Genomic DNA, 60,948 nt, shown 5'->3' on the forward strand with positions numbered 1-60,948 from the left:
CACTGATAGTAGTATTCACCAAAGTAGTATATTTCAAACCATTTTTTCAAGGAAAGTTTGATTCTAAACTTGTAATCCCAGTCAATTGAAATTACACCAGAAGGCTCTTAACTATTCCTGTAATGAAAATAGGCAGCAGGAACAGATCAACATGTTGATCAATAAAAATAGTAATTGATAGAGAGATAGAGTTCATATTGAAAGTAATGGTGATTTTATATGATTTTTTCATACAACTAAATTTTCTGGGAAATGTCAACCATGAGCTCATAATGCCCATGTCCAGTATTGCCTTTTCTCTAAAGAAGAGCAAGATTGACAAATACTTAACAGTTCAGTGTTAAGGCAGCCTTCCTCACCTCTCACGTGGGGGAGCTGGAAGGAGAAAAGCAGCAAAGACACAGCTAGAGTGAATTAAATCTTTGTCAAATGCATCTTGTATATCTTTCATACTATGACTCTGGATCTCCTATGGTTAGGATGCACTGTTATCTATCTTCCATTGTTTCTGTTGTATATTTTGCTGTAGATTTGAAGTTACTCTTACCAATTGTTTCATATATTAACTTCCTGTAGTCCTCAAAATCTTATTCAGTACTGTTCTGAACTTCATCATCACCACAACCTTCCCTTTCTCCACTACAAGCCATGTCATTCTCCAGCTGTAGATCCTTCTCCACACTCAAATATTAAGAACATTTAAACACCCTGCTTCCTATTATACCCACCCTGGTTTGAAGACTGCTCTGTCCCTCCAGCACTCCTATCCTTTTCATTCCTTTTCCTTGGGTACCCTGATGTCTGAGTTACCATCCCCGGAATAGTAGCAAATATTATCTTCTCTGTGTGTGCCTTTAAAATGTCCAGCTCTTTCTAATATCTGGGAAATTATCATTCCTAATGGCCCTCCATCTTTCCAAGGTAACTCCATAGCCGAGCAGAGACCCCATGAAGAGGAAAGTCAAAGGTGACTTACCCATAAGAAGCTCCCTAAAACAAAGCAGATCATGTCTGAGTTATGCATCCCTGTAAGGTGGTTCTGTGGCCTCTTGGTGTTTCAATCTGCTTGGAGTCTTCTTGTTCTTTCTACTTTCAGTTCATCCTCACCAGTCCAGTGGCCAGGAGAAGGAACAGCTTCTGTGCTATGTATTGAATCCAATCTCTTCCTCCTACTCTGCTGCTTTCTGCCCTTCAGGTATTTGCTTTTCCTCTTTTACTTTTTATCACTGGCAATTCCTGATTTTTTTTTGCCTGTATCTTTTTGTTATTCTATTGGCCCAGTTCTCTTTCTCTTTTGAAGGGATCTCTAAAACCTTCCAGTCAGATCAGGAGAAGAGCAGTGGCTACAGGTTCTTACTTTAGATGTTTAACCAGTTCAGTGAAGGGCATCATGAGATCTCTGTGGGCCTGACCCTTCCCTTCTTTGAGCAGAAAGGGTCTCTGAGTTTGTTCATTCCCAATTATTTCTCTCCCCGCCCCTACCCTGAGGGGAGTGGGTTGAAGGTCATGTTACTGACCTGTTTAAATGGAGTTCAGATTCCTCTCCATCCTCCAGTACCTTTTCTGCTCCTGCACTCACATTGTCCTACCTCTGACCATCCAATCTACTGACTTGGAAGTGAAAGAATTTGCCATGTAATAACCATATCCAGCATTATATATATATATATATGCAGCTATATGTATATCAAGATATATATGTACGTATATATATGCAACATATATGTATGCAAATATATATATATATACACACACACACACATATGCAGCAACTCCTATACCTCCCCTTTTAAGGCTCTGCCATCATCCCTCTTACCTGTTCATGTCCTGCTATGTCACTCCTGCAGCTGAGTCTGTGCACTCACAGGTCCCTGTTCACTCACAGGTCCCACTCCCAAACTTCCTGCAAGGCCAGCTAAATCCCCCTCAATCCCTTGCAGCAGAGGGATTACATGTTGATTCTCCTGTCCTGGATACTATTAGTCCTACAGCTGGTTATATTCACGGGCTTCATTCAACAACCCATTAATTTTCTCTGTCTTGTAGAATTGCTTAAAATTTCTGTAAGTGCTCATGGTTATGCACAGTGTTATTACAGTCATGTAATTGGGTTCTCCTAATCTTTCTCTTTTGAATAGCTGGGACAGAAAAAAAAAAATGCTCTGCAGTAATGTGTAACTATTTGTGTTTGGGAACCACCTAGGACTGGTGCATAAATGTTTGTTGAAGGCAGGATAGCAGCTAGTGAGACATACTGCCCCTTGTTGCATACAGCCCTTTCCCATTAAACTGGTGAATCATTAGCCCTGGTGGTGCATTTTAGAGCTGCAGAGCAGAACCAATGGATTCATGAACTCAATGTTTTCTCCCAAGGCAAGCTAAAACCCATTTGCCATTCTCTAATTATAAAAGTAGTGGTGCAGTATAAACATGCCTTAGCAGTACTTTACCCATCCATCCACCCATCCATCCATCCATCCATCCATCCATCCATCCATCCATCCATCCATCCATCCATCCACCCACCCATCCATCCATGTCTGCTGGAAGGAGGTTTCTAATGTACAAATAACAAAGAAAGAAAGAAACATGACCTACTGATATTGTATTTATATAGGAATTGACCAACAGCCTTTTGGTCTCCTTCTCCTAAATTCTTTGGTGTATTATAGAAGTCTTAGAAGAAAAGTCCCAGCAGAACTGTAAAATAGCTTTTCTTGTATGCATGGCTTTTGAAACTGGTGGGATTCAATGTGGAAAAGAAGTACAAACCACCAATGTTTCCAGGGCTTTTTATTATCAGTGTGATAATTCAATAGATCATAATTTGATTTTAACTGAAATTCAGACATATGATAATCTCAAATTCTGGGATGATCCAAATGCAGAAATAGCAGGAAAAGTGACAAAAAAATCCCTAAAGAAAAAGCTGCATGTGACACAAAACAGTGACCCCTCCAAAAGGATTTCATAATTAATTCTTACTGAAACTTATTGAAACTTACTCTTCTTCAATTTCTCTGGCATTGCTATTAACACTCCACTTCCAGTGTTACCAAAAATAGGTAAAAATACAAACCCTTTAACAGTAATGTAGCATTAAGAAGCAGGCATTATTTATTTGGCTGGATGCACGTGGGGATATCCTCTGGAATATTGTGCATGCTGAATACAGAAAAAGCTCCTATTTAGAGGCTTTATTTTACACACATATTCATTGATTTTCCTGGAATAAACATACATTTGATAATCATTTTCCCAAAATCATTAACATACTTTCCCTCCTCTCTGCAGATGTGTTTTTCTGGGGGTCTTTTTGGTGGTCCCTGGTGGCTGGTGATTCCAAAATCAAACCTGACTGCCTGGTGAACTGATAAAAGTTGGCACAACTGGGGTGGCTCCTCTCCATTTCTTCTTCCTGCAGAATGGGCATGGTGCAGTTCCATAGGCCAGTGGTTTTTCGGGAATGATCATTGTCTTGACCCACCAGGTGCAAACAATTCTTCATCTGGCAACAATCTCCCCTTAAGCCTTGTGAAGCTCATCTTTAACTGTTCCAGGAGGTGGCCTTTTCTTGCTTGAGATTGTTTTTTAAACAACTTGGACATTGCACTGTTACAGATTTTTCTATTTCAGTCATTCCCACACTAAGTACAGAGTTTTGGAGACTAGATGTCGGGGAGTCAGTTCCCCTGAGGGATTTGTTGTGCTCTTTTCCCATTACTTTCATCCTTACAGGAAGTGGAACTTCAACCTGCTGGCTGTTTGTTACCCACCATCCCTCTTGGAACTTAGTGGCTTTTAATATATTTTCTAAATATTGATCTTCACTGTCAGAATTAGCCTTCAATTATGCCAATTTATTTTTGTGGCACTAACACAAAAATAAGATTGGGGTGCCCTTTTCAGATGTTCCTTAAGCTGCTTTGTCTGCCAATCGGTTTCCCACTGTAACATTAGTTTGTCCAGATTGAAGTGCTTTACAATACATCACTGCCACCTCCTTTGGCTTTTTAACTTCTTTCAGAAGTTAAATTGTGAACTTCTTCTAAAGTTCACAAATTCTTCTCTGTGTTGAATAGATGATCCTTGAGCCGATAGCAGTCCTCTTCCCTTGCACTGGCTCCATGGGCATGAATCACAACAAATGCATATCTAGGATCAGTCCAGATACTCACTCTTTTCCCCACTGCCAAATTCAATGCTTTTTAAAGTGCTATTATATCTGCTTTTTGGTCTGATGTATTGTTAAAGACTGAGCTTCTAATACCTCAGTGGCAGTCACCACTGCCTATCTTGCCATCCATTTTCCATCTTTTATGAAACTCCTGCCATCTGTAAATAATTCTAAATTAGGACTCCCTACTGGTTCATCCTGCAAGTGGGTTCTGCTGGAATATACCTGTTCCATGATTTGGAGAAAATCCTGTGTCAGGGCTCCCTCACCCACTGCCTTTGGATCAAGGAAAACTGCTGGATTCATGGCTGCTGTCATCTTTAACTCCACGTCATCCTGTTCCAAGAGCACAACTTGGTATCTGAGCCTCCTGCTGGGACAGCCAATGCCCCTCCTTTTACTCCAATATGGATGTCACCCTGTGAGGGACAAAAGAAGTGATGTGCTGTCCAGCCCTGAGCTTCTTGGCCCCTTGGATCAGTAGAACAGTTGCAGCAATCTCTTGCAAGCATGCTGCCCATCCTCTGCTCACGTCTTCCAGCTGTTTGGAGAAACAGCCCACAGGTGTCCTCCAGGTTCCCAGCTTCTGCATCAGGACCCCCAGGTCCCCTCAGGTTATCTGAGCATCCAATTTTCCCCATAACTCTCTCCCCAACAAGGGGACTGGGCATTAAAGCATGTATAGAAACTGATGAGTAGTGCAGTTCTTTCCTAATTTACATTCCATGGGCTGTAAAAATGACCAAGTTTCACTTTTCTCTGTAGCACCAGTTATATTTACCACAGTGCACATTTACCACGCGTACCAATTTACATTTAACTATTAGCAATTTGCAATTTACCAATTTACACTTACCATATCCTTACTAAGCTTTCCTTTACATGTATTCAATACAGAATAGGTTGCCCCTGTGCTTACTAAAAATCCCGCTTCTTCTTTCCCCAGCCTCAGGGGTTCAGCTGGGGGACAATCCCGCGTTTCCCTTCAATCTTCATCTTCTGGGCTAACAGCCTGTAAGGCAGGGTCCAGCTTCCCAGCCTGCGGCCATTCCCGCTTCCGAGGCGCCTTTTCCTTCCGAGCGCGCTCTGGTTTTCCTCTGACCGCTGGCCGGGAAGCGATGGGAGCCTCCCGCCTGCCTTCCCCTCGTTCCGCCTCGCCTTCCTCCGTCTCCTGCCCTGTTGGGCGGTCCCTCAGCACCCTCTAGAGTTCCAAGTAGGTTTTCGCGGCTCTACTTTTCCTTTCCAGCCTGTCACATTGCCTTTTCCCCACCTATCTCTGTTTTAATATGCTTTCCAAGCTTCATCTAACAACTTTCCCGAGTCACACCGCTCCGGTCCTTCAATTTTCTAGAGTGTGTTTCTAATATCTGGGGCCGACTGTGCTATAAAGAAACTGTATTTCTATACATAGAAACTATTTCTATCTTTATAGAAACTGTAAAGATAGTTTCTAACTGCACAGCCTCCTCTAGATTCTCAGGACCCAGATGAGTGTATTTTCTGGCAGTTGCCTTCAATCATTCGATGAAAGTCGCTGTCCTGTCCTGCTTCACCTCACACAGTTTTGACCAGTTCATGGCTGTCAGTCTAGCATGCTTTACACCAAATAATACCCATCTGTGGTACCCTGCTAAGTGCTCTCCAGCCCAGGGAAATTAGGGTCCCACCTTGGCTCTGTTGAAGGAAAACTTTGATCTACAGTTTCTTCTGTTATAAATAAGAAGCTTGACTAGGCCAATATTCAAGCAACAATCAATTTATTAATTAATTATGGTAAAGTATGAGCAAAACAGCTCTCTGGGTACAGTGGAGGCAGTTTTCCCTCCAACTGCACACCGATATTTGGGGCTTACAGGTATTTATGGGGTACTCAGAAGCTTTCTCAGCAGTTTCTATTTCTACTTGTTTACATCACAATTCTATACACTATTGTGATTTAGTTTTTCTCAGGATGTGTCCCAAAAAGGAGGATCCCCACATGATGGTGGCAGCCTCCGAGATGTTGGTCCAGTTTCCGCAAGAACAATGATGAATCCCATCTGGTGAAGTCCAGCACCCCAGATGTGGATCCCCCTTGTTATTACAAGGACTATCAGTGATGTCCAGCTTCCCTTGGTGAAATTGTAAATCCTGGAGAGGATGTCCATCTTCCTTTCTCAAACTGTTTTTCTCGGTTTTGTTAAGGCGTGAGATAAGCATATTTCCTTTCTATATATTCCAAAGCTATAGTTTCAAGGATACAAACAATATTTTAAAATTATACTTAAAAAGGTTATTATTGCAGCACTCTTTAAGGCCTGACTACAAGCAAAGAGCAACATCCTGAATGCTGTAATTCAAATGCTCCTAAATTAATCCAGGTTAATTGCAAACACAGGCTAGGTTCAGAGGCCTTCTTCCATGCTTTACTTTCCTCAGTTATTATTAGAATTTGCAGCTGTCCCCTGGTAGGTGTCCACACATATTGCAACCACAAATATACACATTTCCTTTCTGTGCCAGACACGAAACACAGCTTTGTATTTCACACTTCTAAGTCTCCATGAGCAGGTGCCTCCTCCACCTGCTTTCTACACCATCTTTTTTTCTGTACTAACCAGTGATGTTAACTAATAAATCATCACTTGTATATCATTTCAGTCAGGGTCTTGAGTCTGACTTATGGGTCCTGGTGTAATTCCAGCTGTTTGGGTGAGCCTTGGTTTAGCAGCTACAGGATCACAGGATCATTTGGGTTGGAAAAGGCCTCTGAGACCATCCAGACCAACCTGTGACTGATCCCCACCCTATCAACCAGACCATGGCAGTAAGTGCCATGTCCAGTTCTTCTTTAAACACCTCCTGAGACAGTGGCTACATCACCTCCCTGGACACTTCCTTCCACTCCAACCTCACCAAATTACCTTTAGATTTTTCCACATGTCAGGATAAGGACAGCCCCTTGCTTTCTGTCTTCTTTCCCTTTCTCCACTGCTTTAGCTTGAACTTAATAAAATTGCCCCCCAGCCAACCTTGCAGACAAATGGTGTATGAAATTATCATGTGAAGTGAGACCAGAAAGGCTTTGGCAAACCCTCTTTTTAAATGTTCCTCCTAAAAGCTGCAGAGAACACAGGCTGTTGAAGAAACCAAGCTTTTCCCTTCAGTGACTGATGCTGAAGCAGTGCCACATGTTGTTCTAATTTCCTTGATTCAGCTACATAACACAAAGGAAAGCAAGAACTAGAGTTGCCTAGCATAGTTCCAGAAAAGCAAGACAGCAGCTTGTGCAAAATAATGGAAAAAAGTGCATTTTTTTATAGCTAGACATTAATGAAGTGAGCTTTAAGCCTAATTTGAAATGACTGGATGTGCCAGTGTCCATGAATCCTGAAAAGTCAGAGCTCAGGATCAAACAAATTCACTGCGAGCTCATCCATGAGGGCCATCACAAGGGGAAAAATATACTGTACATACCCAGGCCCATGTTACAGCTTCAGTGGTGTCACTCCTGTGCTTTCTACTGCAATTCAGACTTACACTTGAAGGAGGGCCACACACCTGGTGAAATGAAGAAATAAAGATACAGGGAAACAACTATGGGGTGCAGTCGATCAACTTTCCATGACTCTGGGAAATGATGCTGATGTTGCTTTTCTTGGGGGCACAGAGAGAAACTCCGACCTGAAACCAGCAGTTCAATGGGTTCAATCAGCTAGTTATTTATGGTTGAGCTATATGTGTCAGATGGCAACGGGTAAAAGCACAGCTCATTTCTCTGGTGATGCAAGGACAATGCTTTCGTAACTATAGAGCACCCACAGGTCAGCACAGCCCCCTTGATTTGTGTTATACTCCCCCTTTTGGAGTTTCAGTAAATGTGATGCCCCTGAAGTCCACCCCTATTTAGGACACAGGGTTTTACTTCATTCTGTTTGTACAAGGTGTACAACACAAAATGTAAAGGGCCTCCTGAAGTGAAGAAATTGACTGAAAATGCACTATCTTGCCTATCTGGGTTGTGAGGTGGTTGTTTCATGCAGAGTGGTCAAGGTCCCCTCTGCTGATAGCAGGAAGCTGATCTTGCTTCTTCAGGGAAACTGCTCCCAGAGATTTCTAAGCACAGAGGATAATTAGCAACTTTCTAGTCTGAGGTGACTACCCTGTCAGAGACTTTTGTAACATCTAAAACCAGACTCCAGTCTGGTTTTCCCATGCCCTCATATGGATGCAGATTTGAATTTACCTCTCCCCCCTCTGCAGGGGAAGAGCAGGAGGCAAAGAGCTGGCATCCTATGTGATTTCAGAGGGGGAAGGCTTGGAGTTTTTGGGCAAAAAATAGCTGAGACTCTTGGACAGCACAAACTGCAGACTATCCCTCTGTGTTTACACCTATAGATTAAAATAATCTATCTCCTCAGCTACACAGGTAGTTCCATCTCTTCTGGGAACAAGGATGTCCAACAAGTCTGATGTCCCAAAATCTGTGTATACAAATATGTTGCCAGATGGGGCATCAGAGACTATGGGGTACAGGTCTCACCAGTGTTTAGGGCAGATATGCCCTGTTTTATTAAAGATGTAGAGCAGATGGAGTGAGGAATGCTCAGAGTCCCATCCAGCCTGGCCTTGGACACTTCCAGGGATGAGGCAGCCACAGTTTCAATGGGCAATGTGTGCCAGGGCTTCTGCACTCTTTAAACCGAATACTTTCTTGCAAGTATCTAATCTAAACCCAGTCCTTATCTGAACTATTCCCCAAGTTTCTGTTGTGGTCAGCAAAAAGAAATTAGCATTTTTAGAGCACAATATATCTCAGTCTGTTGTCGATTTCTAAATTAAATGTGAGCTGTATCCTTAAAGCCTTTGTCATTCCTGGGAAAAGTCAGCTGAGAGTGACCATGCTGGATCTCCTCTGTACACACCTTGCAGGCTGTTCCCACTTATCACAGAGGGAGCTTTAGTGTCCCCTTGGACACTAAAGTTGGGCAAGATGAACTCGTGTGTCTGGCTGTTTGTTCCTGTGTTTTAAGAAGTATTTGCAAACTGCCTTGTTTGTTTTTCAGAAATGCTTTGGCTTCTTCTCACCTTGGCCTGGTTTTAGCTAAAAATGGTATTTAGGTAACTGATTTATGCCAAGTATGTGCATCCTTTTCTGCACATTGGAAAAATGGTTTTCTTGTTCTCACATTGCAAGAGAACAAAGGACGAAACTGTCCTTTGGGTTGCTGAAGGCTGATATCTGTAAAGCATTAGAACTATGACAAGCACTTATAAACAATTTCAGGCCACTTCTTTTTTCCTTTTTCTTCACTCCACTTGATAGTTTTGCTAGGATTTTATTCTGTGTCTTGCCAGATCAATACTACATCTAGTTAAAATACACACAGCTTTCTAAAAGTAGGAATAGGGAAAGGGGAAGAGAGCTAGGACTTCAAAGCTCTCCAACTAGTGTTATGGAAATAAACATCCCCCTGCCAAATTAACTCCCCAAATTCAGCTTTGCCTGTGAAAGGCCATATCAAGGTGCCATGAGCCACTGCTTTGAAGTGAATAACACCTGATCCTTCTGACTAGAGATCTTTTGACTGAGAAGCTCTGTGCTGATATCCCTGTGTCACCTCTGCTGTGCAAACAGGGGAAAGGCCACAAACATCCAGCTTCTCCTGAAGCAAGGTCTGAACCTGAGAGCCCTGAACATGAGTCCAGTAAAATCCACAGCCTGCAAAATGCTTCAGGCTCACACAGGAGAGAATCTGAATTAATACTTCAAATGCTGAGTGGTTTTCCTGCTAAAACCTGTGTTTCTGCAGGAGATGGATAGATGGGAAATGAAAATTTCCTCAGCTTCTCTGGCACTTGCTGGATGCCTCAAAGCACAGTCTGCTGTGGGGGCAGCCAGGGAATATTTTGAAGGGGTAAAGCAGATATCTAGAAAGTCTGTAAGCTTTAGTGTAGGAGTAACCATGGCAAACAAAGTGTTTGCAAAGGCCCAGCCTCCATAATTTCTCCCAAAGGGCTCAAGTGGGAGAAAACTGATTGTCATTTTCACCTAATCCCCTCAGCTGAGCTCCTGCTTTCTGAGAAGCACTTCTCAGAGACAGGTACCCCGGGAAACAATGATGCCAGGCAGAGCACTGGGCAGCCAGGAGCCTGCTTTATCCATGTGTATGCCTTTGGATGCCAGGCTGAATAATCCAACTGGCCTGGTGCTCATTTGGCTCATTTGCTAATGGCATCAGTCAATGCCATCAGCCCAATGCAAGTTAGTTCAGAAAGAAGCTTTGCACAAGACATGTCTGAAGTTAGACATTCAGGTAGAAAGAATTCAAGATAACTGATGACTGAAAATAGATGTTATGTCAATAATATGTCAGACACCTGTCTCAGTTGCCCTGGTGGCTGGCTGGACATCTTTTGGTGCCTGAACTGATGTCAGTGAAAAGGAGATTTACTTTCTTTCTGGAGGCAGAGATGGGCCTGCCGTGGATGGATGAAGGGGGACCACTATTCAGATTATCTGGGAAAAGAATTAAGGTTATTTGGATTGGGCACTTAAAGGACTGGTCAGCCTGAGTCAGTGAACAATAGGGGATGGTCTCCAAATAAAAGAGGAACAGATCTATATTTCCATTGGATTGTGAACACGAGAGCTTTTTTTTTTATTATTTTTTATTTCAGTTGGCTTTGGAAGATGCCTCTGCGTTGGAGATCTGCCTAGTGCAGGTCACTAGTCAGCTTTTCAAAAAGCTTTTATTGCATTTCAGACAAGCAGGAAAACAAATGGAGTCCCCTGAAAACAAACAAACAAACAAACAAACAAACAAACAAACAAACAAACATTAATAGCAAAACAACCCTCCAGAGCAAGGAATCTGGATTGCTGAGTCTGATCTCTGGTGCCTTTTGCTCTAATATGAAAGAAGTAGAAACTCAGATATTGGTATTTCTACTCTTCAATATTTAACTTTGTTTTTTTCTCCTTTTTTCAAATAAACCCACTTACCCAGTATGAAACATTTTTTCTCTTAGTTCCCTGTAAATTGTGACTTGTGCAATTATCCTAAGCTTACATTGATGTGTGATGTTTCACTTTTAAGGATGCCAATCTAAGCCCACCAGACTCTGCTTCTGAAAGCATTCTTAGCTGTCAAATCGAATACAAGTTGTTATCAGTAGAAAAGTTGTCCATGTTTTTTAAAGGTTGCATAGTTCACAAGTCGCACCAATTGCTGCCAAGTGGGAGTTATAGCTATTTGTTGTTAATAATTTCATGTTGTAATCACCTGTTGTTAATAGTTTTTCTTTAACTACCAGTTGTTGATGGTTGGGAATTTCCCTTTTTGTCGAGTATCACCCTGCTGCTTCCTGGGGGATGGCACCCTGGATGGTGAGGAGGAGGGGACAACGGGGTTGGCATGCAAATGAGGAAACCCCTCACCAAACCTAGCAAGAAAAACCCCTAAAAGCCACGAGCCAACACAGAATTAAGAGATCAAAGTTATGCCTAGATGTGAGGAACAGAATCCAGTGTCCGCTGAGACCCTTTTTACCTTTCACCCTAACCTAAAGACGTCGGCTAGAAAGAGGACCCCGAATGTCAAACCAAACAACTGGGGATCTCCTGGTGCTCTTGTGAGGATGGAAGCCCCAGCTCTGCCTGCAGACCCACGGGAAAAGTGGGTCTGCAGGCAGACTGCACTTTTCCTCCTCCTCTGTGCCACTCCTTGACCCGTTGGTTCTTCCCACCCGAGCTGATTTTTAATAAAGGCATTAAAAAGGAGAAAGATCTCCTGCCCTATTTATTTCACAAGTCAAGTGATTGATCTTCTAGCTAGCAGCTGCAGCATCCTCCAGAAGATCATACAGGACTTAGGTCCTAAAAGCCTCTTGCTCTTTTCTAGCACAAAATCATCCTGCCTATGATCCTGTACTACAGGGCACCATCATTTATATTTTCAGTGTAAGACAAAAATACAATTTAAATATTGATTCCAAGTGTTTTAAATCCTTCATTTTCTTGAAGTTTGCTTGCATAATAATGGATTATAGAGTAACACTAAAAATGGTGTCATTTAAATTAGGGTTTTTTTCTGGGTTGAAAAATGAAACACAGCATTTGTCAATGTTTCTCATTCTCTGGAGTTTTAATAATGACCCCCAAATCAATTTTCTCATTTGCTGCATAGTTAACCCTACACATTCAGGGCAGTACCAACATGTGACACTGAAAAAGACTGAAGCTGTCTGGACACTGTCCTGGATTGCCAAGCAAATTGTATTCCATTTGCCATCTGTATGGCAGTTGTCTTCTGTTAAGTGGGCAGTTTTCCTTATCTCTTCCACAACCCCTCCTCCCTCCGGGGGGACATCTGCTGATAAGAGGCTATTGAATGTCACTGCATGACTGATAAGAACTATGGCATCCCATTGTGAGATGCTCCACCCAGAGGGAAGAGCCAAGCATTCTACCCAGATATAATCTTGAGATTCTGGAACACCAGCACGGCTTTCTCCACTGGATGTTTGCAGAGCTGCCTCTTCCACTGGAGAGGAAGACTACACCTTTCTACAGGATCCCTGCTCCAATGGAACCACACCTGACACTCCAGGAGGACTGCAGCCACAATTCCAATTGGACTGCTACCAACACCCTGACCAACAGGGTGTCAGGTTGTGTTCTGACTCTGACAGTGTTGTTTTAGTTTACTGCATCATTTTATCTTTTTATTTTCTTCCCTAGTAAAGAACTGTTATTCCTGCTCCCACATGTTTTGCCCTAGAGCCCCTTTAATTTAAAATTTACAGCAATTCAGAGGAAGGAGGTTTACATTTTCCATTTCAGGGGAGGCTCCTGCCTTCTTTAGCAGACACCTGTCTTTCCAAACCAAGACAGACACATTCTGTTCAAAATGCCTGCACTGAAAATGTGCAGGAAAACATTTTCAGTGCTTTTGGTAAGGTTTTTTTTCTGTGATTTAATAGTCCAAAGGGCTACGTTGTGTTATCAAATATAAATTGCACATGGGTAACACTGAGGTGATTGGTAGGAACAAGATAAAGGAAGCCACAGGCTGCCTCTGTCAGTATTGTTTGAGAGGGTCATAAATGCCGTGAGATCCAGATGCCTTCAATTATGCAAAACTTGAAGATGCTTTTAAATAATGAAATTCATACCAGTGCAGTGTTCAGGAAAAAGAGCTAAAGATTGTGAGGATTGCAGCTAACCAGAAAGAGAGGGGAGAAGAGCAGAGGTGTGCTGAGGTTGGTGTGGACAGGAGAGTGACAGGGGAAAGCTACTGATGGATCTGAAACCAGAATCCTGCATGCGCTGGTGGGGAAGGTCTCAGGTGTAAGAAAGGGAATGGAAGCATCTCTCCAAAGTAGGGCTATGGCTGAACCATCCTTCTCCCTCTCTCTGCTGATCTGAAATCTGGACTTCTCCTGGCTGACAAGAGGATGGGCTGATCCACTTTCACTGCCCACTGCACACAAGCTGCTCTCTGGAGAAACTCACAGCCTGCTTGTGCTGTGGATGCCCACGGAGATCTCACTGACTCTGCTCCTGCTCATTTATAAATAGACAAAAGAACTTAGCCTTGGGGCATTGGACACTTCTTCAAGACCTCCAGACAAGTTATAATAGTCTTGTACATCTCTGGGGCTTGCAGCTCTCAATCCCTCCCTCACATGAGAAAGAGCACGAGGACTTTCAGAGGTGCTGAGTGAAGGAGGAGAGATGTAGCAGCAAAGTGCCTGATTTTACATCCTTTAACAACCCTCTGGCTCTGATCTGCCTCTACAGCAGTAAGAAGTGTCAGTCAGAGGCAGAACTTCACTTCCTCAGCTTCAGAAGACAAACACAGGTTCAGGAATTGAAATTGACTTTCTTATTCATATTACTTGGTATTTCTATTGTTATCTAAACCCAGGATCATCACATTCCAGAGCTCAAAGTGGAGAGATTAGGGATTGCATCCAACCCTAATGTTTGCCACACCACATTTTATACACTTATTAAAGAAGGAATGTCTGTTATACCAGTTGTTGCTGGTCAGCAGAAATATGCCTTTATGATAGAACTGGCTTCTGTTCACTAAGCAAATAAATATCATACATATACATTAGGGGCTATTTAGAAATCAATTCAAATCAATCAAAGTGTTATCTACTCACTTAAAGCCAAATGGTGGCAAAATGCCCAGCACAAAAGGTACACCTCTAGATTTATGTCTCAAAAATAATAAGCATTAATTTTGCATTAAGGTGCATGATACTGGCTGGCTGCACCATTTTTCTGCTGCGCTTCTCTTTCACATTTCATCAAAAAGAATTGAAAAATATCTTGGAGATTTGAATCCATCTTCATCAGATGAGTGACATAGTCACTGCTTGTGCTGTCAGATAATGAGGGCAGACCTGTGCTGCCAGATCCTTCACTGTCATCAGGATAAATCAATTTACAAGTATAAATAAAGGAAATAGACCTACTAACTCTGTAAGATGTTTGCACAAATCATAAATATTTATTTGACCATCTCTCTGATTTTCAGAATAAAAGAAAATCCAGATTACATTTACATAGATTCACTTCATATATTCATATATTCATTTCCCCATGCTAAAATGACGTCTTTCATAGATGTGTGTGACTTCTGCATACACATTTGAAGAAGTCTTGCACACAATTGTTTAATGTTATATTCAGCCATCAACAATTGTTACAAAGTGACATTACTGCAACTAGTAACATCTAATATTTTTATTCCTATCCTAAAACCCACCTATTTTTCCATCAGTCAGACATAGTAGAGAAAAATCCAGATCCTGCCACCCACGCTAAACACACTGCTCCCAATAAATTCAGTGTTATTTCCAATTTTCTAAGGACAAAACACAGGACTGAGCCTAGAGTTACATTCATGCAAGAAAGGAAGAAATCTTTTTTTTAACTAGGTATAAGGATTTGAGGGAAAATGCTGGATACACTTGAAACTGTGAAGAAATATGAGGCTGTATTTTGATATTTATATTTGCTGACTGTATTTTATTTTGTTTTAAGGATAATTTTAGGAATCTGACTGCAATCCAATATTCAGAAATGAACTGCATGTTCTTTCTCTTCCATTAACTTCTCTTTTTATCCCTCAGCCAGCTCCATTTTCTTTCTCTTTGTATAATAATGATAACAGAATGGTACAAGTATAAGAAATAAGGATCTGAAAATGCAGAAAATTGAGGACAATTTTGTGAAAAGCAGCCAGAATTCCACATTTCTAATGCTGGCACTAACTAGCTCAATTTTGCATTTAACCTGTTGGTCTGTGGAAGCATTTTCATTTCTTCAGAAAAGAAACCCCAAACAACAAATTTATACAGTTGTTACTGAGCTGACAGCAAGAGAGAATTTTGCAGAAGTTTGCAGGTTGAAGTGCATCTGAAGAAATTTAGCATTCAGGGAGGTAAATGACATGTTTCTGTTATGAATGGAAGTTTCTGGAGCTGGCTGCATGAAAGCCATTGAGTCAATAAGTTGAATAATAAAAAAAAGAAAACACAGACAACCCCATATTACCTTAATCACACAATTTATTACAGCAACCTTAATCACACAATTTATTACAGCAAGATAACTCTGGAAAAAGAGAGACAGCCAATGTGAAATATTAATCCTGGGCACCTGGATGACATCTAGAAGGTCCTAACATAGATCCATGAATTTAAAGGTTGATGTAGATGATGGTCCAGCAGTTTTTAAAGGTTTTTAGCCTTGTTAATCTGGATTGGATCCTGATTTCTCAATAATGTAAAACAAGGATCAAACCAATCATCATTATTTCAGCTAAGTTACATCATGACATTTGTGATGTGGTTGCATACAAGACATTGCTCCTTAATTACATTCCAAAAATTACAAAGGTGTTGGAGGCCTTATCCAAGACTTTCCGGGCTGAAAATAATCATTCATTAGTGGTGACAGGGAAGACACTCCACTCTGCATCAGTGAACTTTTGGCATTTTCTTGTATACTCTGCAGAAAAAAATGGAATTGCTAATGAAAACAAAAACTGACCTAGGTGGAGCAGTAGTTGGTTTTGGGGTGATTGTCCTCTTATTTCTTATTTAGGTGGAAATTTTGCACTTAACACCCACTCAGAAAGATCTTGCAGTGGCTGTTACCCCACCAATATTTTAACTCTATTTATTTTACTGAAGTTGTCACTGATTTATTCTCTCTGGTGACTAGGGACAGGACCTGAGGGCACAGCTGGAGCTGTGTCAGGGGAGGGTCAGGGTGGATATTAGGAAAAGGTTCTTCCCCCAGAGGGTGCTGGGGCACTGAACAGGCTCCCCAGGGATGGTGGCTGCCAAAGCTCCAAGAGATGCAGAAGGTGAGATTGTTGGGGTGCCTCTTTTGAGGGAAAAACTCAAATGCACAAAATAGCTACTGGACTTGGTGTTTAAATGGATTTATATAGTCTATAAATATAGATTCATTAATGGAAACAGTATCTAATAACCGGACAGAAGGGGTTAATTGGTCGGATTCAACTTAATATTCCTTCCCAATTTCAGACACCTGTTAGAGAAAAAGGGCTGTTAAACCTGCAGATTACAACCATGACCATGTCAACTCATAGAGGAGCTGAGCTGGCCTAAAATCAGCCTGGCTCCTAGACTCATGGAAAGGACCTCTAGCATCATCAAGTCCAACCATCAACCCAGCACCATCACCATGTTTGTCAGTAACCACGTCCTCAAGTGCCACACCCATGTGTTTTGAGCATCCCAGGGATGCTGACTCCACCACCTCCTTTGGCAGTCTATTCCTCTTCTAGTACTTGACAAGCTGTTCCATGAAAAAAAATTTGCCTATTATCTAATCTAAATCACCCCTGCTGCAAATTGAGGCCACTTCCTCTTGTCCTGCCTCTTCTTACCTGGGAGAAGAGCCTGATCCCCACCCAGCCACAACCTCCTTTCATGGGTGTTTAGAGAGCACCAAGGTCACCCTGAGCTTCCTTTTCTCCAGACTAAAAGAGAAAAGGCTTCTCCCTCCTTCTCATGGGACTTGTGCTCTTCACCAGCTTCATTGTCCTTCTTTGGACATGTTCCAACCTCTTTGGACATACTCCAGGCAGCCATTCCCAGGGTAATTCTGTCATGGACAGTGCACAGGCAGACTGTGCCCGTCCTGGTTTGTGTGCTGTGTTAGCCCATCTGTCCGGGCCGGCTGTTGTCTGTCTCTGCCCAGACAAGGGTGAGATGGGTTCGCTCCTATCGGGCTTCAAAGGACGAGGCTGGACTCTCAGGTTTGGTCTTCAAGGTTGTTTATTATTTCTTATCTACAAAGTTTTCTTTCTGCCCAGCCGGGGTCTGACCAGCAAGGCAGCCAAAGGCACTCTGACCGCCCACGGGGCAGTCGTGTCTTTTTATAACAAAAACTACATAAATCTTATTTATCTTTTCTCCCCAATACTTATCATTTTTATTACCAAGTGTACCTTCACCAAGAACCTATCAAAAAATATCTGTGTCACACAGAAAATGGAAGATATGAAGAAGGGAGAAGAACCATGAGGCAGACCCAAATTCCTCCATCTTGTTTCCATAACCTCCCTGTACCAAAATCTTAAAACCTGTGTTTTGCCCTGTAATTATACTATTTCCACACCCTTTAAAACCCCAGTGATTCTCATATCCCCATATACAGGTAGTATGTCTCTTGAAGGGTCAAAGTCAAGCCACCAGGTACTTTTGGCAACATTCCAAGACTCCCGAGCCCCCCACGGGTTCTCTCGGTAGCTTTGGACATCCGGAGCGATGTGCTGAGTTCCTGCACCCATCAGGATCCTGATCACACCTGGGGTCTCTGAGAGCAGCAGGTATTTAGCCCCTGGAGCTGGACAGCCAGCAGCCCACTCCTCATGGCATTCTGCTGCCCAAACCCAGCCATCTTCTCCCTTTGTCCCTGCTTGTTGCAAGAGTTGTGGTGGAAACAAATTCCAAAGAGACTGGGATCCATCGAGTGTTCTGCCCTGTATGTTGTAAATCTTGTCGTGCTTTCTCTTAGGATGAGAGTGTGCACGGAAAATCCAGCTAAGACAAATGATGGCTTTTAAGCCATTTACATTTCAGCACTGTCGCTATGGAACACGAAAGAACACAGGCGCACACCGATGCTCTCAAGGTGAAGAGCAAAAAAAGAAGTTGTTTATTTTCTGACTCCAACATATATAGTTTTCCAAAAGTGACAGTAGATTGGAGGGTGACAATGCCACCTCTCCAATGACACTAGACAAACCAACAGTCCATCAAAGTTCTCCTCCTCCATAAAGAAATGCAAAACAATGTGCTATTTACAGAAAGTGTGTGAGAAAGTTCTTTAAAAGAATGTCAATATCAGAAGGCTTAGAAAATCTTAAAAAATCAGGGCGACACAGCACCTCCCAGAAAGGCATAGAAAAAACAAGGTAGGTTGTTTCATGACTGTTCCCATTTGGAAAAATCTCTTTTCTAAATTAGCAGTGAGACACAGAGTATAACTGACAATAATTAGCTACCAGGAAGGGAATGGCCCATGTGACTTCCTTGTCCTTTCGAATGAAGACTTCAAACATGACTAGATGGAAAATACAGTTCTGTGCAGCAGGCTCTTGATATCTGATCAGGTGCAACTGGATGAAATTACAGTGTGGGTTAGACTTGTGGTTCCATTCCAGGGGCTATGGAGCCATTTGTACCTTTTAGTCTAAACCAAAATGCTATCTCCAATGATGGGAGGAGTTATGAGCTGTGCTCCATCCCAGGAAAGGGGTTGGACAGCTGTACAACATCTGTTTGAAAGCTTCCTTTAGAACCATAAAAAGCTGTTTTGGTTTTTTTTTTCACTCTGTCCAATATTAAGACTAAAATCCTGTGTGGCAGAGAATCCTGATTTGTTCTTGCCTTGTTCTGAGCTACATCACATCTGCCAGAGAGGACAAGTGTGCAGTAGGATTTCTCTTTCCTGTTTAAGACATCTACGCCTGAAGAGTTCATGCAACACAGGAATATATAAAAGAAACCCCAACTCATAAGAAGAGAGAAGAAATATAAACTTTGCAGAATATTACCCAGCCACTGAATGACACAAAGGCAGAGAATTGACAGGAAATTTGTCTTTCACTTATTCAGTCTGGATCTGGCCTGAGTTTTGATTGCTGTTCCCATCATAAATCACAGAAAGCTGTTATAAATACTGGCTAAATAATTTTCCTTTGGACTTTGGAATTAATTTGTCAGTCCAGGAATGACTAACAGTTTTGGTCAAGATCGAGCTGTACTGGTGCTGGCCGGGAAAAAGTCAACTTTCTTCCCGGTGCTTCCAGCTCCTCTCTATCATCTCCTGATTTTCCTGTAGCGTTTTACAGCTCATGTCTAATAACTTGGGACTGAGAGACATTAAAGAACTTTGAAATCAGGAATAATCTTGAGATGTAGCTGTGTCCAGCTAGATGCTGAATTTAAAGGCAGTGTGTGGACCATCAGGATAGCATTTGCTATCAGACCTTTTTGTTGTGTGCAGTGATGGTCCACATGGTGTATGCAGATCTCTGAAAAACACATATATCAAAAGGCTTTTCTTTCTGGAATTTTTCTGGGTCCCCATAGACTACTTCAGCCTATTATTACATATGTGCTTCAAAATATTTCTATCCAGTTACACTAACAAATCAGAAGAAGTTGAAACCATTTCAAGTCACCACTGAAGTTCCTAGACCCATTTGAGGTGCTTGTGCGCCAGCAATTACAGGGTGACTCATTAGTTTTTGTAATTACTTCATGTGGCAATTAGCTGATAAAGATAAGCAGAAAATTAATCAGGCATCCATGGCCTGTCCTCTCTCCCTGGATTCCCAGGAAGGCCCCTAGGCAACCCCACCCTGACAGACGAGGGAGACGGCTTACCTGGCTTAGACCCCTGCATGCACACAGCATCGTTATTTTTTTGGACAAGTGTAGGTTAAAATCTTCATTTGTTTTCCTTTTCTGCCCTCTTGTCCTCCTTCCTCCCCTTCACGTCCTCATTCTGTGTGTGTTCATGCCCCTGAGGTGTGCTCAAGTGCAGCTGCAGGGCAGGAGCTGGGGAGATAGCGGTGAGCTCACAGGTGGCACTGGCCTGCCACCCTCTGCCAGGGCAGGGCTCTGCTGGCAGCAGTGGCACTGTTGTGATTAGCTCCAATCAGCTGTATCAGCTGTGCATGAGGCAGGAAATGTCCACCGGCAATGATTTGTGCTAAGAGGGATGGAGGGAGGTCAGGGAATTTTATCATCTGCCATGCCATCAACACTACCCAGCACACAGGGCTGACTTCCTCCAGGGCATCAGACAGCAGTGCCTGTGGAGTCAGAGACTTCTGAAATCAGAGTTGTTAACTCATAACTCCTGATTAGGGCTGAGATACAGGTTGATGAGGGGAGGCTTCTCTGAGAGCACTCAGATGCTGCAGGGAAGCTCCACCAGGAAGAGAATTACTGTTGGAAGTTGTACAGGGATCCAGTACAGCCGTTCCAGTAAAGCAACCTTGGCTAAGTCACACACCCTGATAGCTGGGACTAGCTCAGAGTACACTAAGGCAGAGTCTTGATGTGTTGTGGGCAGCCCTACTCTCATCCTGTAACTGGGTTTCATTAGAATTACACAGAAGCCCAGGATGAGGTTCCTGAATTCTCAGCATCCAGACACCGAGGTGCCCTAACTTTCCAAACGCTCTGAGCACTCGTGCCGCATCCAACATTTTGCAGGCTGTCTCTATTAAATAGCCATAAACTTTGACAAGACACTTCATTTGTAACATTAAACTAAATAGGGATTTCACTGAAACTCTTAGAGGGAAATTCTATTCCCAGGTGCATCAGGTGAAGTAAAATCTTTTGTCATGCAGGGACATGTGGGCTCATCAGACCTGGTGCAATGATGAACTGGAGGCATTTCAGTTCTTGGCCACATCAGTTTTACCACTCATTTATTACCACAACACTGAAGTATTTCACAGCTTTAGGACATTTCAAAAAAAGGAGGAACCTGATGCTTGAGAGTGCTAGCTAAAACCACTCAGAACCCTGTGGATGTACACCCAATTTTCATCTATGCAAACAACATGTGGCTTTGCCTGCATATTTCCACAATATCACAATATCTTTTTAGCACGTGCTGCCTGAGAGGGGTTTGGAGGGGAACAGGCTGGCTTCAGCTGAGAAATCTTCAGCTGAAGGACATGTACATGGTACTGCCTTTCATCAAGCAGAGAAGAGGATGGGGAGTCTGAATTGGAACTGGCAGGGCAGAGGCAGGAACAGAATAGTAAAAATTTTAAAGTCATTAAAAAGAAATTTCTCACCTGACAAGGATATAGATGGGAGAAGATAAGTCAGACATGGAGACAGGAGGAGCTGGACTGAAGCAGCGTCCAGCTGCCCTGCTGCATGTGTCTCAAATCATGAAGAATCCCCAAAATCCAAGTTAGGCACTGCTCCCCAGAAAGAAAATACCTGTGAAACCTGCTAGTAACATGTGCACCCCATCAGTATGGACTGCAGAGATCAGAACAAGGAGAACTTGGCACTGGGAAAAACATCCCAGAGCCTGGTGCAAAGTTCAGGCAATAGGTACTGCAGTCCTGGTGTGTCTATATATACATATATATAGATACACACACATACACACACTCTTCTGTATACATTGATACAGAAGAAAATCAAACTTGGATGGAGGGTTTGGCACAGTCTTCTTTAAACCTGTGCTCTCTTTGCATAATGTAGCTATAATAATGTATTTTGTGGCAATGTATTTAGCATGGTTTTAATAACAGCTTTTTCCTTCAAAGGGCCAAATATTCTCTTGTTCCTTAAGTTGTTGCAATTCAGAATACAGTTCCCTTGCAGGGATAGGCTTTATTTTCCAAGTATAGGCAGCATTTGGGGAGGAAAAATTTCAGTTTCATTTCCCCTGGATTGCCATTACACAGACTTAAAAAATTAGTGACTGAAAAAGCAACTGAAATGAGCTAAAAGAACTGGAATTTTCCTGGCTACTGTATTGCTTCTGTTTTACACCTTAGCAGTTTCTGTTGTGAATGATTAATTCAGGTCCAAGTCATTAGATAAGGCAAATGTGCTGATTCAAAACTTAGCAGGAATGCAGAAGGAAATGAAAGAGAATAAGCATGGTAAATATGCAAAACATTTTACAATGAGATTATTTCTGCCAGGTCAGGGCAGTAAAGTTTTACTAGCTTGTGCTACATGCCTGTAACTGGAATGATGACTTGCAAAATCAACCTTGGAAATCTCTCTTTCTGCATATTCAGATTAATATGCACATTCAGAATAACACAGGAACAGGGTTTTTTATGCCTTTGGACATAGTTTGTATACCTGCCTGGGGGCAGGAGGAAAATGTTGAGCTCCTCTGGGAGATTCCCTAATTCCTACCTGAGCACCTATATCCAAGTGTTTCTTGTACCCCCACTGACTCTCTGGAAAGATTCCCCATCACCTCTCATCCTTAGCAATAGGGAACATTTTCCAGAGCGTATTTTCCATGATTTTCAACCCCACCTGGCCCTGCAGGAGTGGAATTCAGAGTTTACTGATGGCACAGGTCATGTTTTGCAGGTGATAAATGTTTAAGGACAACTTTACAGGTGAGAAGATCACTTCTCTTAGAGGTTGAGGAGGAAAGGGGGGGTGGAAATCAACTTTACATTGCTGGCTTTTGTGGATTGCTGGCTTTTGGATTAGAAATAAGCAAGCAAAGAAGCTGGTAAGTGTTCTTACTTCTTGTGAACAATCCTGGCTGCTCAGGTGTTTATTGGAAGGATATGAGTATTTATTAACTTCTCACCAGGGCTTGTGGGAGTACATCTGGGAATCAGCTCCTCTGACCAAAGCCAAGTTGTTATTTATGATAAAAAAAGAACATTGGTAAAGCTGGAAAATTCCAGGAGTATTGCTTAATTTTAAACCAAGATTTCCAAGGAGGTTTTTGAGTTGAAGATATTGAAGGGCCTTGGCTGAATAAATTGGAGGAATCTTTCAATAGGAATAGTGAAGCCACTGGATTTTTGAAGAAAAGAATGTAAAAAAAGAGTAATTAATTTGTGGCCATTGAAATGAAAATTGAAAATACTAAACATTCTAAAATGTTTTAGTTCATAACTGAGCTATTTATTTTACTGTAATACATTCACATTGCTAAAGGTCACATTAAAAAAAAGTGAAGCTTTCTGATTGAAAAATATTAATGATAATTTCCAGAGATTGAAATGAAAAAAAAACCAAACCCAAACACTGGAAAACAGATAATTAATGGAGAACTGGCTCTTTCCTGAAAGTGGCTTTTGTATTGACAAATCTGCATATTCTGTGGAAAGATTTAAAAATCTTGCACCACTTCTAGTCACAAACCACACAGGATTAAAAGCAATGTTAAATATCTATATAATACATTTTGGGATTTTGGGATTTTTGTTGCTTATACTCTTCTTATGGAGACATATAACACCTTAAAAAATTATTGTGCACTTTAAATCAATTTGCACTTTTGAAATTTCAAGCTGTTGTATAGTTGATAAAATGAAACAAACAAAAAAATTTCATTCACATAAAATAATACATTGTTTCTCTAATAATCAGCATTATTTTAAGATGCAGCTTTTTCCTTGGAAGGTAAGAATACTTTCCAACAAAATATAACTTACAGAATAATCATATTAAGCATATTTTAATGTAACATTAATTGTCATTATTTTTCACAATTACATTTTGACCATTACCTCATTTCTTTATCTGGAGAGCCAATAAATGACAAATGGGATGCATTTTTCATGACTCAGCATTTTAGTTATTTATTATGTTAGCTCTAATATTTCTGTTGCCTTTATCAACTACCTGAAAAAAACCCTCAATATCTGATAGGGCATTGCAGCAAAGTATATAAACATGAGGTTTGTGCTGCTCAGTCTCAGTTTGTCACTTCCAGCCACCTGACTAAGAAGTGACATTTAAGTCTTCCTCCTGTCCCTGTTATCTGATTTGCAGGAACCCAAGACTTAAGCAATCATGTCCAGCTCCGGCGAGGCAGAGCTCCTACACACTTTTAAGGGGATTCCCTTCACCACCAGGTCTTCTCCAGAGCTTTTAAAATCCTTGGATACTTTTGATGCTAGAGAGGATGATGTCGTTTTGGTTTCCTATCCCAAATCTGGTAAGTTCTCATTTTGAATGTTAATTGCAAGAAGTCTTGATTTTGTGTTTCATGTTCTCTGCTTAAACTACTTGGGGAATGTCTGTGTGAAAGAAACAGGAAAGGATGTTTAAGTATGTGAATGTATTATGCTGTCAGTAAATGTTCATATTACAAGAAATATGGGTAATTTCCCAACATTTTGATTCTGTAATTGAAAACAATCTCAGGTGTTTTCATGTTGGAAAACAAATACATAGTCCTTACCAGTAAGCAAAATCTGTACTTGAAAGATTTTCTTGAGGACTTTCAACATTCAATTATGAGCAAGTCAAGAACTGTATGAAGTTACTTGTGTGCCTCTTGGCTGTAGATAAATTTCTTATCCTCTCTCCACCCATCTCTCTTGGACAGAGAAGCACACACCCAGGGGGAGCTCAATCAATACTTTCAGAAATATCCAGACTCAAGTTATTGTAAGGAAAAAAAACCCCAAACAAACAGGTTATTCTAAAATAAATTATAAAAACAATATAGCCACCTCTCAGCTGACAGCAGTTTGTCTAATGGAATGGTTTTGGTAACAATATTAACACCTCTCAGAGTTACACTGTAATTCAGACATAGCCCTGACTTTTTTCAGTGTTTATATATTTGGAGCCAATGGGATTTTTTAGTCATGTAAAGTTTCTTGAATCTGTAGGATTAGAAATACAACTTGTTCACTAGCAAAGTGTTTCCATATGAAAAATGCATGTTTCACAGTAATAAATATTGATCTTTTTTAATTGTTTGTTTTGTTCATTTAAAATTGCTCTTCTGTAGGCACTCACTGGCTTGCTGGAGTTATAACAAAGCTTTACAATACTCAAGTCACAATAACATCTCCCATTGAATTTGGAGACATTTCCCGACTGGAGGAGCTGAATAATCTCTCATCAAAGAGAATCATCCCAACACACTTAGACTACAACATGTTGCCTCCAAATTTTAAGAAGAAGAAATGCAAGGTAAGGCAAAAATTATATTAAAGCAGAAAAATTATTAAAGCAGGAATTATATTAAAGCAGGAAGTCTACTAGGAATCTATTTTGTCCTGTTGATCCTTAGTAATTTTTGAATGATTCACAGTTTTTAGAAGTGTTTTGCTGTGAATTTTGGAGACACAGCTGACCACCAGTTGAAGGCAGCAGGAGCAGAGACTTGGACAGGGGACTGGGTTCTGCTCCTGCCCCCCTGCTCCCATGGGGTGATTTTTACACCAGGCACCACACAAAATAGGAAATCAACATCTTTCGATCAGAAGTCTCTCATTAGTAATTGGGGTGTTCTCATGACCTCATTTCCTACTCCCTTAGAAAACCTTGGCTACTTACAGGCTTCTCTGGGATTAAAGGCACTCTGACCCTCCTGCTGGAGCTTTCTGAAGAGCCCACAAAGGTATTGGGCAAACAGAGGAGAAATGAGATGAGGGAGACAGATTCAGAGCACAGTTTTGAGTTCATAGAATCACAGAATCACCTGGATTGGAAGAGACCTTAAATATCATCTTGTTCCAACCCCCATGCAATGGGCAGGGACACCTACTAAACCAGTTCCTCCCATGCTAATGTGGGAGATTTGAAAAAATAAACTCTGGGTCTTAGATTTTATATTTAAAGAAAAAAATTTCAGGATCACTCAGATCCAGACTTTTGGGACAAAGCTGATTTGAATAAAAGGCCAAAATTTACGTTTTGCAACTGTCCTTTGAATGGTAGTTAGTAAATGCTTTCATATGTGAGATATATGAGATAATATACTGACTCAAGGTTAAAGTTAACAGCCTTTATGAAAGGCTCTTTCATAAAACATAAACGTTACCCAGCCAGGGCAAACACACCTCTGTCCACATGGAATTGTTTACTAATCACTATGGACTCCTTACTAAGAAGTGATTTCCAATTTAATGGCATGGTCACCGAAGGATGAATCCTAAAGGAAAGGGTTTTGACACTGCAAACTGCCTATGACAATGATCTATTTACACACAGAGCTCCTCTAAAATAAAGGGAGAATATTACCTTAATAACTACATTTTCTTCATTTACAGATGATCTACATCAGCAGAAATCCAAAAGACACTGCAGTTTCCATGTTTCATTACTACAGAGATAACCCAAACCTTCCCACTGTAGACAGCTGGACTGCTTTCTTTGACCTGTTCTTAAAAGGCAATGGTAAGGTTAAATGTTTTCTCTTTCCAGTTCACATCAGTTTGTTATGCACAGAAAGACTTAAGAAATTTGAACTGTGTGAAAACTCACTGAACTCTTTATTCATATGGGGTCGGTGGGGATAAATCCTAATGCCAAGCTAAACAAGAGCAAATAATAGGATGCTTTCTTCAGCCCTGCAAGGAGTCATCAGCCCTGCAACTGCATCATTCCAGCACAGCTCTTTGCAGGTTTTTGCTGCTCTTTGCTACCCCGGGCGAGCAGCGCCGTGGCTGGTGACAGAGCATGTGAGAGGACTGTCACCAGGCTGCAGGGACAGCTGTGACTGTAGGTCTGGTGTCTTCTCCAGGCTGGGAGACAGCCCTGGGCAGCCCAGCAAAGGAGCCCTTCGGCACACAGTCTCCCTGATGTGCTGTCTCAGAAATGGGGTCCAAAGACCAAGGACAAGAGGGAGATTTTTTAGGAGTGGAGGGATGGCAGCTGGCAACAGGACCTTGTTCACGTTGTCCACTCCCATATTTAGTGTTTTATTACTCCTTTGAGGCCATGTGTCGCCACAGTGATGATAACAGCAATAATGATTGATCATCTTGAAAACCCCAACAGAAAACTGCTGCTGCAGTCGTCACGGACTGACATCAGAGCTCCAGGAGTCAATTTGTTTACTGCCTCCTCCAGGCTGTGGCTCAGATCTGGTGTTCTGAATCCAGAGCAGCCCTAAGGCACATGCTTCACTGATTTGCAGGATCTTGGCTTGTTTGGTATCAACTCTGAACGTACAATAGTGAAAAAAACGAAAGAGGATTCTCTTCAAGGCCAGGCTGGATGAGGCTCAGATCAACCTGCTGTGGTGGAAGGTGTCTCTGCCCATGGCAGTGGAGTTGGAACTAAATGATCTTTAAGGTCTCTTCCAATCTGAAGCATTCTGTGCTTCCATGCTTTTAAAAGCATCTCCTATTTTCCCATAAATTATTAGCCACCTTCTATTTTCTGAGTGCTTATGTGTGGCATAAATAGATAACTATGTTGGTTAAAGAGAAATTTAGGTTAGAGGCGATGTGGAGGGAAAGGTGGTAATTTTTGCTCCTAGTAGAAACCTTTCAAGGTTGTGCTGCTTGATTCAAATCCTTCAGTACTCTTGCAGAGTTAATATCAGTTCAAAACAAGGGTTAGGACACACAGGGACAACTGTAATGAATTCCCTGGAGTCTTCAAGTCTCTCCTGAGGAGAGAGTGTGCTATCACTGGCCACATTCCCAGAGTAGCTGGCCAGGGGAGCAGGGTTTAATTGCACCCTGTGGAGCACACATGCCTTGCACTTAGAAACTGCTTTATGTCCTGGAAACGGCTCCTGACTGCAGCATTCAGCTTAATTATAGTTATTAATTATAATTTATACTTAATTACAACTCACAGTTTGTGACTGAAATGATGCCCATTACAAGATGAGAATTTTCTGGTGGTGGTGGTTATAAAGCAAAGTCACAGTTCTGGAGAATGCTTGCTGAGCTTCCTCTGTTCAGGCCTCTTCTCATTGCCCTGCAAGAGGTTTCATCTTGCCTTTGAAATGGAGAGGTCAGAATTTAAGTTTTTAAAAGAAAGCTGAAATTTAGCTGTGCTCCCATGGTTCAGCAAATGGAGCATTCAGACAAAACAAATCAGCTACAAACCCTTCTATCTGTGTCACTGACTGAATGAGGCATTTGCATGAGTTCTTAAGATAATTCTTCTTCAGCATTTAAAAATTATACAGATTCCCTTCTGCTGGGATGAAAGAGAGGTAACAACTGTGTGCTCCATTTGCCAGCCTGCTCATTTCGTCTCCTGCTGAGATGATCCAATCTCTGTGACCACAGACATGCAGTCAGTCATCTGTGAGATGTTCACATCTTGTTAGGCCGGTACATTTTACTTCATTATTGGCATTTCCTTAGATCTGGAGCCTGCTTCCACTACAGAACCATATCTCAGAATAGTATATGGTATGAAAACAAATTCCAACAAGAATGGAAATTGTCAGGACCCAGGACATCCCTCTGGCTGTTCTGATCAGCCAAGACCCCTGCCAGGGGTCTCAGAGACCCCGGCACAGAGCCCAAAATGCCTGTGGTTTTGATTATGACCCGTGGAGCAAGTTATCAACCTTAGATGAAGATCTTCAAGCCACAACAAATTAGGTAGAATGATAGTGAATTTATCATGGAGTGAAAAAGTAGATTTTGGGGGTTCAGGGAGCAAGATGGAGGAGCCTGGGCGTGTCCAGCCTTTCTCCTTCTTCTTCTTGGCCTCCATCTTCTGCTGTGATGTTGGCACTTTTAGATTGGTTTAGAGTAGAAGCTCGCTGTCTAACACAGGTGATAGGTATTGGAAAGTAATGGTAAACATTGTATACATGTAGTTTTTAGTATAAAGACATAGCACCGCCCCAGGGGCAGGCAGAGAGTGCCTCTGACGGTCCTGCTGAGCGGACCTTGGCAGGACAGGAGAAAGAATTTTATAGATAAGAAACAATAAACAACCTTGAGACCAAGGACTGAAGATCTCTGACTCCTTCTTCGAGCGCTGGGCTGGGAAAAGAGACTTTCCAACTTTTCTCGGGGTCACTCTGACAAGCTAGAGACCCTGTAACCTCTTTGGAAGTTACTTTAGTAAATTTGCATCTCTTGACACAAAGAATTGCCTGTGTTTTAGACGATTATGGATACAAATTATTCCCCTAAATGTGTGAGGTGGCATCACAGCTATTTATTAATAAAGGTTTTCTGTATCTCTTTACATGGGTTTTCCTTTCAGTTGTCTGTGGATCCTGGTTTGATCATTTCCTAAGCTGGGAAGAACATGAAGATGAGAAAAATATCCTCTTTTTGTTCTATGAAGACATGAAGAAGGTAAATATGCTCTCTGCTCTTGGTGCAAAAGGCATTACTTGTGAATTAGCATCATTAAAACATCAAAGAGAAAGTTATAAGGAAAAAGGAGAAAGAAGGAAAATGTGACTGTGTATCTTTGGGCATATTTTTTATTTGCATGGAATTTAGCATTAACTAAATAATTCTGACTACAAAAGTTATTTAAATATGAAATCTTGTGAGAGTTGCATTTTTTAGATGCAGGAATGGGACTCATATTAGACAATTTGCCTCAGGCTCAGGCAGAGTCTTAAGTTCCCCTTTTTTTGTCCTATGGAAAGACTAACCAAGGACATCTATTGAGGATCACATATTAATTTGCTATGTTTGACATTTCAGGTGAAATTTTCAAAAAGCGATGTAAGACAACAGAACTACTCACATTTGGGACTTGTGTTCCCAATAAAAAAGAAAATTAGAGGTTGGAGGGGCAGGAAAAAACTTCACAACTCTTAAAAAAGTAAAATATCAATATGCCTTAGCTTTCAGAGAATGAATTTTTAGGTGAATAGAAAATATTTTCTAGTGTCTCCATGAAAATAGGTTTGTTCATTTTTTGGGGAAAAAAATTTCAACTACTAGGAATATAAACAAACCATTTTGGATGCTGAGTCACTTGTTAGATCTCTAGATACAGCATGTCCAATAAAGTAAACTACCTGGAGCTGGGCTTTGAGTATTCTTCTATTTCCAGGGAAATAATTCTGAGAGACAGTAGAACACTTTCTCTGAAGTGGGAGATAAAATAGGCAATGTGACTGTGTGTGTGATATGACATACTTATTTATTAATTTCTGTGAGTATGGCTAAGAGGGGAATCAGGTTTATCATATCTATAATCTGCACAATCCAATTACATATTTAGCTTTGCTTGAAAGCAAATAAATGTGTGACAAACCCATTATGTAATAAAAGGGATCATTTTCAAATCAGCTAAAAGTCTGATAATCAGCCCAGAAACATAAAAGCTGTATTTTTCTTGTACCTCAGGATCTCCCTAAGGTTGTGAAGGAAATTACTCTGTTCCTGAGTTTAAACGTCAGTGACGACGATATCCAAGACATCTGCAAGAAGTCCTCGTTCTCAGAGATGAAGAACGACACAGAAAAGGAGAACAGTGACCCCAGTCACACCGTGTGTGCTCTGACATCCAACAGGAAGCTGATTTTCCGGAAAGGTGAATTCCTTTGTGCCAAATGCGGGAGAAGCAGTGGGAATCCAGAGAAAGACTGCAGTGCAGGTCTTTCCTGGAGTCTGGGTCAGCCCTGGGAAGTGATGACAGGATTCTTTGATCTGAAGCCCTCTTAAAAATAACTTCCTAACTTCTCTGGCTGCAAATTCACACTTGTACTAGAGAAGCACAGAGGAGACTGAACTATAGCCTGACTAATATTGCTCTGTGGGAGCTGTTGAGCCAAAAGGAAAGCCTCACCCAGCAATACTCTTTATCTGTCTTTTTTTTAATCTAAAAGTTGACCACCTCGGTGTTTTACAACATCTCTCTCTGATATCACCTGCCAAGGTCACTTAGTTGACCAGAATAAGAAAGAGCCAGACACATTCCTTCTGAATGAGACTGCTCTTATCACCCCTTATCTTACTGAAATATTCCCGAAGAAGGAATATGCTGACAACAACAACAACAACAAAAATAGAATGGTCATAGGTAACTTCCAGACCTTGGAAAATTTTTCACAATTCTTAGCTCAGATGTGATTTTAAAATACCCTCGGGAGCTGTCTTCTTGCTCCTGGCATTTCAGAAGCTTCCACAGGTTTGGACAACAAGTCAATCAAACACACTGTTTATTTTATTATTTTGATTTAGTTATTTTTTGAACAACAATCGACAGTTTAAAATTAAGAGTTGTTTCAGTTTATAAACAGAGAAATGTTACCTTCCATTAAATCACAATGGTTTTACCAGTCAGCAAAAACAAATGACAACATACAATCTGTCAATAAAAAAGAAACAAAAAATGAGATGCATTTTTCTCAGTCAATGAACTTTGATAGATATGATGAAAATGTTGAAAAATTCCAACATTTTCCCTTCCAAGTAGTTCCTATGCCAATCCCAGACGTTTATCTAGTTTCAGCCACTTTACAGAAGAGTTATATGTATATATTATGCTTCAGGCTCTCTTTTCCTGTCCTTTAGGACTGAATGCTATTTTAGTCAGAAAATGAGATTATTATTTTAGTCAGGTTTGGGATGCAGAGTCTTTAGAACATGCACATGGGGGGAAACTGTAAGCATTGTCTCATAAAAATGTACCAGTTTTCAGAAGAATTTCCTTTTTGCTTGAACTGGGTAACAGTTGAAACACTGTTCTGATCACCACTGTCCATGGCCATGCAGAAGTATTCAACTGCCCACTTAAGTAGCTGGACATCTCATCCATAAAAATTCCTAGAGATTAGGAGCAGGTGTAAGGGATTAATTTGTCAGGCCATTCTGGGCTCCTTTTCTAGGAATCTTTTTTTGTCAGTGGCTTTTGGGCTACCATTCATTTAATAAGTTTAGATGGTGACTACAATTTCCTGTAAAGGTCCCTTCCCATCCAAACTGTTTTATTAATCTATTAATTTTTAGACTATTTACAAGACCATCTAGTAGACACTCTTTACAAGGGCCTGGGGTGACAGGACAAGGGGCAATGGCTTCACACTGACAGAGAGGAGGTTTAGATTGGATATAAGGGAGAAATTCTTCCCTGTGAGGGTGGGGAGGCCCTGGCACAGGGTGCCCAGAGAAGCTGTGGGTGCCTCTGGATCCCTGCTAGTTTCCAAGGCCAGGCTGGATGGGGCTCTGAGCAAGCTGGGATAGTGGAAGGTGTCCCTGCCCATGGCAGAGGGATGGAACAAGATGATCTATAAGATCCTTTCCAACCCAAACCATTCTGTGATTCTGCAATTTCTCCTACTGACTGTGAAAAAACCCAGAGGCAGAGATCTTTAACTACATTCAGCTAAGGCATGGCAAGATGTCCCTCTGCCCAGATCACCAGGGGCTCTAATTCCACCTTGGAAAGCTGCTGTTCCTCCACCACTTGTGTTGCTGGCACTAACCAGCTCTGAGGATAAGGGTTCTTCAGCCTTCATGGATGATGCTCCAGATCTTTCCACCTGAGTGTCACCAGAACAATTATGATTCTGACCCACCACAGTGACTGTGGTTAAGAATATATTAATATCTGTGCCAACTGCAACATTAACAAAACCAGGCTGTTTTAAAATAATTTTCTGCTCCACATATTGCTCACTTCACTGTTCTTTCTGTTCCCGCTTTCCTAGGTGCTGTTGGTGATTGGAAGAACTACTTCACTCCAAAGCAGAATATTAAGTTTCAGGAGATATTTAACGAGAAAATGAAACTCAGCAAGATGGCAAACAGTTTCATCTATGAGTGCTGAGTCTCTGTGAAGAATAATATCCAGTTATCAAGAAACATGCACAGACCAGTTGGTGGGAAGTTCTGAATGGGTGTTCCCATCAGTTTATAATGCTTCCAATAGGAAGGATTGTAAACATGGGTTCTTGAGAACAGGAAAGTTCTGACACAGTGCCAGAGCTGAACTCAGTTCTCACAGGGCAGGTGTACATGGTTTCAGAGAGTCAGGTGTCAGGCCTTGGTTTGACAACCAAATCTACTTCATCATTTATTTATTTTCTTTGCTCCAAGGGGATATGAACAGACTTCGTAAACCTGAATAAGGAATTTTACCCAAGATAATATGAAGAGAAAAACAAAAAACAAACTTTCAAGAAACTGAATGTATTAGAAATCTAAAAACACATCATAGGAAAATTACCAACAATTTGACCCCAGACTTGTTCCTTCTGTGATACACCATGATTTGGAAGTGCCTATCTTATTGCACATTGCTATTGATAATTAAGTTGAAAACTGCAGCATTTGAAGATCTGAAGTCTGTTTGCATAAGTGTTTCTTTTTTTTTCTTTTCTTTTCTAACATTATATAGTTCTTTGATGTAACTTATTTCTGGATTAGGTACCAGAGAGTCTTTGTGTTTTAAATGCAACTGATACATAGCCAAATAAATTTCAGCACCACATGTTGAGCAACTGTAAATGTGTTTATTTTCCATTTGATTTTCTTCCTGCAAAATTCCTGTTTCCAGTGTTTTGATGAGAACTATTTTACTTCCCACTTTTTGAGCAACAAAACCAAACCACAACTCAGAGACAGCTTAATCCAAACAGCACTTATTTATTTACTCTGCCCTGATAAAACAGATTTTCCAAGAATCAGCTGTCTGTCTCCACATCCCAGGGAGGGATCTATCCAACCACACAGTTCCAAGGCAGAACACAGTTCCTGTGTGTGAGAGAAGCTCCTCTCTCCTGGGTGTGTTGTTTCTGAGGTACAGAAACAACCTTGTTTCATCAATGCTTATCTTCCTCCAGCCACACACTTCACACTTGCCAGGCAGCCATTTCATTTCATTTCATTTCATTTCATTTCATTTCATTTCATTTCATTTCATTATTTCATTTCATACCTGCTTTGTGCAAGCTGGCATCAACACCTACTGATTTTGTACCTGCTCAAAGGCACAGAGGTTGTGGTGCTGAGGAGAGCAGGAGAAAAGCCTGTGTGCAATCTTGTGCCATTTACCAATTCAACACCACCTGAAGGAGATGATGCCCTGCTCTCTACAAATAACCATTTGATATGTTACTTTGCTCTTCTGACATTAAAATCACTCACTCTTCCCCCAAAATGCCACTGTTGCCCTCCTTTCAGGCGCTGTTCTTCCACTATTAATAAGTGGCAAGAGATCAGCTAATGAAAATAATTGAACATTTTACTTAGACACTTATTTTTTTCTGGCCGTTTGAGTATGGGAGAAAAGCCAGAGGGTCCTTGGGGAAATGAGATTTACAAGTGAGCTAAGCTGCACTAAGACTGCTGCAAGCAGTGGTTGCACCACACATTGTATGCACACACAAAAAGGATTATTTATATCAACATCATACAACGTGGAACTTTGTGTGAAGGGACAGGATGAGGACTTGCCTTGTGGATCAAGGTAAGCTTGGTAAACTACTTAAACCTACCCATCAGCCAGGGAGGTAACAGTGTGCTGCTCAAAGTGCAGTTATCTCCCTAGCTGCTTCTGGGGGATGAGGAATGAATCAGTTTTCAGTACAGCCTACTGGCTAAATAAAGGATTTACCTAAATTAAAATCAACAACAACAACGACAAAAAAAAAAAAAAAAGGGAAAAAAAAAAAAGGGAAAAAAAAAAAGGTTCAGCAGGGCTTAATCAGAGCCAGGCCATGTGTCTCTGTGCTCTCCAAGCTCTGACACCAATGACAGCAGCCTGACTGGAGTAGCCTGAGCTCCCTTGCCGAGCAGTGCAGAGGCACTGCAGAGCACTGGTCCACTTAGCTCTCCACATTGCCATGCACTGCCTGCAAGTTTACCCCAAAATCCCCATAACACCTCATGACTTCCATAATAAATCAAATGTGTGCTTTGTTTGAATGAAGTGCTCCAAGTGTTGATATACTGATGTGGCAAGCGAAGACCAGGGCCTGTTTGTGAGTTATCAGAACTACTGCCTGTAAAATCTGTTCAGACTCCAGGCGGAGAGAAGTGTAGCTCCCTAAGGTCTTTTAAGAGGCAGCATTCAGAGAATGGAATTGATCCAAAGGCAGATAACTATAAATATATTCAGGAAAACTTCAAGTTCACTAAGTGACATGAATGGGAGTGTTTTATATTTGTCTAAATCGGGTAAAGGGCCGTGAGGGGAATGAGGAGAAGCTGAGGCCATTTGGGTCCGTTGGGCCGGAGGAGACTGAGGGGAGAGCTCGCTGCAGCTACGGCACCCCTGAGGGCAGGGGAGGGGCGGGCCTGATCCCTGATCTCTGCTCTGACACCCGGGACGGGACACGGGGCACGGCTGGAGCTGGGGCAGGGAGGGTCAGGGTGGACATCAGAGAAAGGTTCTTGCCCCAGAGGGTGTCAGGAACTGACCAGGCTCCCCAGGGATGGTCACGGCCCCAAGGCTGCCAGAGCTCCAGGAGAGTTTGGACAGCGCTCTCAGGGATGTACAGGGTGGGATTGTTGGGGTGTCTGTGCAGGGCCAGGAGCTGCACTCCTGATCCTGAGGAGTCCCTTCTAACTCACCTTATCCTGTGATTCTGAGGTACTTCATCCCAATTTGAAGCTTTCTAGACAAAGCTTTACCCGATGAATAGAAACACTTCTACTGGGCCTCACTGCCCACAAGGATCAGCGACTGGTGACCGATCCCCTCCCAGCTTGAGTCTAAACTTCTGTGGACAAAGTGTAACCAGGAAAAAATAAAAAGGTGGGACAGTAAAAATAAAATCCTACATGGATTACTACTACTGTACTAGCCACAAACAGGCTACTGTACCTACTGTACTAGCCATAAACAGGTGTGCAACTATACTTTCAGTTAAAAGGTACAGCCCTGGAGAGACTATTTCCATCTTTAATACAAGAGTAGCCGTAACTAGTCCAGATATATTTCAATTTAGGCCAGAAACTTGACTGCAAAGCACGTGAACAATCCGGGAAAATATGGTGTTTTCCAGAATGTTCTCCAAACCTCTGAGTACATTTTGGCCTAGAACTTTCACAGCAATTTACTGTATCTCTGACTACAGATAATAATGACCACTGATTAATCCAAGGTACCTGTACTCTTACATAATTCTGAATGTACTTTTGCCCTATTTTCCTTCATTTTTAAAGATTTGATTATTCCTATTGATAATAGTAATGCCATGTCCTTCTGCCAACTGTGTCAGAGCTACCCACTGACATGGAATGAACCACTAACATACATTGTGAAATAAAAATACAATGCAGTTGGGTATTTCCTACACAAGACATAGGAGGAAGAATCCAAGGTTCAGAACCAGAACTGCATTGAGTGCCAGATTCATGAAACACATGGTCCAAGTCTGTTTTAAGTATTCTGAGGTTCATTAAATGCTGTAACCCATGTCCAGCTTAGGAAATCCACAAGCTGCAAATGTGCTGAGGCCACAGAAAAACTGGAAAGCACCACCAAATACAACATGGTAAATTTATATTGCTCAAGCATCTGATTTTGTTCACTGCTACCTTCTTCAGTGGCCTTTCCACGGCTTCCCGTCCTTAATTTTACAGATATTTAAACACAACTCCCTTCAGTCCAAAGTGAAGAATCCTCCTTCCAAAGTGAAGAAATCTGGTTTGGCTGCTGCTGTGACTGAACCTTATTCCTGTCTTACATCATCCATTTTATCCTCCCACATTTATTCCCTTTGGACTGCTACAGCCTTTTCAACACAAAATAAACAAAACATGCAGTATTCAAGATACACACAATTACTGAATTATACAGTGGATTCATTATTTTTATCCTATTTGCTATATTTTCTAATAATTTCTGCTTTTTCAACTGCTAGCACACACTCCAAACCACTAGATACTTTTCTGAATTATAACTGCTCTGTGAAAATGTGCATTTTAACACTTATGTTAGGATTGTTTTTCAGTCAAGCTCAGCTTATTTTAATACACCTCCTCAGTTTCACCAGGCCCTCTCTTTACTAACCTGAATAATTTGGTATCATTACCTTCACATTACTCGCTGCTCATTCTATTTCATTCCTTCCCCACAGAAGGGGGAATACTCTATTAAACCAAAGCCACATCCATAAACATATCTAGAATCAGAAATGGGGATAGACCAACCTGTCCCAGAACAAGAGAGAGAGAAACAAACCCACCATCCAAAGATTTCTCAGACAAGTGCATTACTGGCAAGTTTTTCTAACCCTTTTATGCATCAGGTTCACACATAATGGTGTTTTTCTTCTGTACAGCATTACTGCTCTTGTCATGGTAACAATTAGGATGATTGGTCCTGCTGGGTGGAATTAGACTAATTTAGACTTATTTCTGCAAAAAGTAAATAGTGTTTAAAGATCAAACTAACAGATAAGAAAATTAAAAGAAAGAACTTTCCCCCACATAGGCTCTGGAAAAACTAGTGTGATCAAGGTTGAAAAGTCGTAAAAACTTGCTCAGCAAGTATTAAAACATATGTCTGACTTCAAAAGGCTGAGATATATGTGATTCATATTGATTTGAAATGACTTAAGGTTGGAATTTGTTGCATGACCAAACAGGAACTGGAGAGGAAGATAAACTGAATAAGAGAAAAAGCAGATAAAAATATATAATGAGAGTCAGAAGTGGGTGAAGGTGTGAAGGATTAATTTGGGCATTAAATCTGTCCACCTTTGCCACCACAAATCATTTGTGTGGCACATGAACATGGGAGTGTATGATTAGCAGTACACTACAAGCCAGCCCATAACCATTCTCTACTTAAAAGACTAAAGAAAGCTGTTTATTTAAAATTTGAGGTAATTAGCTACTTTTTCATAATAGCTTACTACAAATATTTACATAGTTTCCTGTTTTCCATTTCAGACAATCATGACAGAACAGCCCACATTACCTAAGATCTTCTTTGAAATAAACTAGGTTAATTGAAGGAAAAAACCAAGAGCTCACATGGCCAAAGGATGATCTCAAAATTAGCCCAGAATAACAAAACTGACCATTGAAATCTACTTTGAATGAGTAATACCCCTCTAATCAAAGGCAGTTGTGGTGTCACATGTACTGGAATAGGCCTTGGAAAAATATTCTACACATTTGAACCTTTCCTGGGACTTGGGATTTCACCTCTAAGGTGACAGTTACCCTCACTGTCTCTGCCTCTCTGACTCCTAAATCCTTCATATGATTGAGGCTCTTCTGTAAAATCAAGAGGAGTAATTAAGGCATCCCTCTTCCTACCCTATACTTAGACTTTGCACTACAGTGTGGGCAATACAAATCTGAACCTTTCAGGAAGCAGATCCTGCATATCCCCGTATCTTTTTTTGGTAAACAGTCTCTAGAGCTCTTTTATCCTTCATGTTCTTTCCAATATAAGATTATACCATGTTCTTCTAAACAAGAATTCATCAAAGTGAAAACATTGATGTCCAAAATATGGCACTCCTCTTGACAAAGTCCATGGGATTTATCCAGCACAGAACTCTAAAACATGGCTGAGACACTTAAATTTAGGTGACTTAGAGCTGATTAGCACAATAAACAACTTATCTGTTAACTGTAGATAGGCAGTAAATCCTTTCAGTTCAACATTTTGCTTTCTGAAAGGAAGTAAACACAAAGATTATCAGAGGCCAATATATCAGGTGATATACTGGGAGTATAACTATTTATACAATGCAATATTTACCAGAGAAACAAAATAAAATAACAAGTCATTATCATTCACCTCACTTGTAATTGCCAGTGTACCATGGGTGTTTTTATTTTTAGCATGACCCAAACCAGAACTTAACTCTGATATATACTATTGTATTTGTAATGTACAATACAAATCCTATTTTCAATAAATACAAGCATGTAAACCCGTGTTTTAACATGCTAAAAGTAGTCTGTAAATATATAATATATCAACCCACATCAACTATAGTTTGGTTTGGTTTTGTTTTTAACAGCAGCTACTTTTATACAATAAACTTAAAGACTTTTATATGGCTTTAACTCTTTTGAGGTTGCAATATCGTCTTCATAGAAAGAAACTGAGTTTCTGCAAAGATCTCAAAGACAATGGGAAATTTAACTCCCATTTAAATCTGGCAAAATATTATTTTAGGCATTTCAATAAAACCCAAAAAAAATAGATTCCAAGAGGCACAACTCCAAATGTGATTTAATTATTTATGAGCTTCAAACTGAACACATGTTAAAGTGCTTTTTTAAACTAATATTAACTTGTTTTACAGTAACTGTGTTGTATTTTAAAAATAGAGGAGGAAGTTTTATTGATAAGTATTTTACACCTGACCTCTCCAGCATATGTTAAAACTCTTCCTTGCTAAGGACAAAGCTTGTAAAATGCAATCACACAACCACAACACCATGTATTTGATAAAAGAAATGCAAACCACATGAGCAAAACTTACAGAAGTTTTGGGGTTTTTAAGCCTGAATGACAAATCTTCAAGTCATGCAAAATCATTGATCCCTGAAAACATTCAGATTATGAAATAAAGAGGCATCATTCCTGTAGGACAGGTGTGATGATTAAAAGCAGATTTACAGGGCACTCTCTCTTGTAGCATTCCTCCCATTGCACTTAAAAGGCTTTTAAAATCATCATGGGTATGATCATATTTTCAGCATATAATCATGAATGTAGGACCTGGACATCTTTTTAACTCTAGTGTGCTGTAAAATTTACAAGGTAAGCATTTCTTTGGGATATGGATGCACTAAGGAAGAAAAGCAGGATTGACCAATGGTGTTACTCTTTTTCCATCAGCTCCTTATTTCCTTTCCTGCTGTTCTCATTTCTCCCCATTTCCTTCCCTGCTGAGCTGATTTCTTCCAGCTGCTTCCTTGCAGAGTTCACTTTCTCTAAGAGCAGGAATATGTGTTCGGCAAACTCCCGCACAGCTCCACAGCCACCTCTGCTCTTACAGATGTAACCAGCAGCCTTCTGAGCAGCGGCACAGGCATCAGCAGGCACAGCACTCATGCCTGCCTGCTTCAGGCACTCCACGTCAGACTCCTCATTTCCTGGGGAGGAAGATGACAGGCAAGGCCAAGTATCACAGAAGGGAAAGAATCAGTATTTTTCTCTGTGTTTTTCTGGGTATGCAGTGATCTGATTTTGAATTTTTTTTTTTTTTTTTTGGTCTCAATGTTCATCTCAGCAGCTGAACAGTACTTTGCACATGCAAGTCAGGTGTTGGAAAATCTTGGTGATCCATGCAAATGATGACCACACTTCAAAATCTTCAGGCAAGAGAATGCTACTTTTAAGAGCAGTAAAATTATGTGAGCAGCTGAATAAGCATTGGCAGGACTCCTCACTTAGCCTGTCACTGAAATACAATTTAGCACATAAGCACATGGCTTTCAGTTCTAATTTTGTCCATTTCTGATTACCATTTCAGAACATAATCTATACAATATCGCCCTGAAATGAACTAGAATGAGTTCAAAATTGTCACCTCTAAGTGTATGCTTATCAACATTTTGATATCAAAATGTTTCCTAAAAACAAAACCTTTCCTATATCCCACAGAAAAACAGTGAAGACTTCCCTTACCAAATTACACAGATTCATCAATGTCTGTAACATATAGATTGTACCCTAACAGGCCATAAAATACTTGCTTTTGGTGATCATGTGCTGCAATGTGCACAGCAATCCCATTAAATTCAGTGTATTTACAAAGAGAAAAGTGGTTTGAAGTTCAGCAGCAGTACAATGATTCTATTTGTCTATGCTATTTAAATTAAATAAACCAAAAGAAAAGGAACTGACCTAAGTAAGCCACCTCTTTCCAGCTCAAACCCATGTCCTCCTGCCAATCCTTCAGAACCTGTAGTTTATTTGTTACGCTGGCTTTGGCTACACATCCCAGCTGCATGGCTGACAGTGTTTTTGAACAATCTCTGTCAGAGATGAGTCGAACCTATTGAAATAAAAGTAAACTGAGTTCTACACCAAAGAAATATGACATATAAGTTGATTCACTATTACAAAAAAAGAGCAAGTTTTGCTTGTAGAAGCTCTCTCTGGAAAAGCACTGAATGATTGATCTTCAAAACTCAAGAGCAGAAGTGATTAGCATCCAAAACCACAGAGTCTTGAGGTTCCTTTAAGAAGGTGAAATACATTTCTGCAGCCCTCCCTGATGTCCAAAAATAATTTACATTTGCCTTTTAAAATGCAACATGTACTAAATAAAATACTAAGTATCACAGCATGGTGGTGTGGTGACTATCTAGTACAGTATAATCTAATTAAGTCATAATGTGGAATGAGAGAATTCGTAAGAAAGATTTCTGAAATATTTGCCAAAGTAGAACATGAAGTTTTCCTTGGCCTCTCTACTAATAACTTTATTTATAGCACCATTTCAAAGCATCAAACCAAGACCACACAGACTGAAGCAGCACAGCACATTTATCTCTGGAAGTTCATTCCAAATTCAAAATTTTAGGAATGGTGCACAAGGTAAGCTAAAACCAGAAGATAATTGCAGCAGGATTTTTAGAAATCTCAGATGCAAATCCTTCAGGTTTTCTGTACGAGAGGTAGACAAGCTTATCTTCCCTAATTGCTTTTAAATACAAACGAATGCTTGACACTGATTTTAAGTAGAGAATGAAGAGGAGCAAAAGGCAGGATTGTATCAGCAACATATACTAGAAATACATAAAGTGCAGCATAAAGACCTAGAGGTTTTCAATGAAACCTTCACAGTCAAAGAAGGTATGGAAATGGGCTCCCATAGGCAATGAAACAGTGATTACAAGCTTCCTACCCCTCTGGCTTCCCAGAAAATGAAGCTGAGGGACCGCTGAGAAAACATCTACTCCATTTCACAGGAGTGGGCTCTGGGGTGACCTCATTGTGGCCTTCCAGTGCTGGAAGAAAGCCCACAGGAAAGACGGAGAGAGACTCTTGACAAGAGCCTGGAGTGACAGGACAAGGGGCAATGGCTCCAAAGTGTCAGAGGGGAGGATTAGATTGGGTATGAGAAGAAATTGTGCCCTGTGAGGGTGGGGAGGCCCTGGCACAGGTTGCCCACAGCAGCTGTGCTGCCCCTGGATCCCTGGCAGTGTCCAAGGCCAGGCTGGATGGGGCTCTGAGCAAGCTGGGCTAGTGGAAGGTGTCCCTGCCCGTGGCAGGGGGATGGAACAAGATGGTCCCACCCAGGCCATTCTCTGATTCTGTGAAATGGAGAAAGATGCTGTAATTCCTGTGACAGAGAACTTTCTCAAAACACTTGTTTTCCTCTGAAGGTTCTGAGGATAACATTTGTCCCGACCAATATATTATGCTGCTTGACCACAAGTACTGTGAAAAAATTTCAACTTCTATGCGCAAGAATATATTTTTTTAGGATCTTTTAATGTGCAGGTTACATGATACATGAAGACTCACTCTTCAGAACAGCACTTACCTGGATTCCTCTTTTCTTTAACAGATCAATGCCAACAATATCTCTGTAATCGTAGGAGACCATTTCCTTGTGATCTTCTGTCACATAAATACGACCATTGGTCAGGCATCCATCAATACTGCAAACCAAGAGCTTCACCTCTTTTAGTGGCTCTTTGCCAAAATATCCAAAGCTAGACAAAGAAATTATCTTTTTAGGATGGAAGTTTTTGCACACTTCAAAACCCTAAGTATTTCCCATACAACTGTAATTTTCAGACAGAAGAACCAGCTTCGAAATTCTTCTTTTCTAATTTTTTTTTTCATCATCACTCTCCAACTATATTGTCCCTCTTCAAAGAAACAAACAGAACCATCCAAAAGACAGCAGACAGCTTATTTATGTCATCCATTTAAAAATTAGGATGAAAAAGGCACAGAAAATATACTCCATTCCCACCCATTATTTCCTTAGAGCAGCTGCAAAGAAAAGGCAGCTGGTGAGGTGGAATCAGCTCATGCCCTCTATACAAACATTCCCATTCCTGGGCATCCGTTATAGTGGTCTGGAGCATGGAAATCTGGGACACCTCAGCTGGGAAAGCCAGAGATGATGCTAACACATTGCTGAGTTATAGTAGGGCTTACACTCTTCACCAAGCTGAACTTTAAGGAAAAAATCAAACTCCCAAAACCCCACCATGTAAAAAACGTAATTCAGTTGATTTCAACAGAGAGAGGAAAAACTCCTCTCTCTGGGCAGAAATAAAGCTGCCCAATTATCTTTGGTCTCCATTGCTTACATTCCATGCATTATGAATTCACATGACCACACTTTGAAACAAGCAGCATCAAAGAAATAAGGGAATAAAAAGTGCTTTTACCTCAACACTCTCTGCTCTGCAATAGGCCAGTCAATGTCTATATCAATATCCACACTGTGCTCTGCACGCATTTCATAGTAGGCCATTTTACCACCCTGAAAGAAAATAAAATCCACTCAAATTTTATGCTTGGGTCAACATAAAGACAAAACTTTACAATTTAGCAACATGCAATGAAAGCCAAGTGCCTGGTTACACAGTGGCCACCATGGCTTATATAAATGTGAACCATGAATTATGTTTTGGCCAATGACACAGAACCATTTGAAAGAACGGTTAATAACTATGGAAGAAATAGTTAATAATTATTTCCATTTTACAACTAGAGAAAGTGTGCAAAATGTTGTTCATTATAGCAATTACATCACACTAATTTCACTAGCTCTTTTAATCAGCAAAATAGTAATACCTTCAGCATTTGCTTAGGAAGACTATTTTAATATTTGCATACTGTTACTTAACTTCCAAGGGAAATACATCCACCACACCACAACGTTGTTCTGCATCACTAAATTGGTATGTAAACATCAGGAAAGGGGAAAAGATTATTAAAGTTAGAGTACAAAAATTGGCATAAGATGAAACTTGTTGAACATAGAAATTTACAGATTATGACAAGGCTCTGACACTGCATGAAGCTGTTTCAACCTTTAGTGGCACTAAAATGAATTCTAAGATACACTGGTGAACTCCTGCAAAACTCAACTCAGTATTGTATTGGTTTAGGGTTAAAGCTATATAAGACATTTATTTGCATGAATTTATTTGCTATGGAGGATGCTGTTACTGGAACTGCCCTACCTATAACTAGCCCTGCTAAGTTACAAATAATTAGCAAACTGTTCTGAGGTCAGAGTGCTGTTATTCCACACCGACTGCATCAGAAATCAAAACAGAGTATAGAATTCAGAACCCTCTACGGCAAGAGTAGATGTATTATTCTGAAGAGCATGAAAAACCAGAAGCACTAACCTGCAAGTAACCTTTCTCAATCAGATGCCTCTTGGCAAAATAAAATGAGCCATTCTCATAGAGCTCCCCAGGCCAGTCTTGCCGCCGGTACCGCTTTGCTGGATTCAGGTTTTGGGGTTCTGTCATCTTGTTTTCTGTTAACAGAAGAAAAAAACTGCAACAAAAGCTTTAAATAATTCCTGTTCAGAGTCACTTAACAACCTAAATAACTTTCCATTGAAAAATTAGGGGTATAATTCAGTCACCAACTTCTGTCATTATTGCCTCCTTCTGCTTAACTTTAGAAAGAATCACAGACTGGTTTGGGTTGGAAGGACAGTAAAGATGTTCCAGTTCCTACCCCTTGCCATGGGCAGGGACACCTTTCACTATCCCAGGTTGCTCAGAGCCCCATCCAACCTGGCCTGGAACACTTCTGGGGACACAGAATCCACAACATCTCTGGGGAATCACTGAATTGCTTCTCTTTCTTGGAACTGAGGATAAACTGGAGGACTACTTGTATGCCTAGTAGTGGAAAAGGAAACTTTTCATTACCACTTTAGAAAAAAAACCCCAAACCAACCAAACAGAAACAACAATAAAAACCCAAGAGGTTATTTGCTTCAAAACTCATTCCCACAAGAAGTAGGAGGGACATTCTACCAGACTGTCCTTGCCAATGTGAAAGAAATACTATTCCTGTACTCCAACTCCTACTGCACATGGGAATGCCTGAATGCACTCTGATACCAGAGCGAAAGGCTGGAAAGGACCAGCCTGAAATTTGGAAGGTGAAAAAAGAGCATATGTGAGTAATTTTTGCCTGTGAAAACATCTTGGGATTTCCCCAAAATACATCCTATTTAAGGATATGAATTAACTCTTCATAAATGGTTTAATCAGTGTCCACAAATAAACAAACAGCTGTCTGCACAAACACCATCCCAAAAGATCCTATATTACTACCAATGACAGTTGTATGTGCAGCAGAAACCAAATCAAGGACCAGAGACTTTTGTCCTTAAGCCCCTTTAATCCAGATGTACAAAGCAGCTAAAATTCACCATGTCTCACAATCCAGTAACCATGTGAAAGTTAGAGGGCATTCTCAAATACCCAAAATATCCTGAGGCTTTAGTAGATACACACACACCTTGTGTTTCCAAATCAGCTAAAGCTTTGTGCTCACTGAAGTAAACATTTCCAGTCAGAGAGAGATACCTTTCTCTTTCAGGGTCTATCAATATTAAACCTTAATGCAGAAGGAGTTACAGAGGTACAGCAAAAAAACCCCATGAAATTCTTTTACCATAATCAGTACTCTAAAGCTGTATGGAAAAATAAAAAGAAGAAAAACCATTGTATGATGCTGCTGTTAATCACTGTCACCTGAAACACCACACACCTGGAAGGCCATTTGCATTTATCCTTAAGCTGCTCACGTTGGCACAATGTGTTTCCAGCTGTCCCCAGTCCTTGCAGCTGAATAATTCCTTATCTCTCACCACATTAAAAACGTTTGGATCTAATTTGGTGCAGAAGAATTACTTCTTTTCTTAGGTAGGCCTCGAGGCTTTCTTATTTAACAATCTGCCTATGGGACACAACCACTTCAGAAAGCCGCATGGCAGATCCACGTGAGATTTATTCTTTCACATTTGTCCCTTCCAGCATGTCACGGTGTGCATGTGGCTTGCTAAACTGCAATCCACAGAATCCTGAAATTGCCACCCATGCTTTTGATACTACTCTTACACTGCACAAAAAAAAGTGTCACTTATTTCTCCTCTTATGGGGAACAATGGCAATGTTCAAGCGTTTATTCTAAACAAAAGCTTAACTTTTACTTCAACTTATCTCTCAGACCAAGCCTCATTTATTACACACGCTCTTTTACAGCATGATGCTTTCTAAACTCACAAAAAATTTCATCTGAAGCAATTTATATCTCAACAAAATAACTGTAATGCCTGAGTAACTTCAATTAAAAAAAAACCTAGAAAAAACACCAAAACTCCAGTGTGAGAGTACCTGAAATAACCATTTTTTAAAAATGAAAAAAATTCTGCTTTAACCACAGAAACTAAGCCAACAGACAAAATGTGTGGAATAGCTCTTTGTACCAGGACAAAAGGTGCTTTACAGCTAAACCAAGATGCAATCTTTATTAGTAAAATGTCAGTCTTTGCTCATCTTGGCCACTGTAGCTAAGGGGCATATTTTCTCTGGGAAAAACCAGTCACATTTTTCTGGATGAGCTAACCAACATGAGTTCAGCACTCATGACTCAAAGGCATTTTGCAACGTGACAGAAGTCAGCAGCCAAATTATCAGGATGAAACAAAACCTAACTCTGCAGACCAAGAGATTGTCATCCCATTCTCACCAAGATTTTATCTCACATTTTTGTCATTTGTCAGCTACTGCATAGCAAGAACAAACAGAGTCGTGTCTGAATACCCATGAATACCCACTAGGAGGAAGTTAACATGTAAGGGTTTTTTTGGAACCGTATCTTCAGCTTATAAAAGCTAATATAATTATAATGTAATTTTAATTTCTACAAAACAGTTACAGAAAGGCTGAGCAATGCTCAGTAATATCAAGACACCAATGCTTGGAAGGAATTTCTAAGCCATCTCAAATCTCTCAAAGAGAACTCAATCCATGTCTCAGACATCACTTCCTAAAATAGGATAGGTATAAAAAGCAAGAATTTGGAAAAAAAAATAGTTAAGTATAACTGTAACCAGAAACATCTAAATATTACCTCCTTTCTTTACTTCACTCCATCTGAATTGATGCCTTCTTACAACAGAGAAGACAGAATCAAAGCCCTCCTTCTGGATCATATCTGCCACTTTTATAAGGTCACTGGGATGTAAACAGGGAGATGTTGCTTGAATATTTCCTACAATATCAACCTCTAAAGAAAAAGAAAGAGACATTTATGAAACAATTCACATCTTTAGTAATACACAACTGCAAAGTGTGGTATAAGTAAGTACCACATACCAAAAAAAAAAAAAACGAAAAGAGAATCTGAATATTTCTGGCTTTTATTTACTCAATGCTTTACTTATTTTTCTAAATAATATTTACCACGATGATGATTGAGAAACTCTGTGATGGCTTCTAGAGAGGTGGAGGAGTCTTGAGAGACTTCGGGGCTTCTGCGATGGACCTGAGCGCCAAACTGCTTCGCAACCTTCTCGATCTCATCGTGGTCTGTGGAAACCCATATGCTGTTGGCAAACAGTGACAGAAGTGAATATAAAGAATAAATCCCACCATTATTGACTTGCCTGTTGCAACTTAACCTGAAAAAAACCCCAGCTTGTTTCTGTCTGTACTACACCTTGCAAGAGAAGGAACTAGTTCCTTCATCGTGGTCTGTGGAAACCCGTATGCTGTTGGCAGACAGTGACAGAAGTGAATATAAAGAATAAATCCCACCATTATTGACTTGCCTATTGCAATTTAGCCTGAAAAAAACCCCAGCTTGTTTCTGTCTGTACTACACCTTGCAAGAGAAGGAACTAGTTCTTGTATTTGTATTAATAAAAGTATCCCCGTCATTCCAACAAGCAGCTTTTAACAATGGGGATAAAAAACACCAGAGTGCAAAATCTGAATCTTGAGTTGCATTTCACGCAGGAAGATTAAGCAACATAAAATTTAGAAGTGTTACCAGAAAAATCCAGTGTCAGCACAAAGAATTTGTTAGGCATGTTAACAAATCTATGAATTGTGAATGCGTTGGATGTGGCATTCAGAATCACATAAGAGTTTAGTTTACAACAAGTAAAACTGCCACAAACTTAAAAGATTAGCTTATGCTGCAAGTGTGTTGAAATGTGTTAATTGGGCTCTATACATTCCCAGAGAAGGAGCTGTCCAAGTTCCATATGTTTTGGCACAGAAAACTTCCAGTACTGGTAAAGCAAGATTGCAATCGTTCAGGGAAAATAAACATTTACAAAAGGAAGGGCTAAATCTGAGTATCATGTGATGACAAACACTGAGCAAGTGTGAAGCCACTGCTGTCATTGTGGTGACAAAAAAGCATGAGAGGTGTAAAAACAAAAGCTATGTAAAGTCACCCTTCCTCTTCCAGGAGTGCTGGCATTCTCAATGCACTGTCCACAGCAAATGGTGCTGCAGTTAAATTTCTACCACCAAAGACACTGTGGGATCATCAGCAGAAAAATATGCGTGACAGGGACAGCAATGTCAAGTCACACCCATGAGAACAAACACACAAGAGGTGTTTTCCAGAAACTGCTTTGGGATGGTGAACTTAAATACACATTCCCCATTCAACCATGGTGAACAGGTGTAACAGGTACCTTGCACAACTGTTCCAAAGGTGACAAAGTAAACCTGGTGCATGTCTACCTACTGCACCTGCCATGCCTCAAAGTCAGGCTGCACCACCCTGACTGGCTTCCTGTTGGGAAAATTCAGATGCCAAACAGAAGCCACAGCAGGTCATTCAACAATGCAGGTTCACAATCATTAAGAAATTATCAGTAACCTCAGTAACCAGAAGTGTTCTTGTCTGTTTCTTTATTAGAAATAAAACAGAGTGCTGCATCCTCTGCTTTTCAGATACAGCAAGAAAGGTTTTCCAGACCAGATAATGACAGAGCAGCTATGAGATACAGTGCTCTGGATCTAGCTGGGCTACATTTCTCCTTGACTTGCTCTGAGCATCATGCAGCAGGTTTGCACTGGGAACCTGCCCCTAAGTGTGCTAAACACCGAGCACATCCTAACCATGGCTTTAATTACCAGCAAATGTGTAGAAAATCCTCGGTCTTGCTCCTGCAGAAAAATCTGTAATGCCTCTATTCTCAACACCAACAACACACGTGTTTCTATCTAGCTCTGATTATTGCTTTCGAAGTTTCAGACACTTGGCCACAAACTGAGCTTCTCTTCTGTGTCACATGGGCACAAAAGATTATCTCCTTCAACTCGACATTTGAGTGAGACTGCTTCTGATGTGATGGGTCCAGCTGTGGGCTCCCTGATACCAAAAAGGAAAACAGGAGCAAGCTCAGCAGGAGCCAGCACGATGACTGGGCCTGCGAGCACACATAGGCCAGGAGATGCTGAACGAGACATCTCAGCAAGGAGGTGATTTCACTGCTGGGCAGGGAGAGAGGAAATAAGGAAGATTTTTCTGGGAGAGTGCAGTGAAAGGAATAGAAGGGCTGTGGAGTCTCCATCCCTGGAGATGCCAAGCTCAGTGCACACTGTCCTTGTTGCAGAAATTATTGAAAAATCATATTATAGTTAATAGATAGATATCTAGAGTAGTGAAACAGTACTATAGTTAGCATGAGTAGCAGTAGTTATGCTAAGGCCGCAGTAGGCCCGGTAAACTTTAATTGAACTTTGGTGCATGATACAAGGTTCGGTGCATGGTAGATCGAAAGAATGTATTATCTAGGGAATGTACTAAGCTTTATCTATGGTATGTACCTTTTGGCTAAATAACAAAATGTCATGATGTATCTAATGAATCTTCATTTATCTGTAAAAATGATTAGTGATATACGCAAATCTAATGAAGCAATAATATCAAGAAAGGTATATAAACTCTGTAGATTTTATCACGAATTCGGGGCTCTGACTTTGGACGAAAAGTCCTCAGGCTCCCGGGCCCTCAATAAAGCACCGCATAAAGCAACTTCGGTTGTTTTGTGTTTTCTTCGGATCGGGCAACAGTTTTCTGGCGACCGCGGCAGGACTCCGAAGGTGGCTGGGGCGGTTCGCGTCCCGATCTTCTCCACGCCGGCACCGAGTGATTCTCGGGGAGTCATCGGTTCGTGCCCGACCCCCGCGCCTGTCGGACGACTGTGAAAGGTAAGCCCGAAGGTGCTTTATTTCTGGTAGTGGAATTGGGTGCCTGTCCATAAGACGAGGTAGCAATCCTCGCAGGATTGGGCTAAGACGTCTGGTTGGGAAGCCTAGGCGCCGGCTGTCAGACGCGGCGAAAGCTGCGCAGGTCCGGCACTTGCCCCTCGCGGCGACGAGAAGTGGCAAGATTGGTTTGGTCTGGTATTTAATGGTAATTGCGCTGTTGATAATTACGCTGTTGCTTTGCTGTTTTGCTCTTGTTTTGTTGTTTATGTTTGGAGTAATTGAACTGTTGGTTTGTTGTTTATATTTGGAGTAATTGAATTGCTTTATTGTTTTATTACCTTGTTGTTTTGTTTGGAGTAGTTGAATTGCGGTTGTTTGTTTTATGTTTGGAGTAATTGAGCTACTGATTTTTACAGTTTTGTTGGTTGTGCTTAGTGCTGGTGTATATTGGTGGTTGCGGCGTTGGTGGTTGCGATTGATTATTGTCGGATTATTGGAGTAAGATGCCATTTAAAGTGCTTAAAACTATGGGGCAGTCTAACAATAAGATACCGGAAAATACCCCACTAGGTTGTTTACTAAAGCGTTGGAGAAGTGAGGGGTTTTATCAGGATTTGGAAAGAGAAAAGATGATTGATTATTGTAATCATTGGTGGCCGGAATATGAAAGGGAAGGGCCAGAGTGGCCATTGAATGGGTCTGTGGATTATGAGGTGATTACTCCTTTGATGCAGTTTTTAAAACAAAATGAGAAATGGGATGAGGTACCGTATTTGGATTTATTCTATGTTCTGAGGGAGAAAAAGGAATGGCAGAAGGAGTGTGGAATAATGGTTTTGGATTTAAAAGGTTCGGAATGTGGGGAGTGTACGGAAAAGTCTAAATGTACCCAGTGTTTGGCTCTAACCTCCCGACCAGAGGAAGATCTATCCCCGTTCGTGGCTCCGAAGGTTCCCTCAGTTCCTGCTCCGGTTTCCCTTTCCTCATGCCCTCCGCTGCCTGAGGACAGTAGTAGTGATGAGAGTGAGGAGGAAAGACCGAGAGAAATAAAAGGGGAGCACAGGACCCCTAGGACAACTGTAAAATTACAGCCTCATACTCCCTCTCCTGGGCCCTCTAAGAATCCCTCTGGGAGTGGGCAAAGAACTCCTCTTGCGAGTAGGACAAGGCAAGGGCGGAGAAATCTTGGGGAACCTAAGCTAATAGCTCCCTTAAGGGAAGCAGTGGGACCCCAAGAAGATAGAGTACTGATAAAGGTACCCTTCTCCCCCGGAGATCTGGTAATTTGGAAGCAGTCTGCGGGAAGCTATCGGGAGGACCCAGAAAGGGTGGCACGGGTGGTAAAGATGATAATCAGAACGCAAAACCCGGACTGGAATGATTTGCAGGTGTTGTTAGACACTTTAATGGACTCCACAGAGAAAGAAATGGTTTTAAAAGCAGCAAAGGAGAAAGCTAGAGAGGCTATAAGGTTACAATTAGCAGAAGGGACTGTTAATGAGTTAGTACCGAGTGAAGATCCGGAATGGGACCCGAATACGAGCAAGGGTATGGGTGCAATTAAAGATTATCAAGAATTATTGCTGGAAGGAATCAGAACTGGTATGCCTAAAACTTTGAACTGGTCTAAGCTGTATTCAGTAAGACAGGACAAAAGTGAATCCCCATCAGCGTTTTTAGAAAGATTAAAGGAAACTGCCAGAAAATATACTAACTTGGATGTGGAGGGTGAGCCAGGGAAGCTACAGCTCGCGTTAATATTTATGGGGCAATCTCAGGATGATATCCGAAAGAAACTACAGAAACTAGAGGGGGAGGATACTCGTAACTTGGATAAGATGTTGGAGGTAGCCTGGAAAGTATATAATAACAGAGAAAAAGAGACTGCCAAGAAACAGCAGGCAGGGATTCTGGCAGTGATCCAGCAAGCTGGAAATAGAGGGAGGGGTAGAGGTGGATCTATGCGGGGTCGTGGAATGGGTCGTGGCAGGGGAGGATTTCAAAACACTGGGGGACGGGGACTAACCCTGGGACCCAACCAGTGTGCCTTCTGTCGTCAATTAGGGCACTGGAAAAATGAATGTCCAGTAAGGAATGGGATGGGTGGTGTGCCAAATAATTCAGCAACTTACCCGATGACTCCGGGAGATGTCGCTCAGGCAATGGTTTTGGGAAATTATCAGAATCAAAGCTGACTAGAACAGGATCTGAAGGTTAGGTTGGAAATTGATGGGAAAGAGCAGGAATTTACGGTGGATACTGGGGCTACTTATTCAGTTTTAAATAAACGATTGGGGCCAATTAGTGATACTACGGTGCAAGTAGTAGGAGCAATGGGCCAGTTAGAAGAAAGGCCGTTCCTACAGCCATTAAATTTGAAATTCGGAGGGAAAGAGTTGGATCATCAATTTTTATATATGCCTAATTGTCCCAAGTCACTATTTGAGAGAGATTTGCTGTCTCTTTTGAACATGAAAATTTTGTTTGAGGACGGGAGAGTTAAAGTGGAAGTTCCTGATGAAGAAATAGCCAAATTATTTGTGATTAGAGAAGTTGAACCCACCCCCATTCCTGAAGAAGTGGAACAGGCTGTGGTACCATGGGTGTGGGAAACAGGAGTCCCGGGGAAGTCTAGAGCTGCACAACCAGTAACAGTAGAGTTAAAGGAAGGGGCACAACCTATAAGGATAAAACAGTATCCTATTAAACTTGAAGCCAGGGAAGGGGTTGCTCCTCTCATAGCACAATTTCTAACACAAGGAATATTGGAAGAATGTGAATCAGAATACAATACCCCCATTTTTCCGTGAGGAAACCTAATGGTAAGTATAGATTGGTACAGGATTTAAGGGCAATTAATAACATCGTTAAAGATATTCACCCAGTGGTTGCAAATCCATATACTCTGTTAACATCTGTGTCTGAAAAATTTAAATGGTTTACTGTAATTGACTTGAAAGATGCATTCTTCTGCATTCCCTTGGCATCGCAAAGTAGGAAATATTTTGCTTTCGAATGGGAGAGCCCAGACACTGGTCGCAAGAAGCAACTTACATAGGCAAGGCTTCCTCAGGGATACAAAAACAGCCCCACGATATTTGGGAACCAATTGGCAAAGGAGTTAGAAGAATGGAAGACAACTGAGGTAAGGGACTCACCGTTCTCGTATGTAATTCTGCAGTATGTTGATGATATTTTCCTAGCCACTGAGGAGAAAGAACTGTGTTTGAAACTTACAATAGCACTGTTGAACATGCTGGGCCAAGCTAGATACCGAGTGTCAAAAGAAAAAGCACAGTTAATAAAGGAGAGCGTGATTTACCTGGGTTGTGAAATCACTCAGGGCCAGAGACGGTTGGGAGTCAACCGAGTGGAGGCCATTTGTGCCATCCCACTTCCGAGAAGCCATCAAGAATTAAGATCCTTCTTGGGGATGGTAGGATGGTGTCGATTATGGATTCTGAATTTTGGGTTACTAGCGAAACCATTGTATGAGGCCCTGAAGGAACCACAGCTGAACTGGGACAGGTTAAGGAAGAATGCCTTTCAGAATTTAAAACAAGCCCTAAAGGAGGCTCCGGCTTTAAGGCTTCCGGATCTGAGCAAGGACTTTCAGTTGTACGTGAATGAAAGGCAAAAGTTGGCTCTGGGAGTGTTAACCCAGCGGATTGGGTCTTGGAAGCGCCCGGTAGGGTACTTCTCGAGGCAATTGGACACTGTTAGCGCTAGTTGGCCGTCATGCTTGCGGGCAGTTGCGGCCACGGTGATCCTCATTCAAGAAGCCAGAAAATTGACAATAGGTAAGAAGATGGAGGTATTCGTACCTCACATGGTACTGGCAGTTCTGGAACAAAAGGAAGGTCACTGGTTATCATCTAGTCGAATGCTGCAGTACCAAGCAACCTTGAGAGAGCAGGATGATGTAGAATTGAAAATAACTAATCATGTTAATCCAGCAGAATTTCTCCGCAGTGAACAGGAAGAAGGAGAATTGGTGCACGACTGTGTGGAAGTCATCGAGCAGGTACATGCCAGTCGGATAGATTTAAAGGATACACCAATGGAGAATCCCGATTGGGAACTATTCACAGATGGATCGAGTTACGTAGAGAATGGTACCAGGTATGCAGGGTATGCAGTGGTGACTGTTCATACGGTTGTAGAAGCAAAAGCTTTACCTCCTGGTACCTCAGCCCAGAAGGCAGAGATAATTGGGCTGACGCGAGCTCTTATCCTCAGCACTGGGACAAAAGTTAACATCTGGACTGATTCTAAATATGCCTTTGGGGTGATCCATGTACATAGGGCGTTGTGGAAGGAGAGAGGACTACTCAGTTCACAGGGAACTTCCATCAAATACAAAGAAGAAATTTTAGCTCTGTTAGAAGCAGTACACAGGCCGGCAAAGGTTGCAGTGATGCATGTGAGAGGACATCGGAAAGAAGAAGGAAAAATCTACCAGGGAAATGATATGGCAGATGCGACGGCTCGGAAGGTGGCTCGAGAGGTATGGACTCAGATGGCACTAATACCAGTCAAGGTGAGTCCAGTAAATCCCTACCTAAACCAGGCACCTAAATATACAGTAGATGATGAGAAACTGGCAATGTTATTAAATGCACAAAAGAACACGACTGGATGGTATGTAACAACAACAGGACAGGTGGTAGTACCAACAAAAATAATGAAAGTCATTTTGGAAACAGAACATAACAAATGCCATTGGGGTGCAGAGATGCTCGTGAAATTCTTAAGGAAAGAAATAGTTTCAAACCAGATGTTAACACTTGCAAAACGGGTGAATGCAATGTGCCCAGTCTGTTTGAAAAACAATCCAATCGTTAGGAAACAAATTCAATTGGGGAAACTACAGGTAGGACCAGAACCAGGAGATTATTGGCAAGTAGATTTTGCTGAGTTACCAAAAGCACAAAATTTCAAGTATATGTTAGTGTACGTCTGTACCTTTTCAGGATGGCCAGAAGCTTACCCTTGCAGGACAAATCAGGCTAAGGAGGTGGTGAGGACATTGCTTAAAGAAATCATTCCCAGGTTTGGGGTACCTCTAGGGTTATCATCTGATAGAGGTCCACATTTCATAGCTGGAATTGTTCAAACTGTAGCCAGGGTCTTGGACATATCTTGGGATTTGCACACACCTTGGCGACCCCAATCAAGTGGTCCGGTTGAGAGGATGAATCAAACGCTGAAAGGGCAAATCAAGAAAATTTGCCAGGAAGCCAAAATGCAGTGGCCACAAGCTTTACCTCTAGCTCTATTGAGAGTTAGAATAAAGCCCAGGGAACGGCTGGGGGTAAGTCCTTATGAGATACTGTATGGGAAACCTTACCATGCTACTGTGTTGAAAGGAGATTTACATGTACAAGGTGATCAAACGATATTTAACTATGTTATGTCACTAAACAGAACTCTCAGTAACCTAAGGGGGGCCCTGCAGTGGAATCGACCTCTACCACTGGAGAATCCAGTTCACGACATCCAACCTGGTGACCGAGTGTATGTGAGAAATTGGTTCACGGATCCACTGAAGGAAACATGGGATGGTCCCTACCAAGTGATCCTGACGACATACACGGCGATAAAGGTGGCGGGGATCGACACCTGGATCCACTACACTCGAGTCAAGAAAATTCCAACACAATGGGAGACTCAGATGGTCTCCCCGACGCGAATGATATTTCGCGCAAAGCCGCGTTCTTAATCATTCTGTTGCTGGTAATGATGAAATTGATACCTGCTCAAGGTTTTGTAGTTGTTACTGTTGCAGAACCTATTGTCGGGATCATGGAAGAGATAAATGTGAATCTGACCTGTGCTGTAACCCATGACCAGAAAGCTGAAGCCCGAGACTTAAAGGTATTCTGGAAACAAGGAGCTGGGTACCCTAAGGCAAGTTTCACTACTGTTTGAGATAAGGATGCGCAGAAGGGAAACACCACATTACAACTAAAACGAGTGACTAAAGAAGATATGGAAATTTATATGTGTATAGTACAAATTAGATCTAGCTTTGATCATAAGAGAATTAAATTGAGGGTGGTATCCTGGAAATTACGTGAAGGAGCTATCTCTCAGGAATCGGTGTCAGTTAAGCCAGCATCTGCTACTCAAGACCTGTGGGATGGTCCCCCGTTAAAACTTAATTGCCCATTTACTATAACAGAAACATGCAAACAAGAAGTAAAGGTTAAGTGGTGGAAACAACAACAACAAATGTGGGAACAAATTGACCAGGGGGTGAGTTGGTGGAAATTAAGAGACAGAGGAATCGGGTGGTTAAACATTTCAGACCCTAAGCAAAATATGGACGAAGGGCGGTATCTGTGTCTAGTTATGTGTAGAATAGAGGCAGACTATGGTATCCGATCGTCAATAGTTAAAGCACATTTGGGAGAAAGAATCAAGGCGACACATGGAATTTTCCGAGCAGTGCAAGGCATGGCAGTCATCTTAGTCTGTAAAGTGAGGAAGGATGTACAGTTTACCGATTACAGATGGTGGTTTAGGGGAAACAATATTCAGGACAAAGAAGAGAAGTATCGCAAAGAGAAACAATCAGATCAAACTATAGTCCTTATAATCGAAGATGTACAGCCTGAAGATGAGAGATATTATTGGTGTTAGATCAGCAAAGATTCCTGGTGGGGACATTCAAAGACAATAGTCTCATTAACCCGAGGGAAACCAAGAAAGGTAAGAGAAACTAACATTACCATTCAAAATGAGCAAGAACGAGAAAACCTGATAGTAGGATTGATCAGAGATTTTGGTACAGTACAGAATGTCTCACGAATCACGGCATGCCTGCCACTCCCACAAGCCGCTGGGGAGCCTATTACATAGGGGGTGATCCCGGTCCCAATGCCTCCAACCTTGCAGGAAAACACTACATTCATGTGTCAAGTAGAGGTAGTAGAAAAGGAGATAGTAGAGGTTAAAGAAGGTTATTCCCCATTATGGAAATACTCATCGATTTGGGACTGTCGGGAAAAAGGAGGTAGATATGAACCAAAACCTGGACTGTATGGAGGATTAGGAAATTATGGTTGGTGTTTTGAGAAGCAAGGCCAACCAATTAGGAAAAAGCAACTATCTCGGGAAATACGGTGTCATAATATGACACAAGAACAGCCTTTATGGGACAACTGGGAAGCTATATGGGGCCCAAGTTTACTGGAACACTACAGTTATATTGGACCTGTTGATTGGTGTGTACAATGGACAGGAAGTAAAAACCAATCACATGAAGAAGTATCAGAAATACATACTTCCACTAGAGAAAAGACAGTGATTAAGGGAGACTGGAATTGTACAGAAGTTTATACATGCGACACTCCAGGGGATCAGATTAGCCTAGTACCAGTAAGGGTCCTCTTAAAATGGGGATGTGAGTGCAGGAAATACAATCATACAATACCTGGCAAACCCCTTATGAATGGGTTCTACGGAAGAGTCTCCTGTAGAACAACAACACTTAGAAGTCCAGGAAATTTGGTGTGGGTAATGGGACATGGACAATGGACTACTCATCTCCCTTTGGATGGGCCAGTAGCACAAGTAACTCTAGGAGTACCAACGCTATGCCCTTTGTGGAAACAGTCTAAGTTAGAGGCATCAGGGACCAGGAAAAAGAGAGAAATTGATGATTTGGACTTGTTAGCAGATGAAGATCAGTGGCACGCACCAGATAGCGGAGTGAAGTTCGGATGGGCACTAGAATCCTTATTTGCACCAGTAGCCACATATAGAAATAGGGAAATGTTGTTTAAGCTACTGGGACAGACGGAAAGATTAGCAAGAGCAACTAGGAAAGGATTTACAGATCTAAACTTACAATTGCAGGCTACTTCTCGTATGACACTCCAAAATAGAATGGCTTTAGACATGCTGTTATTGAAAGAACATGGAGTTTGTGGGTATTTAAATAAAAGAATTGACCACTGCTGCATCCATATCCCAAATATAACTATAGAAGTAGAAAAAGATATTTCGCAATTAGAAACAGTCGAATCTGGAACAAAAGAAATTGAAGAGGAAGCCCAGCACAATTGGATAGGAGCTTTGTTAAATTCAATGGGACTTCAGGTTTCTGGTTGGATATCGTCAATATTGCAATATTTACTGTTGTTTGTAATTGTAGTAATAGTTGCTTGGATAGCTTATAAATGTGTTTTAGGAATAATATTCAAAGAAACAAGGCGAACGCGAAGGTTGATAAAAGCAATAGCAAGAAACTCCAGGATGGGAATTCCCCCACCCAAGTACGAAGAAGCGGTCTCTTATAGAAGAACTGAAGCTGAAAATAGAAGAACTGAAGCTGAAGGTTGAGCATCCTTGCAGAAGATCTGAAGAATGCTCAAAAGGGGGGACTTGTTGCAGAAATTATTGAAAAATCATATTATAGTTAATAGATAGATATCTAGAGTAGTGAAACAGTACTATAGTTAGCATGAGTAGCAGTAGTTATGCTAAGGCCGCAGTAGGCCCGGTAAACTTTAATTGAACTTTGGTGCATGATACAAGGTTCGGTGCATGGTAGATCGAAAGAATGTATTATCTAGGGAATGTACTAAGCTTTATCTATGGTATGTACCTTTTGGCTAAATAACAAAATGTCATGATGTATCTAATGAATCTTCATTTATCTGTAAAAATGATTAGTGATATACGCAAATCTAATGAAGCAATAATATCAAGAAAGGTATATAAACTCTGTAGATTTTATCACGAATTCGGGGCTCTGACTTTGGACGAAAAGTCCTCAGGCTCCCGGGCCCTCAATAAAGCACCGCATAAAGCAACTTCGGTTGTTTTGTGTTTTCTTCGGATCGGGCAACATCCTGAGTACCCAGATGACCACAAAGTCATCCTGTGCTTCAGCAGTTCACAGGAGATCACGTCCAGCCTGCTGATGTCTTAATGAAGACATTTAATGCAGATGTCTTAATGAACTAAACCCAGCAATATTTACAATATCACCAGCTAGTGGCGACTGAACCACGCATCAGAAAAACTTTAATTTCAATTTACTGCATAAGACTTTAATTTCTTCATTCCTCTGCTGCTCACCCTCAGCAGGAAGGGACAGCTGAGTTCTTGACAGGGTGCCTGCCCTGCCTGACCCTTAACCTGGTGCCACAGTAACTGCACCCCCTTGTCATTAGTGAGGATCAATCCTGCTTCAGTGGCAGAGTCACAGCATGGGTCAGGCTGGAAGGGACCACAGCGGGTCAGCTGGTCCCACCTCCCTGCTCTAGCAGGGTCACCTGGAGCAGGTTGCACAGGATTCCATGGTTTCTATCCAGGCAGCTTTCTGAGTATCTCCACCGAGGGAGACTCCACACCCGCGCAAGGAAGCCTGTTCCAGTAAAGCAGCTCTTCCTCCTGTCCAGGTGGAACTTCCTGGGCATTAGTTCCTGACGCTTCTCTTGTCCCATATGTGGGCCCCACGGAGCAGAGCCTGGTCCCTGCTCTGAGCCCTCCCTGCACATACTGACAGTCATCCCTGAGCGCCTCTTGACGAAGCGGCAGCTTCCCCCACCCCCTCCCTGGGCCAGGGTCCCTTGGCACGTCCATCCCGAACCAGAGCCCCCCGGCCCGTCCATCCCGAACCAGAACCCGCCGGGAGAAGGGGAGGCGCAGGGGGGGCGGCGCATGCGCACCTGTGGAAGACGCCGGCATCGATGGCGGCGCGCAGCACCCAGCCGATAAGCGGCACCCCCGCCAGCAGCTTGATGTTCTTCAGCGGGATCCCTTTGCTGCCGCCCCGCGCCAGCACCAGCGCGGCCAGGTGGGGCTGCGGCCGCCCCTCGCCCGCATCCATGGCCATGTCTCTGTCCCTGTCCCGCTCCGCTCCCCTCCCGCCGCGCCCTGCCACGCGCGCGGACCGCCCCCTGGGGCATGCCGGGAAATGTAGTCCTGCGCTGCCGGGCATGCGTGTGGGGAGAGCGGCGGGGAGACGCCGGGGGGACAGCGAGGGACGCGCCGTGTGGGGGGCTCGAGGGGGGGTTCGGGGAATCATCCAGCCTTTAGGGAGGAGAGGGTGCTCTTTTAGAACAAGGTGTCCCGCAAAGCCTGCTTTCACGGCAGGATAGATGGATGGATGGACGGACGGATGGACCTCGGCGACATATCTCTTTATTCTAGAGAAGACTGCGAGGGAATCTCATTAATGCATGTAAATATCTCCAAGGGTGCCAAGAGAATGGTGCCAGACTCTTCCAGTTACAGGACGAGGAGCACTGGCCATAAACTAAACACAAGAAGCTCAGCGGGAGCAAGAATTTCTGCACCCTGAGGGTGGCAGAGCCCTGGAGCAGCTGCCCGGGGAGGGCCCGGAGCCTCCCTCTCCGGGGACATTCCAACCCCGCGGGACACGCTCCTGTGTCACCGGCTGCAGGCGGCCGTGCCTGGGCAGGGCGTTGGACAGGGTGACTCCAGAGGTCACTATAAGCACAATTATATGATAATCCTGGGGTTGTGCAGCTCTCTGCGGACGTCCGCAGGCCGTGGCTGCCATCCTGCAGGCACACAGAATGGACGTGGCTCTAAGGGAGGTGCGCGGAGCCCCGGCCGCCGGGAGCTGAGCCCGGGCGCCGTGCCAGACAACTCCGGGTTTTTTTCCGTCCCCAAATTCCAAGGGTTTCTCCAGCCTCATTCCCT

The 60,948-nt window shown here is 41.8% G+C and overlaps 3 protein-coding genes across 3 annotated transcripts in view; 1 reads left to right on the top strand and 2 right to left on the bottom strand.

Annotated features, from left to right (window-relative positions):
- Nucleotides 1-1,024, bottom strand: part of TMEM52B (transmembrane protein 52B) — a gene marked incomplete at both ends in the record, with an annotated part of 3,117 nt that extends 2,093 nt beyond the window's left edge. The window contains 2 exons of the mRNA XM_084205453.1: nucleotides 332-375; nucleotides 977-1,024. Of these exons, the coding sequence (XP_084061579.1) occupies nucleotides 332-375; nucleotides 977-1,024 (92 nt within the window). The remainder of the gene's footprint in view (nucleotides 1-331; nucleotides 376-976) is intronic.
- A 23,238-nt stretch (nucleotides 1,025-24,262) lies between these two features.
- Nucleotides 24,263-32,926, top strand: LOC311153523 (sulfotransferase 6B1-like; the record flags this gene model as incomplete). Its single annotated transcript, XM_084205454.1, has 6 exons — nucleotides 24,263-24,407; nucleotides 25,212-25,396; nucleotides 26,479-26,605; nucleotides 29,396-29,490; nucleotides 30,502-30,688; nucleotides 32,808-32,926. 6 exons carry the CDS (start codon nucleotides 24,263-24,265, stop codon nucleotides 32,924-32,926), a joined length of 858 nt encoding a protein of 285 aa, XP_084061580.1.
- Nucleotides 32,927-37,922: 4,996 nt separating this feature from the next.
- Nucleotides 37,923-60,146, bottom strand: CMAS (cytidine monophosphate N-acetylneuraminic acid synthetase). Its single transcript, XM_084205398.1, has 8 exons — nucleotides 59,949-60,146; nucleotides 47,494-47,636; nucleotides 47,162-47,317; nucleotides 44,410-44,543; nucleotides 43,438-43,532; nucleotides 42,576-42,747; nucleotides 40,928-41,078; nucleotides 37,923-40,173 (listed from the first exon to the last, which is right to left on the bottom strand). The coding sequence occupies exons 1-8, from the start codon at nucleotides 60,113-60,115 to the stop codon at nucleotides 39,899-39,901; spliced, it is 1,293 nt and encodes a 430-aa protein (XP_084061524.1). The 5' UTR covers nucleotides 60,116-60,146; the 3' UTR covers nucleotides 37,923-39,898.
- Nucleotides 60,147-60,948: the final 802 nt, after the last annotated feature.

The sequence above is a fragment of the Fringilla coelebs genome (genome assembly GCF_963513975.1).
Source record: "Fringilla coelebs genome assembly, chromosome: 5".
Classification (NCBI taxonomy): Eukaryota; Metazoa; Chordata; class Aves; order Passeriformes; family Fringillidae; genus Fringilla; species Fringilla coelebs.

Excerpts from the sequence above, each read along its gene's own strand:
- CMAS (XM_084205398.1), bottom strand. The coding sequence starts at position 60,115 with ATGGCCATGGATGCGGGCGAGGGGCGGCCGCAGCCCCACCTGGCCGCG. Across the intron at positions 43,533-44,409 it reads TTGAGAAAGGTTACTTGCAG|GGTGGTAAAATGGCCTACTA; the intron begins GTTAGTGCTTCT and ends ATTTTCTTTCAG. Across the intron at positions 41,079-42,575 it reads TAAAGAAAAGAGGAATCCAG|GTTCGACTCATCTCTGACAG; the intron begins GTAAGTGCTGTT and ends TTATTTCAATAG.